Below are 72,089 nucleotides of genomic sequence, written 5' to 3'. Positions count from 1 at the left end.
TGGGGCTAAGTCGACCCGGCCTTCACTTGGTAGCGTGCAGAGACTCCGGGTTGATGAAGGATTGAATCTTCGAAGTTGGTAAAATATATACAAGCAAGTTTAATGGCACTTTGAGAAAACGTATTTACATGATAAAGAAGGGTTATCAACAAAATGGCAAGCGTTAAGAGTTCATAGCGTGAAGCGTCTGGATGAGCCGTTTACCCAGGGCTCAGAGCCTCATTTCGTGCTCTACAACATCCTTAAAACCCCCTATCAGCCCCTCTCTGAAGATGCTGACCAACCAGTTCCAGGGCACGCCCCTCAGATATCGGCATCCAATCGAACACATCACTGCACTGATGGGCTGATGCACTGACTGGTCCGGTATTGTTTCGTTGGTCGTGGTCACTTGTTGGCGGGTAGAGCTTGGGAACGGCGAGGAGGTACATTTCTATTCTTCAGCAAAGATCCGATATGGTGGTTCCGGCAAGTGGATTTCTTTCTCAGAAACCCAAGTGCACGTGCGCGCCACATACTGCTCCCAGCATTGTCCCTTTCCGACAATTGCAAATCTTTCCTGCATTCCCGAGAATTCCTCTAATGGCCGTATTCGTCATGCTCCTTTCTTGTCCTGTATGTCAGCGGACGTGTCACTCTGTCGTCTCCTTTGGACAATAGGCATTCCTCATTTGACCAATAAAGCTTCTTGACGGGATGGTTAAACAGTTGAACAAAGCACTTCCGGCTATTTCCCACAGGGTGACATTTCTATGTACTTTTCTTGAGGTTCCCTTAACAGGGCCAATTTGGCATTTGCAGGGTCTCGACAAAGCAAAGCAGGCTCACACAAAGGGATTCATGGAAACAGGCTCACTTAGAGCCCTTGCACCAACAGCACATATCCACAGCACATATCCATGCCCACAGGCGAACAATAGAGCGCGCAATTGCGGATGCTTGGTCGTAACAGCCTCCTCCCCCGCCAGAAGAGTCTCGGAGGGCAGCAGTCCCAGCTGCTGCATGAAGAGACGACTTAATGGCCTGCACGTGAACGCTTGAAGCTCGCTGTTGCTTGTCGCGTTGTCTTGATTGTTGTAGGCCAAATTGCTCGAGCTGTCTGAAACTCAACCACATGTCGAAGCAAGCACTCGGCTCCCGTCTGAAGAGACCAGGTCAAAAGAAAACTGCCATTGTTGTTCGAGAAAAGCCCACACTCAAGACGTTAGGACCTACGTATTCCTAGAAAACCAAACGTGCTGCTTTACATAGTTACACATATACAAGCGCACGAAAAAAAAAAAAACCTGATTATCAATTTGGATACATGGTGAGGAACATCTCGGACCGCTTAGAAAGAGCGGCTAAGCGCGTCCGCATTCCCATTTAACTTCCCTTTTTTGTATCTTATTTCAAAATTGTACTGTTGTAAAATCAAGCTCCACCTCAGAAGGCGACTGTTCTTCGATGTTGCAGTTTGCAGCCAAGCCAGGGGACAATTCCGTCTCTACGGTGAATTTGGCCCCTCCAAGATAGCACTGCAGTTTTTGAATGGCCCCTACAATGCAAGCGCACTCTTTCTCTGACGCGCAATAAGCCCTCTCTCTAGAACTCAGTTTTCTGCTCAGGTAGAGCACGGGGTGCTCATTACCGTCGTCATCTCTCTGGCAGAGAACAGCTCCTAGCCCTCGATCACTTGCATCACACTGGACCGTGAATTCTCGGTCATAGTCTGGAGCTCGCAATACCGGACGGCTAATCAGCACAGCCTTCAGGTTTACGAAGGAGGCTTCCTTTTGTTCGTCCCAGACTACATTTGTCGGTTCTGTCTTGCGGAGAGCGTCGGTCAGAGGGCTAGCCAAAGCTGAATAGTTAGGAATGTAGTGATTGTAGTATCCCGTCAGCCCCAGGAATGCCCGAATTTCCGTCTTCGTGCTCGGCCGCGGGTAGTCTGCTACCGCAGAAATCTTAATCAAGCTGGGTTACCTGAAACCTTGACCTACATTGTGACCCAAGTAGTCCACGGTCGCCCTTGCCAGGCAACATTTCTCGGCCTTTACGGTTAGCCTAGCTTGACGCAAAAGGCTCAGTACAGCTCTTAGATGTACCATATGGTCCGCCCATGAGTCGGAAGAAACCGCAATGTCATCTAAATAAGGCACCGCGAATGTTTCACACCCCTTTAAGACCCTATCCATGAGTCGGGAAAAACAAAATGGAGCATTTTTGAGCCCGGAACTCATCATTGTTGGCTGGTAGCTGCCCGTCGGAGTGACGAAAGCCGCGTATCTGCTGGCGCGTTCTGTGAGCGGTACTTGCCAGTATCCTCGAGTAAGGTCCAGCGTAGTCACATATGCCGCTCTACTGACCTGTTCTACTCTCTCCTCGAAATTCGGAATAGGATACACTTTATCCCTGGTGAGAGAATTTAGCCTTCGGTAGTCTACCACAGGCCTAGGGTCTTTACCTGGAGCTTCTGCTAAGATCATAGGCGAAGAATAATCGCTTTCCGAGGGTTTTATTACTCCCAATTCCAGCATGCGAGTTACTTCCCTATCCAGAATTTCTCTTTGCTTTGGAGAAAATCGGTAGCACCTTGATCGCACTGGCACGTCTGAAGTCAGCCCAATATCGTGCTCAGTCAAATCAGCCCTGCCTGGCCTGTCCACGAAGCAGGCCTCAAACTCTGTTATTATGTCGCCCAGATCGAACAGCTGGGATTTCTTTAGTTCTCCTCTCTGCTCCGTCTTTTTGAGAAGCCCCTGAGCGTTGCTTTCTTTTCGCTGAGGCAAATCAAGTTGTCCCCCATCTCCTCGGGAAGGTTTAACGTTAGATTTACCACGGCTTCCCTCTGCACATAAGGCTTCATAAGATTGCAATGATAAAGGCGCACTTCTTTACGCCTACCGGGGATTTTCACTGCGTAGTTAGTGTTAGAAAGCTTTGCAACGACTTCAGCAGGTCCTTCCCACTGTACTTCGAGCTTATTCTGTCTTGAACCTCTCAGCAACATCACCTGGTCCCCGATACGAAACGTCCTTTGACGGACTGACTTATCATAGTACACTTTGTAACGAACCTGGGCTGACTTCATGCTGGCCTCAACGAGTTCCTTAGTGTTATGTAAGCGATTCAAGAGGTTCAGAATGAATTCTACTACTGTTGGGTCTTCTCCGCGCCCCTCCCTGGCTTCGCGCACCATTCGCAAAGGTGAGCGCAGTGACCTTCCGTACACCAACTCGGCTGGGCTAAATCCAGTGGATTCGTGCGGCACTGACCGCAAAGCGAAAAGTGCTGCAGGCAGGCAGGTATCCCATTCGCGCTTGTTTTCATAGCACAGTCCCCTCAGGATGCGTTTGAGAACAGAATGCCATCTTTCTACGCTGTTGCTCTGCGGGTGGTGGATCGAGCTGTGCACTACCTTAATGCCGCATCGCTCGAGAAATGAGGTGGTGAGGACACTCGTGAAAACGCTACCCTGATCACTTTGGACCTCGGAAGGGAATCCAACTCGTGCGAACACTGACTGCAGCGAATCCACTACACTCTCGGACGTCACTTTGCGCAGCGGAACAGCTTCTGGAAACTTTGTGGCTGGGCATAACATAGTGAGGATATAACGGTACCCTGACTCTGTCACAGGAAGTGGCCCAACTACATCTATTACTAACCGGTGAAACGGCTCGGTAATGATTGGTACTGACACCATCGGAGCTTTCCACTTATCTTGCGCCTTTCCAACCCGCTGGCACGTGTCGCATGACCGTACAAAATTTTCCGTGTCCTTAAAACATCCAGGCCAATAGTATTCTTGCAACAGCTTCTGCTTTGTTTTCCTTATTCCAAGGTGACATGACCACGAGCTCCCATGGGAAAGTCGCAGTAAGTTTTCGCGGTACTTTTGGGGAACGACTAATTGGTCCCGCTCTACTCCGCGCTTATCCTTGAATAAGCGATACAGCACTCCTTTTCTCATCTAGAAAGAAATATTCTTTGCTGTCTTAGTGGCGCGGTGGCGCTCCCATATCTCCTGCATCTTGGGATCATTGGCTTGCTCCATAGCTAAGTCCTCTCGGGTTCCACTTAGAAGTCTCGTGAGATTACTAGACACTGGCGGCAAGAGGTTACTCTCAAGAACGTCCTCATTCCGCGTCTCATCAAGCTCACTTTCAAGTTGACTTATCTGAGATGCCTCGCTCTCAAAGTTTTCTGACCCGCTATCTTCCGCATCGACCACTGTTTTAACTGCCGTTTCCTCCGCTGTGGATTTTTCTGGAATGAGCAGTGTAGCTAGTTCTCGCGCCTTTGAACGTGTTAATGCTTGCACAACTCTGTCTCCAAAAAGGATGCCCCTCTTTCGCAGTAGCATGTCCGATTTGTTGGAAAACAAATACGGATAGCACTTAGGAAGCTTTCCTGAAACGGCAGCCTCGGTTGTTAAATCGCCGAAAGGGCCCTCGATGACTACGTTCGCGATTGGCCAGCACACACTCTGTTCCTCCACTACTTGGCGGATCCATGCACACTGTCCTGTATAGTCGGAAGGCGACACATACGCCGGATGGACAACATCCATCGTTGCGGCCGAATCGCGCAGTACCTTGCAAGGTTTCCCGTTGACTACTAGGTCATGCAGGTAGGGTTCCAAAAGCTGCATATTTTCATCGCAGTCACTGACATACGAGAAAGCAATCTTTTCTTTCCGGCAGTTGACCGCAATGTGACCCTGCTCATTACACCTAAAGCATGTGAGCGGCTACCTAGCCTCAAGCTTATTCTTTGTGTTCTGCGCGTTGGTCACTTCCCCACTTTTCTCACTGCCGTCCTTTCAAGGGAGTTTGCCTGAAGAAGCCTTCCTTTCTTCGTTTCCAACTCTAGCAAAGTGCCTTTCCTGACGGTCATTCACACTCAACTTGGGATTGCGGGGCCTATCCACTGCTGGGTTGCTGAATTGTCGGCGCGAAGCATACTCCTCAATGATTTCGGCAGCTTCAGTTGCCGACTTAATGTCGCCTCGGTCCTGAAACCAATTTCTTTCTTTTTCTGGGAGGCAGTTATAAAACTGCTCGAAAAGAATTCGCTCGACTACAGCGTCCCTATCACTGTAGGAATCAGTGCTCTTTAGCCACTCGCCCAAATTGACTCTTAAATTGTACAGGAATTCAGGGTGCCTCTCGTCCCTGGACTTAGTAGCGTTCCGAAAACGTTGTCTGAACGCCTTGGCGCTAAACCTATACTTTCTCAGAAGGCAAGCCTTGACCTTCTCGTAGATGTCCGCGTCCTCCTTGCTTAGCCGCGCGAACCTCCGCTGCCTCGCAGGGCAGAACCGTCAATAATCTCTGAGACCAAGTGTCTCGCTGGAAGGACAGTTTTTCGCAGGTTCGCTCAAAGTTAGCCAGATACAGACCGATATCCCCTGATATCACATATGGCTGCATGTACTCTGACATCTTGAAATCTGCCTCCTTGTTGAGAAGAGGTACCGCTAGCTGGGGACAATTGCCCGACCTCTTGCTCAACTCTAGTTCTAATTTCCGGAGCTCAATTTCTTGCTCCAGCCTTTTTGCTTCTCTCTCAATTTCACACCTCTTTTCCTCTTTTTCCCTCTCAAGTTCACGCTCACGCCTCTTTTCCTCTTTTTCCCGCTCTTTCTGCTGACTGAGTTGCTCCTACTTTTTTTGTCCGATGAGGTTCCATGCTTCACTGGGCTCCTTATCATCGGTTCCCAAATCAGTGATTGCCTTTAAAATCAAGGGTTTTCGTGCCAAACCACTTGTATCAATTCCCAATTCCTCACACAATGGCAACAGTTCCGGTTTCTGCAGCTTTTGTAGGTCCATGATCGCTCCGAGTGTCGGCTACTTCCAAAACAACTGTGCAAATTACCAAACCTAAAGGCGTTTCAACACTCTTTACGAGTTCTAAAAGCTAACCCTGTTCTAGAACCTGGTCCACATCAGAAGAAAAGCCAAGCACTCACCCACACATGCGATCGATGTTCCGAGCTGCTCTCTTGTTGGCCGATTGTTGCTCCTGCTTGTTGCTTGAGATGCCACCTCCGATCACCAGATGTTGTGGCTTGTAGCTTCAGATGCCACCTCCGATCACCAGATGTTGTGGCTTGTAGATTCTGATCCACCTCCCATCACCAGATGTTGTGGCTTGTAGATTCAGATCCCACCGCTGGTCACCAGTTGTCGTGACGCTGGGGCTAAGTCGATCCGGCCTTCACTTGGTAGCGTGCAGAGACTCCGGGTTGATGAAGGATTGAATCTTCGAAGTTGGTAAAATATATACAAGCAAGTTTAATGGCACTTTGAGAAAACGTATTTACATGATCAAGAAGGGTATATCAACAAAATGGCAAGCGTTAAGAGTTCATAGCGAGAAGCGTCTGGATGAGCCGTTTACCCAGGGCTCAGAGCCTCATTTCGTGCTCTGCAACGTCTTTAAAACCCCCTATGTCCAGCCCCTCTCTGAAGATGCTGACCAACCAGTTCCAGGGCACGTCCCTCAGATATCGGCATCCAATCGAACACATCACTGCACTGATGGTCTGATGCACTGACTGGTCCGGTATTGTTTCGTTGGGCGTGGTCACTTGTTGGCGGGTAGAGCTTGGGAACGGCGAGGAGGTACATTTCTATTCTTCAGCAAAGATCCGATATGGTGGTTCCGGCAAGTGGGTTTCCTTCTCAGAAACCCAAGTGCACGTGCGCGCCACATACTGCTTCCAGCATTGTCCCTTTCCGACAATTGCAAATCTTTCCTGCATTCCCGGGAATTCCTCTAATGGCCGTATTCGTCACGCTCCTTTCTTGTCCTGTATGTCAGCGGACGTGTCACTCTGTCGTCTCCTTTGGACAATAGGCATTCCTCACTTGACCAATAACGCTTCTCGACGGGAAGGTTAAACAGTTGAACAAAGCACTTGCGGCTATTTCCCACAGGGCGACATTTCTATGTACTTTTCTTGAGGTTCCCTTGACAGGGCCAATTTGGCATTTGCAGGGTCTCGACAAAGCAAAGCAGGCTCACACAAAGGGATTCATGGAAACAGGCTCACTTAGAACCCTTGCACCAGCAGCACATATCCACAGCACATATCCATGCCCACAGGCGAACAATAGAGCGCGCAAGTGCGGACCATGCACGGTCATAACAGCTCTTCGCAGTCCATGAAGGAGTGACGGAACTGCTCACTGATCTAAAGCCCAACTAAGCTTCTGGTCCGGATTTCATTTCTTGTTCTGTTTTAAAGACCTGTGAGGCAAGCGTGCCAGGTTCCTGGTTGTCATATTTATTAAGTCATTGATAACAAGTGAGCTATCCGGCCAAAGTAGTTCCGGTACACAAGGCAGGTCGTCGCTGCCTTGTCTCAAATTATAGACCAATTTCCCTTACCTGTGAGAGTTACAAAGTCTTAGAACGCATCATCTACTGCAACGTAATCCGTCCCTTGCAGGCCAACAATTTATTTATTAATACTCAACATGGATTTAGGGCAGGCTTTTCCTGTGTCACTCAACTCTTGGAATTCTTTGACGACATATTTTCTACATTTGATTCCGGCACGCAAGTCGACTGTGTTTTATCATACTTAAAAAAAAAAGCTTTCGATACCGTACCGCACTCTCTGCTCCTTTTTAAACTTTCCTACCTTGGTCTACCTCCCTCAATTCAAACTGGATCGAACAATATCTATCCGATCGTTCTCTGAAAGTTTTAATCAACGGCTCTGAATCTTACTTATAACCTGTAACGTCTGAGGTACCTCAAGGCTCAGTCATGGAACCACTACTAGTTCTAATATACATAACTAACATAAGTGCTATCGCTGCCTCTCATATCCGATTGTACTCTGACGATTGCGTCATATACAAAAATATATCCACACAGGTCGATGCTGCTAAGCTCCAAACATATATTAATCGTATCACGTTATGGTGTTACAAATGGAACATGAAACTTAATTTTTTAAATTATAATTACATCCGGTTCAGCAGAAAGCGCACAAATGTGGAGGCAATGTATTACTTGGATACAGAAAATTTAATTTTGGTTGATTCCGTTAAATACCTTCGCATCATTTTTTTCCCCCAACCCTCGCATTGAATAAACACGTAGAATATGTAACTTCGAAAGCTGACCTTGCACTTAATTTCATCAAGTACACTTTCAAGGCTGTTCCTCGGGATGTTTTATTATACTAATGTCCGCTTCATCGTGGAGTATGCCGCCGCAGTCTTTGATCCGAATTACATTACGCTTACAAGTAAATATAAGCTGTTCAAAATTTGACCGCACGTTACACGTTTCGTGACGAATTGCGTTATCGCGTTGAAGAAAGCTCTTTTATAGCACCCTCTCGAAATTCGTTGTTCCGTATCTATAGGCTTACACGGTTGAAGCAAATAGCGCGGAGAAAGGTTTCAGTTGACCACGATGTTTATCTAAAACCGCCTATGTTTATCTCGGCTAGAAAAGACCACTGTTGACTATAATTCGTGTAATACCCTGCCGCGCTACTGTGTACCAATCGCCTTTTTTTCCCACGACGATGGAACAGACTATCAGAATGTGTCTTCTCGGCGGCTGACGGCACTTTTCCAGTTTTGCTGGTGCAGCACCTAACCTCAGTGTAAAGATTGTATTCCTGCTTTTCTGCTTTTTAGTATGCTGCTGGCAAGTTGTTTGGGTTGAGTGTTTACAGTCTGTTCCCTCGACTGCTTCACTCATATCTTGACAACCTCCCGTTCTGGCTGATTGCCTCGACTATTTACACATCACATTTGTGTTCCTGCTTTTCTGCTTTTATTCTTTAGCTTAGTATGCTGCTGGCCAGTTGTCGGTGCTGGGTCTGCTTACCTATTTACCTTCGTCTCAGTTTGTTGTTTCACTTCTACGTTGACTTACCGCTCTGTGAAGTTCGGTGAACTCTCGCGCCATTCGGTTTCGCGTTCAGAGCGTAGGAACCGAGGTAGATACATTGAGATGCGCACCTGTCCTTGGTCATGGGGACTCCCAATTTGGTGGAACCGCAGACGCACGATGGAGGCGGGATGGCAGCTATATTGTTGCCGACAGCACTCGCCGCTGCAGAGCGCTCGTTCCCTTCGTGCAGTGTTGAGTGTTGAAAAGCTCCCCCTGTCCTTTCTTCCTATCGCTCCCCTCTCTACTTCCCCTCGCTATCCTCTCCCTATCCCCTTTTCCTTCCCGCCGGCCGCAGCTCAAGTACTTCAGTTTTTTAGATAGCAGTTGCCGCGGCCGGCAATACTCTTTTCCTTCTTTTTGATTATTTTAAAAAATAAATAAATCAACCACTACCACCACCACCAGTGGACGCTTTCTTTTGTATGTATTCTCGTATTGCTACGTGCGCGTGTTTCCCTCTCCGCAAGTGCATACAGCCTTTGTGGGGTAGCAGGTGTGCGGTGGCTGACCGGTGCGCAATGAAGCGCGATAGGTCACTGAGCTGCAGGTGCTCAGGAAAAGGGCGTGGTCAAATTGGAATTTTCACGTAGCGTTTGAGCCCTCACTGACAGCTTTCTGTCTTTTTCTGTTTTTTTTATATATATATAAAGAACTTCAGCTGTTGTTTACGCGGCATACGTTCGTCCCGCATTCACGTGTGCGAAAGGAAAACAAGGGAAAGCAGAGGTTCGGAAAGTGGTGACGTCTGTGCCGTTCGTATGTTTTGTTGGGACCTCTCCTTTCCGAAGTGTTTGTTTAGTTAGTATCCTTTCCCCAGTCTTTGATTGGTGAGAAAAGTTGCCTGATTGCTTATTCGTTGCTGTCCCCACCAAGGGGCGGAGACAGATGGCTTAAAAGTAAGCGCTTTGGGTTAATAAGCCAGGGCTGATTTCATCGGGCCGACCGGTCAGTCATGTAAATAGTTTTCTCCTGCTTGTGTCTTCTTATTTTATTTATGTGTAAATAAATGGTTAATCTTTCTGATCGTTCCATGAAGTAACGTGATTTTTGCGAGTCTGAATCTTCAATTTAACACGAAAATCGATATCATCAAGTGTTTCCTCACCTGGCCATCTGAAGGGGAAACTCAAGTCGCTCTTTTAATGATTTCCCAGATGACTGTGCCTTGTTTTACATGTCACTTTCTGTAATATACCTCCCCTACTGTAATGCCCTCTGGGTGCAATGTAGTTACAGTTTTTGCCAAAGGTGTAGAGCCCAGGGGGTCTGCCTCTGATCCACGTAGTGGCACTGATTTAGCTTTAGTGGAAGTCCTTCCCATAGGAGAGGGTAGGGTAAAAAATATTCTTACCATAAAGAGATTCGCAACAGTGGAATTGCATTACAAGCCGCACGAAGTGGCTCAGAAGCAGACCCCCTGGGCTCTACACTTACAAGAACTGTGCACATGAATAAATGAAATGAAAATGAACACTTATCAGGAATACCCCGTCTGACTGTAACGGCCGCGCGTAATTACCACGCAAGGGTACGAAGGGAGACCCAAACGAGTCGCCAGCGACCCGTTACAGGGAGTCGCTCGCTGACTGATTTCTTGCGACGGGTCAAGTCGCAGAGCTCCTCAGCCAACCCGCGGCGCTTCTGCCTACTTCCTTGGGCGGAGAAATTCAAGAGCGCATGCGCGTGTGTGCACGACTTACTGCGCCCGCAGTTGTTGGGCACACATGTCAAGGATCACTGCGAGAGTGAAGCGTACTAATTCGCGTTTGTACTCGTATTCTTGGTCATGTGCTCGACGCTCGGGTATGAGGCGATTGTGTGATTTGCTATTTCGCGAGACCGCAAACAACGGCGCGCATCACCGCCGCAAATTCCGGCTTCGTCGAACTAGAGCGCTTGTGGCTGTCGAAACAGCCCTAAACATGGCCATAACCATAAGATCTTCCTTGTTGGTAACTGCACATATTCATACCCGAAATGAGTCCTAATTGGTCTACCCCGAGGCCCCGAGCCCGGTAGCAGAGGCCGTAAAGGCGCCAAAGTCGGCTCTTCGTTGAAATCTCGTTCGAAGAGGGGTTGTCGTGAAGCGAGGCGGAGACCGCCGCCGCCTCCTGAGTCGCCCGGTCATACAGCTGAGCTGCCGGCAGTGAGGGCGTAGTCACTGCGAGGACAGAAGAAGATTCCCTCATCTCTCTCCTTCCCTTCCCGTTTTGCACACGCTTGCCCCTTTGCTGTTTTATTTCACCCCGGAACGCGAGCAGGATGTTCGCTCGTTACGGCGGTTGTTTCTCGAGCGTTGTTTTTGCCGTTGTATATTTACTCGGGCAGATACACGAGTATTTTATTTATTTACCAAATACTGCAGGCCCTAACTGGGCCCTAGCAGGAGGGGCAAAAAGAGTACAATGCAATAAAATATGAATTCATCAAAAGTAACATACTAAACACAAGTGACAAGCAAATTACAATAAGACATGTTCAACACTAACAAGAAAATATACACCAATATGAAACACGACTATGGTTAAAACGCCAGCAATTTATCAAGAGATTCAATGGACATTATTACATCAGAAGGCAGCTTGTTCCATTCTTCAACAGTACGAGGAAAAAACGAATAGTTAAATGCATTGATTTTGGCTTGATACAGAGTTACAGATTGTGCATGATGATGTCTTTTTGGACGTGTTGTAAGGGGCGTAAGGTAAGGTTCAGGCTCATAGCAAGTTTGTTGTTTTTTAGCAAAATTAGATACTTTAGTCTCTGGAATTTTCTTCGTATTATGAAACAAACACGAGTACGAAACTCGTGTTTGTCCCCTCTGGCCCGAATCCACCGCAGTGGCGACTTCTCGCGTTGGGTGTTGGGGGTCACAGCTATGACATAGGGCTGGAACGCTGTGGCTTTAAGGAAATTTCCGCGTCTAGCCCCTTTGGAGCGTTAATTATTAAAAGAATAGCCTCCAACCATCCTCCCTAACAGCGTGCGCGTAACATCGCGTGATAATTACGCGCGGCTGTTACAGTGGGGCAGGGGATTCAGGCGTATCCCCACACCCTTTAGATCTACCGCATTAGCAAGACGTTTATGAGGCGTATGGCAGCTGGAAACGGCTGTAGTCCATCCTGGGCAATCAGACTTTAGGTTTGTACTAAGGCTGTCGGTCCAACTCTGTTGTTTGTTTGAAGCCTTCAGGCTCGTGCTGCAGCGACGCTTGTGTCTCTGTCGGCGGTTTGTGTGATGTAACAATAACACATGCCATGGCTGAATTGGAAGCAGCTGCCAGCTTGGACAGCACATTTGAGACTGGAATCCAGCCAACCAGGACCCCAGGAACAACGAGTCCGACACGCTGCTCCCGGGCCATGCAGGCACGTTAAAGCGGGGCTTTCTATACATGTCGCTCATATGCCAGTTCGGGCAGCGTACACCGTACGATATGTTGACCGAGAGAAGGCAGTTCAAATCAAGTCAAACCATGGGAATTCAAGATGAACCACGCAAAACAGGGCTAACCGTACTAACGCACGACATATCGTGATTAGCACTAAGACTGGCCATTTTTTGAGACCGCGGCCACATTGCGTATGCTGTACGTTTTACCATTTGTCTCACATCATTCTGTCCGACTCATACCTCTTGAGATTCCTCGACACAGTTACTCTCAAATTTCTTGGCCCTCCCGAATGGTTCACAATTCACTCCCACAATATTGCTACAACGGGTGTGTACCCCTCCCCCCCCCACCCCCTCTATTTTTTTTTTTTTTTTCATTGCGGTTGAATACCTCTAACGAGCACTGGATATAGCGCCCTTTTCTCTCCTATATAGAGGATCGACGACAGTCCTCTCGTGCGCATGTAGTCTGGCTTTCAGGGCTTAAAGTCAAGCGGGTCTCGGTGGGTCTGAGACCGCCCAGTAATATTTAAGAGTCGTCCGAGTCCCCCGAGCTTGAAAACTTGAAAGTATGAGGACCGTATGAATACAAAGGAGGCAACCATTTTTTGTTCTTGTCAGTGATGTAATCGGAAGATTTCTTCTCTACCGTTTCGACAGTTTTACAGTGAGTATTAATGAGAACCGCTAACACGTTTTCGAAAACCAGGGATGGAGAAAAAAAATCATTTCTCCCCTTTTTATAAAACGATTTGCAAAATAGGCAACCAGCCGTTTTCTCCCTTTCTCCCTTTCCCGCTTTATTTCCCTTTTCACCTGTCTCGAACCATTACAAACCCCCCTCCGATGGAGCTAGACTTTAAGCACTGGTAGCTTTCGAGGTGCTTTTCGACGAACTCCCTCCACCACGCTCAATTTCTTCTCACCTCCTTCTCCAACTTGCTGTAACCACCAGTCTTCAAGGTCTCAATCAGTGACACACCCCTTCAGACCAGCTCAGATGGCCTTTTACTTCGGTCAGAGGCTAGCACCTTTACAATGAAATGTCAGTTATACCATCACATGCCTGGCCAAAGTGGTGCTCTTGTACTCCTAATCAATATTTCTAAAACCTGTCGTATTTGTTTTTCAACAAGACTGGCAGCCCCAGACGTTGCCGCCTTGCATCTGGCTGTCAACGTTCTGGAAGCCTTGAATTCATTCCCCGTGTATCAAGCGATAGCTTATACAGCTCATTCGGTAGAAAAGACGTCGGGGTAATAGTCGGCATCGCGTATCGTAAATAATTGAAGGCTGAGTAAAAAAATCGTATCATTATATTTTTTGCTTCTTGTGATTGATAGCTGATTGATGTGATAGGTGATGACGAGTTAATGAAGTAATTGTATAAAAATTGATGAATCAAATAAATGAAAGAAATTGAAAAAAATGGGTTAAATAGATGTGAATATACTCAGAATGAAATGCCAATGCCTGATCATGCTAACTAAGATTAGAGTGTGTATTCGGTCATTGAAATAATTGAAGTAACTAAAAACACGAAAAATGCGTTCAAAGGTGTCAAATTGATCAGTACGGAAAGCCAATGTTTTGTGATGCTAAGTATCAGTGTATAAATAAAATAAGAAAAACAATACAAACTTAAGAAAGTGAAAAAACAACAACAACAACGTCATGAGTGGGAAATGCTATCCCATCATACTCATAACGGCGGTGTTTACGTGTCCCCTAAATTTTTAAAGTTTTCCTTTGCGAGGTTGCATTACAATTGAGGTGGTTACAAGCTATCGATGCTGTTAGCCTTGCGGGATCTGCTGTCAATCGCTGCACCGCATCAACCCTTAGATATTATTTAAAGCCCGGAATCATAATGCACAGAGGCAATACATAGCAAAAGACAGCTGCTGATAGGACGATTTCGAGTTCAAATCAGTCTCGTAGCAACCTTAGAAGAAAACGAAAAGCCTACAAGACTGGTATTTGCAAACAAAACCCCGGTAAAACTCCTCGTCAGTATGTGCCATGTCATCAGAAGCACACAACGACGACGGCGACTGGTTGTCATTATGTAAAAATAGCTTGAAGGGAACCCCGTGTAGCCCTCCCGTCCTCATCAGGGCTTTATTCGGGCGTTTTATCCACAACGGCTGAAGGTGTTGCCATTTTATGCGGCCTTACGAAAGCAGCCTCCTCTGTTTTCCATGCCGGGTCATCGGCGCCAGTGTGACGATCACGGTGGTCACGATGTAAGAATATTTAGGTGGGGACACATCGAGGCACTGCACGCAAGTTTCCAGATAAAGTACCAGCCACGCTCTTCTGAACCAGGCCGCTGATTGCAGCGTCAGCGCCGATGTAGCGATAGATCTTCGCCGAAAAAAAGAGCGCGTACATCAACGGCTCCGCTGCGATAGCAATTAGCTGATATTCCACTCCGCGTTCCTCCTGCGCGAGCCGTTCGCGTGGCCCGAAAAGCTTCTCCGTCGTCGCCAGAAGCATCAGCGTAGCACTTTACCACTGCTATACTTCCATTCCACTGCCATCGCGTCGCAAGACCGAATTTTGTTTCTAGGTGTTGTTATTGACCCTCACCTAAAATGCCATTATCATATAGCGGAAACTTGCAAGAAAATTTCATTTGGGTTACGCGCACTAATCAAAACCCGATCCTTTTTCCCAATCCACACGTTACTATCACTTTACTACGCTTTCGTCCACAGCCACTTCAACTACGGCATTTCATCCTTGGGTAACGCCTATCATGTTCATATTTGGCCATTAATAAAACTGAAAAAGCAACCCATACGCATCATAACCTCCTCCCCTCGAATGTCACCGTCGCACATTTTGTTCATGAATTTAAATGTTCTACCCCTCTCGGCTCTATATCTTTATAATATCGGCATTCTATTCTTTAAGATTCTTCACCATCAGTTCCCATTTAGTATTTTTTCTCCCGGCATGATCAAAAACAACAGCGTTACACGGTTCGCTCTACGTAATTATTTTCTACTACCTAAGGTCAATACTAACTACGGGTAACAAGGCCTTCAATTTTCGTCCATATCATTTTAGAATTTTTTGAATTTCGACATTAAGCAAATACACTTTCTATGTTCAAGTTGAAATTAAAAATTTTCTTAATTTGTGATTTCTTTGTTTATCTTTTGTTTCGCGGAGTTCATAAGTGTTTTCGTACTTTTTTCTGTATTCTGCTTTTGTATCTAAATATGTCGGCAATGTACTCTTTACTATGTATTTTGTTATTTATTTTCAGTGTTGCTTCATAAAGTTTCTTACATTAATATTATTCTTTATGTTGCCTATCGAAATCTATTATCATGGGAGGTCCCACCTGCGGTTTTGTACCATGGAACCTATCGCTGTATATTCTTGTAAGTTTTCTTTTGATTCAAAAATAAACTTTCAACTTCAACTTTATTCTTAAGCCGTGCACATTGCATCACAGCAGAAGCGAAGCCCAGAATAATTTATTGGCTTGTCAATACTATTGACGTAATTTACATCCTAACAACGAAGCGAAGATGGTTTGGTTTGGTATGTGGGGTTTAACGTCCCAAAGCGACTCAGGCTATGCGAGAGGCCGTACTGGAGGACTCCGGAAATTTCGACCACCTGGGGTTCTTTAACGTGCACTGACTTCGCACAGCACACGGGCGCGTTGTTTTTCGCCTCCATCGAAAAGCGGCCGCCGAGGTCGGGATTCGATCCCGCGTCCTTGGGCACAGTTGTCGAGCGCCGTAACCACTGCGCCACCCCGGCGGGGCCAACGAAGCGAAGAAAAGGTTAAGTTACTCTTTATGCTGAAATATGGTGGAATGAGCTGCACATCATTCAGCCATTAAGTCATGGTTATTCAATGTAATGCGCTGGTTAAGCGCAGTTTTCTCACTTTGCATAGCGTAAATATATGGCAGGGAAAGCGAAACCCGAGTATGATTGGGCGAATGGGAGAAAAATATAAATAAAATTCATGGTATATTCTTAACCTTTTAATGAAGGAAATGCCACAGCGCCCCGTACCGCTTGTATATCGCACAAATCACTAACGTGCAAACGACTGAGTGGACCAATGGGGTAAGCAAGCGAACAAAAGTACGTGAACGAAAACACCTGAACAAATGCTGTCGTGATTTAAGGCATTTTGCCTCACGCAAGCCCAGCAGCCATCAATATTTGCACCTTTGCACGAACCCGGACTACACGAACGACTGCACAATCCCTGAAACGCGTAACCAATTCCGCCCGCCATGCCCCCTTTACACATCTTGTCCGGGTTGTAGACATGCAGGTATCACGAAGGGGTTGGCACGCTGAAAAGTTCGCCGAATGGGCTGCGGCCGCCGGCGCTTCCGTTAACATAAGCTGTTGGCGCACATCATCTTGGCTTACGCCAACGGCGGGAAACTGAGGAACTAGTTAGGTAATGAAAATATTACGTTCTAAAATACGATTCAATGAACTAGGCATGTGCATGGTCCGTACGCGCAAAAACCACCACCCTTCATCTCTTATCGTCGTAACCACGAAAAGTCTCAGTGTGCCATTGTAATACGGTGATATGTGCACAATAATAATTTCTAAGAATCTGTAATTAATGAAATTTCTTGCTCGCATTTTTAACTAGCATCAATCATCCCATCATGTAAAAAAGTTCCTTACAACGCTGAGTAATCTGTTTGCGTTCATCATCAGATTTGTAGGCTGCTTTGGCGCACCACATAAAACTCGTCGATTTCTAATGTAAATTCAAGAAAGTTGTTAACCATAATTTTGTACCTCCGTTGTTTTGTATTGCATAAATTATGCTTGCAGTTCTTTTTCCATTGTTGTCAAATTCTATTCCCTTCTTTACTGTACCCTGTACCCTGAGGATAACAGAAACCAAGAAATGAGAAAAGAAGCAAGGAAAAAAAAAGTAGTATGGTATAGAGGAACTGAGAGGGGGAGGTTGTTCAGTAGAAGCTAGCAGAACCCAATTAGAGGACCTCTAATATAAGGAAGGAATAAAGTAAGGAGAAAACGATGGATCAAACGAGTGCGCGTGGAGAGGGCGAACAGATGAGCGGGCCACTGATGCGCGAACCAAGGAAGCAAAGTCAACGAACCGAAATGTCCGATCGTGAAGCAGGTTCAAATTCAACGTGAAAAATTCGTCGCCTTCTGCGCTTTTATTTAGGCATGCACGATGCCACAGATTCACAAACCTGTGCCTAATACTGGACCTAGACAAAAATAATGTGACAAAAATATTTTCCTCTCAACATCGGCCCTAGTTTACGAGAAAATGGCCCTCAAAAAGCATGTATTCTCCATGAAAAAGCATTGCCTCTCACTACGCCACAGAGTGGCCGATGGAGCTCCAGGCCAGGAGGATAGCCTTCCACCATTTGGAGCGCCTCCACAATGCCCCTGATGGCCGTCCTCTCCTGCATCGCCTCCTGGGTTGCCCTCCCTCCCGCATGGGCCACCTGGCGGGTGAGTTCGAGCAGCTGGTGGGCGGCGTCGACGGGGACCATCCTCTTCCACCACGACCGGACCTAGGCCGGCCGTACTTGGTCCAGCTGTCGCTGCCTGGGGCTGGGACCATGCGGACCATGGCTACTGCGTGCCTTCAGCAGGAGGTCGCCTGCCTCCTGGAAGAGGACCTCGTTGGGGCGGTCCAGGTCTTCACCGACGGCTCGGTCCTCCCTGGGCCCTTTCCGTCGGCTGCGGCTGCCTGTACAGTTCCGGCCCTCGGCATCTCCAGGCAGGCTAGGCTGTCATTCGTGGCCTCCTCCACCACCGCCGATCTGGCTGCCCTCCAACTGGCTGCGGAGATCCGGAAGGCGGTCATCCTCATGGACTCCCGCTCCGCCCTCCAACTCCTGCAGAAGCCAGACGGCGCCCCCCCCCCCCCCCCCCCATGGTGCGCAGTATGGCGGCACTGCTAACCGCCATCGGGCTTGGGGGCACTGCCTTGACCCTCTGCTGGGTTACGGGCCACACTGGAGTGGCTGGCAACGAGACAGCTGACTCTGTGGCCAAAGCTGCCCACAACCCTGCCACCCCCATCAGCGCCGCGGTGGGGCCTCTGGACGTGGCGAGAGACCTCATCTGCCGCCACCTCCTCCTAGACCATGCGGCCTCTAGAGTGGCGGGCGGCCATCGCCCCTGTCCGCTCCCCACCAAGGGTCTTTCCTTCGCCCACCACTCCTTCCTCCTTCGACTCCGAGTCGGCTCCGCTCGGACAGCCTCCATACTTCACCGGTTCAGCCTCACCCCCTCTCCGGCATGTCTGCAGTGCGGACTGCCAGATGAAACGCTGGAGCATCTTCTCTGTGAGTGTCCATCTTTTGCGCTGCAGCGTGCCACCCTCTCCTTGGGCTATCGCTCCCTCTTCCTTCCCTCTTCCACCTCAGAAGAGGTTCTCTTTCCTCGTGGGCCCATCTCGCACAATCCCTTCCAGCTGCTCCTCGGCTTCCTGGCGGCAACCGGCCTCGCCGACCTTCTGTAGACGCGCTGAGGGGCTAGATACCTTGACTGTGGTTGCGTAGCGCAAGCGACCCTTTCTCTCTCCTCATTCATCCCCTCCCCCTTCTCCAACTATCTGCACGTCGGCAGTGGCGGTGCCGCTTCCGTCGGCAGTCAACCGGCCAATGTACTCCCCCTTCAATTTCAAGTCCAGCCACAAAGAAGGAGAAGACGAAGGCTGCTGAGAACTGTCATCTCGTAAGGCTTAGACGAACTAGTGGACTTTATCCACGGCCGAACTCGAGGGAGAGCGCGCTTCTCCTCCCTTGGCACCGGCCGTGCTTTATTTGACACTGGTGCGTCCCGCTGTGTCCCCACCTATATATCTTGCACCATGGTCAAGGTCAGTGGGTGCTGACCGTTGCACGTTTTGTCAAGGCTCCAAGCGGCAGCTCGCGGCGATCGTGCAAAATAGGCGTGCGGCGATGAAGTATGCGCTCGGCTTGAAGTGAACTTGAAGTGCGGGCAGACCATGGAGGAAAGAAAGGCGCAGACCCGCAGCGCGCGCCCACTGGCGCGTAGTAACACCCTCTTCTAACCTCTTTGCACTTCGCCCACAAGGGGCGCTGGTAGCCTTGATTAAATTGGCTTTAACGGCCGTTTCGGAGCTGATGCCAGGCATGGAAGATAGAGGCGCCCTTGTCTGGCACAACCTGCTTTCACATTCTCACGTATTAAAAATCTGCCTTCAAATGCTAGGACGTGGTTTACCCTATGATCGATTGCCTTTTAACTCTTTAAAATCGGCCCATGGTTTGCACCACAAATGTTGTTTTCTTACATTATCAGTGGATATATCCGTGCACATAGGTTGCTTGAGCCGTCTCACCAATGAAGCGCTTTCTGGAATCCTTTTTAAAAAGTTTCCTTACGATATCAAGGTAGTTTAGAAACAAACAGTGCTCATTAACTTCTGTACCATATGGTGTCCACCAAACAAGCTTGTGACAAGGAACTGAGAGGAGGAGCATTGACATCTCAATGTAGCCGTATGGCTGCGCTTGTGTGGATGCCAATGAGTAATTACTCCCTTATTATGAATATATCAATGACTAGCCGGGTGACTGCTCACTGTAGGTCCCCTTTAGGTCCACCAACCAAACGGTCCAATTACGGAGAAGTTTATTCGGGTACCGTTAGATGTTGGGAACGACGGGCAATTGGCAGTGTTTCATGCCGACGTAGAAGGAAGGCCATTTAGAGCAGTAGGGCTCTTCTACAAATCTTTATCGGTAGTGCCTTGATGTGGTTAAGAGTAGATCGAATTGAATTCTAAAACTCGAGCCTCTACAATTAGCGCATTCCCGTGGTCTATTGGTACCCCGGCGAGGTTGCATGACTGGTCTGCCATCGTCTTCGCTGTCCCTTATGAGCTGTGTGCGGAAATTAGAGCACTACCTAATTGCTTCTCAGCTTACAACGCGAAAAGATGTGTCTCATTCACTATCCTTTGCGTTTCTAAGGCTCTCCATATAAGTATCCGGCTGAAAAAAACATGCAACCCCCACTTAGCGGTCGCTTTCTTTCTGCGAGAGATCCTAGGTGGGATTTAATATTCGTTCTTATCCCATTCCGGAATACTAGAACACGAAGTGGTGAACGCCCTCGCAAAAGCTGCTCAAAAGCCCAATTCTACTCTCTTCCAGAGTACTTGCTCCACATGATTACATTTTATAGGCTCCGTATCCTTCTGGTTGTATCCGCTTACCGTGATAACTGTAGGGTCGCGGCAGATTCGCCCTTTATGCGTCTCCCAAACTTCACTAGACCGGAGCGCTCCTTTTTCATTCGCCTAAAAATTAGTTGTTCCAGCGCCAGAACATCGAAATATTATGGCCTATTAATCGCCCAGTCCCAGCAGCCCTTTCAATGGCGACACTAAAATGATCGGTCATGTCATTCAGACTCATGCCAACCTGTTCGGCTCACACCAGCCAACGTGATGTCCGCGTCCCGAACAATCGCACTCATGGTATTGCAGTTATCAAGGGAGTGCGACTTTATTTCTTGAAAAACATCTTGATATCTTTCAACACTTTCTTCATTTCCTCGACGTGACAGATGCAGCTATTGGCGATTTGGTGAGCTGGTGCAGCTCGTACTTAACACTTCACACGTGGCCCTCCAATTCCCCCGAGCGCTGAGTGATATCTAGGCAGGAGAAGCAGAAAACCCTTTTGGGAAACTTAAACTCCGCCTCTAAGGCGATAGCGTTAGTGGCTCCCATCTGCAGCGTCTCCTTGGGGTTCTAGTTAGCGTACGTGCACTTTATTACTCGCTTAATCACTAACCCCCATTAATTGGTGCCTTTATTACCTGATACATGCTCGTTAGCACGCAGTCGTAAGCTACCCAGTTGTGAAAAACCACCCGACATAAAGCCCTGCTTCAACTAACCTCCTATCGAGCATGCCTGTGTGGCCTTAGCAGTAGCGTGCACTGGCTCGGGATCCAGGGGTCTCGGAGGGTTCGATACCTATCTTACCCTCCCACCTCAAAGGAGCTCGGCCATGCATATGATCTCGTGACGTCACACAGCCCGCAGACCGATCTGGGTCCGGTCATGTTTCCTGGCCACTATTACCTACCTGAGGCGTGCCGGTGGCTTTTCAGTCATCCCGCTGACACTGACTCCGACGCCGGACTTCCTTTAGTGAGGTGCCTGTGTAACACTAACGCACTAAAATAGCTCTCGTCATGAATGTCCCATATGCACTTCATAGAAAAAGATGGAATTTTTGTTTTCGCAATCAATATGCGTTTTTTGAGGCGATGCTTTTCGCCCTGCACCGTAATCTAGGCTTTATTGCCCCATTATTTGCTATTTTATCTAATTGCGTGTTTTCTCATAGGCCAGAAGGAATTCCATTTTGTTTACTAGGTATTCAGGTATACTGTTTGTTGCTACGAAGACAGAAATGGGGAAAGGAAAGAAACGGAAAGGAGGTTGGAACTTGGAAAATGTCTTGAACTGATGTTCCATCTGTGGAAGCAGAGAGCCCGCATCACATGTTCTGTGTGAAACTGTAGTTTTAAGCCGTGGTTTTTTAATAAAATGAAATTTATTTGCATTCCGTATACACAACGCATGCATACATATTGTCACGCACTTCCCGCGGTCCTTATTGAAGGAAGATGATTTTACAGGAATACAGGAGGAGGAGGAATACAGGAAATACGGAACGCAACAAATACGCAGCGCTAGGAAGTCAGACCAACTATATTTAATTCATATATTTAGTTTGAGCCCGAGTCGGACTCATTTGCAGACGTTACTAAACTTCATGAACAAATATTTCTTAATACAATCGCCTCTAACCCTTAGACATAAAACATAAATTCACATAGAACAGCCTGTACCGAGGAATAAAAATTAAGCACCAGAAACAGGGTCAAACACTGTGCCCCCAAAAATGTGGTGCGAAAAAAAAAAAGTAGCAAATACAAGAAATGGCACGCCGCTCCAAGTTCGGAGGCGGCCGTCCTAAAAAATATCGGGTTAAACTGCTGTGGCATCTTATTCTCAGCAAGCTGCATCTGCGACACAGCTATGACAGCGTCTGTTGGTCTCTATCCAGCTTCACTGGTGCCTCATTTGCCGGGCCACTGAGCCCCGACGGCGGCGCCATCTGCGGCTGCAGGCCCGCGCCGAACGATGCAGTTTCATTGCTGAGGCGTGGTCCCTTTTCCTGTAGGCAGCGAACGGCAGCCAGCAACACCGGAGGTACCTACATGTCACAAGCTTCTAGTATAGCGGAGACGTACTGGCGTAGACGTAAAACGCTTTACCTGACACCGGATGCGTACGCGTAGCGGACCGGCTCGGATTTACCCATGTTTCTGTGCGTGCACAGGAGGCGTCTAATAAGCTGTTGTGCGTCGGTAATGCTAATACGTCTCCGCTGTGCTAAAGACATTAACAACTCAGGACTGTTACGTGCAGTGCGCGGCTTTAGCGCCAAACGAGCTGCGATTAGGGACAAAGCATGAATACGGGTTACAAACTCGCCATCAACGGACGGGATGACGCGGGAATAGCACACGAATAACATATCGAATGGGGACCAGTATGCGGAACAGATAATGTTTGGAACTAGAATCACACTGAAAGGGCAATCCGCCGGGCTAATTGGCACATGACAAGAATTAACGTCGCAGCAAACTGTCTTTTTCTTCTCTCTTCCGTTAGCTTTGCTTTTATTTTTGTCGGCTGTCACTGTTTTCTAAAAAAATAAAGAATTCGTAGTATGCGAAAGCTGCCTTTTCAGTTTTTTTTTTATTTTCACACAAAGTGGGCACAAAGTGATAACATCTCATCAATGTCATAATCGTCTGAAGTGCTTTCAACTTTCTGATCACTGCTGTCAGTTTGCTTGTTTCTATGCATGGAAGCTTAGTGGCCTCCATTTTGCAAGAAATATCGATTTCGCAAAACGTTTCAAGCGAAAGCTTCACTACGCTAGGTAGAGCAGCGCGTAGCGTGACTGATTATTTGGCCTGCAAGTGACCTTAACAGATATTGCGTCATTACTTTGTTAAAACCAATTTACAAATGAAGCGAAACTTCACTACGCTTAGAGACGGCCTCTTCGTGGCACTAAATTTGGCCTTGAAGTAACCTTGATCTAATAAAGTGTGGGTGTCGACGTTTCCGTTGTGTCCACCCAAAAGTATACCGCACCTTCCTTTTCTCAGATCCTCACATAAGCGGAGAGACAGCCCTGTGTTGGTGCGATGTCAGCGCAGGTTAAAGGTCCTCAGGTGGCCAAAATTACTCTGTAGCCCTCCACTAGGGGACCTCTTTTAACGCTCCCCGCTTTTACTCCTACGTTCCTCCCTTCCCCGAAGTCTGACAGATACTGTGCTTTTCTTTTCTTATAAACGAATTTACAAGAAAAAAATATGAAAACAAGACATTGACCTAGTTACGTGTAGGTAACAACCATACCGTGGCGTCCACCCAGAAGTATAAGGCGCCTTCGTTTCTTTAAAACCTAAGTTAAAGAAAAAAGAAATATGAAAAAATCACGGATTGAAAAAGCGGTGTTACAGAGGCTGTCGCTATGAGTCCATTAAAACTGATTGCTGGGCTCGTTGGTGCATAGTTACATAAAGGAAAGGTTAATAGCGCAAAAAGACACTCACAAATAAGCACACATAGACACACAGCGCCGGTCTTGTGTGTCTATTTGTGCCTATTTGTGAGTGTCTTTTTGCGCTATTAACCTTTCCTTTATGTCGCTATGAGATTCACAGCTTTCGCTTTATCATTCGGTTCAAGCCATGCGTAAAGCACCGCAATGTTTTAGCCCACGCGTATAGCGAGATATTCTCCTCGAAATTTATAACTGAATATATTTGCGTACGCAATGTCGTGACCAGGCTGCGCAAGGCCTTTCCCTGGTATGACGCTGCTGATGCGCGTGTCGTTGCTTCAATGTCGACTGAATAGAGTGACAAGGAAGCAGTTATTATCTTTGCTTCTCCCCACGCTTTGATTGCGTATAATGAAATGCAGGGTGTAGCTTTTTGGTTGTCTTCATTGGTCACACTGCTCTCTTCATGACATTCTTTTTTTTTTTTTTTTTTTTTTTTAGTAGTGTTTCTTTTAAGTAGCGCTTTGAGGTCACCAGGAACCGGGACTCCGTGATTACCATAAGCTATTGTTTTGCGAAATGCATCCGCGCTTGAAGAAGCCAGAGTACCCGGGTCCAAATCGGTCGCTTTTTCAGGGGGGTGAAAGGCGAAATGCATCAGTGTACTCTATGTGGTAAGTGCACGTTTACCCCCCCCCCCCCCCCCCCCTCCCCTATTTCCCATAGTCTGAGACGCTCAGGGAAGTTAAACACCACATACCATAGCCTGGAGGTGATGTCGACCAGTCTGGGACATAATCGTGTTAGGAGCCCTTTTGCATTCTTATGTTAAAATCAGACAGTGTTCTTAAATCGATGACGCCGGAGGACTGTGCAACGCTTCAATTAAGCCCACTCAGCTCCAGTCCGCATTGATATTGCCAGGGAGCGCCACTTCAACGTCTTTCGCTGCGAGCGCTGAGGTAGATGAGCGAGATCGTGAAAAAACGGCCTTTGTCACACCCGACGGACTTTACGAATTTAAAGTTCTACCTTTCGGACTTTGTTCCGCGCCGGCCACATTTCAGCGGATGATGGACACTGTCCTCGCCGGGCTTAAATGGCAGTGTTGCCTAGTCTACCTAGGTGACGTGGTGGTCTTCGCAGAATCGTTTTCACAACATCTTAAACGCCTGCGGTCAGTACTCGAAGCCCTTCGATCCGCTAACTTGACGCTTAAGCCACAGAAATGTCACTTTGGCAACCAAGAGCTTAAATTCCTCGGTCATGTAGTAAGCGCTGCCGGCGTGAAGCCCGACCCTGACAAGCTTACTGCTGTTGCGAAATTTCCGATTCCACGTGACAAGAAAGCTGTTCGCAGATTTCTCGGCTTGTGCAGTTATTACCGCCGTTTTATCGATAACTTCGCTGATCTTGCTGAACCGCCGACTCGGCTCACCCGGGGAGACACCCCTTTTGTTTGGAGTCACGAGCAAGAAGCTGCTTTTACCGAGTTGCGTCTCCGTCTCCAATCGCCGCCTATTCTAGCCCATTTCGATGAGCACGGTGAAACAAATCCACACTGACGCCAGTAACATTGGCCTTGGGGCGGTTCTCGTGCAACGTCAAGAGGGTGTGGAACGAGTCGTCGCCTATGCCAGCCGTGCTTTATACCGCGCCGAGATGAACTACTCAACTACTGAGAAGGAATGCCTCGCCATAATTTGGGCGGCTGCAAAATTTCGCCCCTACCTTTATGGTCGCCCATTTAAAGTGGTCACTGACCACCATTCCTTGTGTTGGCTGGCCAACCTGCGTGACCCATGCGGCCGCCTGGCGCGATGGAGCCTTCGCCTACAGGAGTTTGACCTTACTATAGTCTACAAGTCCGGACATAAACATGAAGATGCTAACGCGCTCTCTCGTGCGCCCGTCGAGCTCGCTTCACCACATACGGGTGACTCAGGCAGTTTTCTCGGAGCTGTTGATGCTTCAGATATGTCTCATCAGCAGCGTGCTGATCCAGAGTTACGAGCCCTGATCAATTATTTAGAAGGTCAGCCAGCCACAATACCTAAGTGCTTTTCTCGGAGCCTCTCAACTTTCTGCCTGAGAAGTGGTGTACTCTATAAGCACAGCTCTAGATCCGATTCGAGAACCTACCTCCTCGTGGTACCAGCAGCTCTGCGAGAGGAAATCCTTTCCGCGTGCCACAATGAACCAACTTCTGGTCACTTGGGCTATACTCGCACACTTGCTAGAATACGAAAAACATTCTACTGGCCTAACCTTGCAACTGTCGTTAAGCGCTATATTAAGAGCTGTCGGCAATGTCAGCGTCGGAAGGTTCCGCAATCAAAGCATGCAGGCCTTCTCGTGCCCATAATACCACCACGCGCACCGTTTGATCAAGTCGGCATGGAACTTCTCGGTCCTTTCCCTCGATCCTCCGGGGGCAACCGCTGGATAATCATCGCCACAGACTACCTGACTCGATATGCCGAGACCAAAGCGTTACCTAGTGGTACAGCATCGGAGGTTGCCCATTTCTTTGTACACCAGATCATGCTGCGGCACGGTGCTCCGACCTGTATTATTACTGACAGAGGGACTGCCTTTACTTCACAAATGATGGCCGAAGTTTTTCATCTCAGCGGTACGGCACATCGAAAAGCTACTGCTTACCATCCGCAGACCAATGGGCTGACTGAAAGGCTTAATAAAACCATTGCGGACATGCTGGCGATGTATGTCGACGCCCAGCACAAGACTTGGGATGCTATCCTACCATATGTGACATTCGCGTACAATACGGCAGTCCAAGAGACGACACGCTTCACGCCGTTTCGCCTAGTTTACGGCAGAGAGGTTCGGACGATGCTGGACGCAATGCTCCCTTGCGAAACAGATACCGAGCTTTCTACTGACGCCGAACACTTTGCCCAACATGCTGAGCAAGCACGCCAACTAGCACGCGTCCACATCGCCCAGCAACAGGACAAGGATTCACGCCGGTACAACCTCCGCCACAAACAAGCTTCCTACAACACCGGGGACCAGGTGTGGGTGTGGACTCCTGTTCGACGCCGTGGCCTATCAGAAAAGCTGATTTGCCGTTACTTCGGACCATATAAAGTCTTGCGGCGCCTCAGCGACGTTAACTATGAGGTCCTCCCAGATGGCCCAGAGCAGAGAGGCCGTCGGCTACCTCGTCCAGAGACAGTTCATGTCCTACGCATGAAGCCGTATTTTACGCGGTAACTGAAAGACGGCATCTGCAAACTTTTTTTTTTCGTTTACTTTTGTCCACCTGTGTGCACGTGTGCCTTGTGCGTCACGCTTAAGGAGGGAGGAATGCCAGGGGGCGCTCGCAGCGAAAGACGTTGAAGTGGCGCTCGGAGAAAAAGGACGAAGTGAATCGGCTCCGGACTAGAAGGACGTACCTAAAGCTTGGACCTTATAATTCCACCTGCACCGGCTCTGGTAACCTAGCCCTAGTCGCCAACATCGTGACAATATGCTGGGTTAAACGTCCCAAAGTAGCACGTGAAATATAGAGGCACCGTAAAGCGGAGCGCTCAGGATTAGTTTCGACCGCTTGGTGCCCTTCAGCGAGTGTTTACATCCCACAGCCTGCAAGCGTTTTAGCTAAACCACTCCATTGAAATGCGACGGCTGGTCGCAACTGGTACTCGTTCCGGCGTCCGTGGGATAACCTGCTTATAACGCTATAATCCAGTCCACAGTCAGCGCACTGAGTAAACAACTGATTCTGGTCCGCCAGCCGAAGCCCAAGCTACAGCGCTTGACAAAGTACAAATGGCAACGCGTTACGCCATTGGCCATATTAGCCCTGCGGCTATGCTATAATTACATACTGTGTTTCCAATCAGACCAACTGTCCTTACCAGTTAAAAAAAAAATTAAAGACGATTTTGCGTGCTTAGGATAAATACGAGTTACGTGCTCTACTGCCGGTTTTCACCTTGGTTTCGGATTACACTCATTAGCATGCAGCCATCGGTTACCACAATCTACAAAAGACCACCCGAGATTGATATAAGGCTCCCCTTTAATCAAACTGCACGAACGCGCCTACGTGGCATAGGAGAAGCGCGTCTTACTCAAGATCCAAGTGCCCCGGTGGGTTCGATTACCATTTAAAGAGTCCTGCCCAAGTTGGCAACCTCTGCCACTGCGGCCATGGCATGCCAGCTGGCGGCCTCACACAAGCTTCCAACGAGTCAGTGCACGGCCTCGTCACCAGAAATTTATCACCTGCCAGATGCATGTTCTTGAGGAGGAGCGGAAAAATACTAGCGAAATAGGGAGGACGGTTTTTGTGCTACCGCCCTTAAAAAGGTAAAGCTTACTCCCATGCTAGGCTTATATTTTCATCGAGCCTACCATCAACGATTTTAAACATATGGCTGCTATTCTGCTATCTGAGCGAACTGAGGCCCGTATTCATGAGGGTTCCCTCTGGAGGCAAAGAATGCCGGCTCTAACTGCATGAAGGACGCAGTCCCATGTCAGCACTACGCCAGCATGTACGTATGTTCAAAGTCAGGTACAGATCAGGAGTATAAAGGCCTTTGCGCAGCTGCATAAGTGCGGATGTGATGACACGTGAGAAGGGGACATTGGCATATCGAAAACTGGGAAGCAGCTAGGACACGGAAATCACGTGCAACCGCGCGTGCTGCATTCAATGCGTTAAATATCCTCCTAACCAGCGCGTTGTCTCAAATGCTTCAAATGTCAGAGCGGCAACTTCTAATCGGAAAATAAAGAACTATGCTTGGTATTAGTGAGGAAGGCGCGCAATTTACCTTGGGGCAGTTAGCCATCCTGTCCGACATTGCGCTGCGAAATGCGCAAGAACAGTGTTCAGCGTGGCACTTGCTTAAGGGGTCCGTCAACACGGCATAATAATAATAATAATAATAATAATAATAATAATAATAATAATAATAATAATAATAATAATAATAATAATAATAATAATAATAATAATAATAATAATAATAATAATAATAATAATAATAATAATAATAATAATTACCTGTTTCTGAACGATTACTGCCGAAACGGCACAGAGGCCGTAGCTTGGGGCCTTCGGTTTGCACGTTTCCTTCACCGAGGTAACCTGGCCAGAGATTTGAGCCTCTCGTTTCTGGTCCAGCTTTTCACCGGCCATGTTCCGCGGTCTGTATTTGTGTACCAGAAAGAGGGAGAGCGAGAAAGAAAGGGAGGGGAGTTAAAACGCGAAACAGATGCGAAAGGTCTATAGTCGATCGAGATTTCAGAGGCGTCGAGGTACCGCTTATCGTCATTCAGACTATAGACGTCACAGGCCATACTCGTCAGCAACGAATGGTGTCAGACAGAGCGAAGGCTACGCAGGTAAGAAGCCATGGAATAATAATAATAATAATAATAATAATAATAATAATAATAATAATAATAATAATAATAATAATAATAATAATAATAATAATAATAATAATAATAATAATAATAATAATAATAATAATAATAATAATAATAATAATAGTGTTCTTAAGTTCCTCTGCGCAGCTGGCCCTCCACATGGCCTATATCATCTCCCTTCTGCTGCAATCCTATTCGGTATACCCTTCCGAAATATCGTTCATCATCTGAATCCCGATACGCATGTGAGCTTTCTCTTCTCCATTTCAGATAGCCGCGAACGGAGCGCAATCTAGTTCCCTTCAGAGAGTGACTGCGTGGGCGCACTCACGGGCTGGTGCATACCTTTCGTTGCAGCTGAACCCCCAGAAGTTGTCCCTGCCATAGCGAGCCGGGGTCTTGAAGAAACGCTTCTGCTTGAGGGTGGTCCGCACTTTTCTCTGCGAAGGTGCACAGTAGTGCACGGTAAAGGGTAACAAGGACATTAAAACAAATGATGGCGGCTGTTTTCTCAAGCGCGAGTTATATAAAGGAATACCAAAGAAGCGCATAATCAATATCTGCATACCCTGTAACTCCCTCCCGTCCTCCTCCGCCAAACGAATTGTAGGGTTCGCGCCTTTGTAATCAACATCCCTTGTATGTGTTCAAATTAGTCGCGCAGTGCATATAATAACGCTTGGTGGCGTAGGAAGAGGGCATCGATTAAGAGGAGGTTAAGGAATCGGTTGAATCAATAAACATCCCGGGTACAATATAGGGACAACTGCTGCAAAGTACATCTTCTGTACTTTTCCCCTTGCCGCGTTTTCTTCCTCCTGAACTATCTCAACCGATGCAGGTTACCAAGTCAGTGGTTTTAGTCAGTAAAGTTCAGTTCAGTTCAGTTCAGTCTTTCAGTCATGTCCCACAGTTCCTGACCCTATGGACCATATCACGCCAAGCTTTCCGGTCTCCCACTGTCTTCCTAATCTTCAGATAGCTTCAACTGCAGCGCCTCGAGAATGCCATCTAACCATCGCGTTCGTTTGCTACCCGTTCTCCTGTGACCCTCAATCTTTCCCAGCATCAAAGTTTTCTCCAGCGAATATCCTCTCCTCTCATCAGATGACCAGAGTAGCTGAGCTGTAACTTTAGAATTTGATCCTCCAATGAGCAGTCAGGGTTTATGGTCGACAATATCGACTGATTTGATCATCTGCGGCAGTCCAAGAAACTCTCAAGAGCACCACAATTCAAAAGCGTCAATTCTTCGGCGGTCAGCCTTCTTCACAGTCCAATTCTTGCATCCATACATCACAACTAGAAAGACCAGAGCACGAGCTATACCGATCGTCGTTGGAAGTATGATGTCTCTGCTCTTTACTAGGCGGTCATGGCTAACCATGACTCTCTTTCCCAGAAGCAGGCGTCTCCCAATTTCATGGCTGCAGTCACCTTCCGTGGTAATCTTGGAGCCCAAGAAGAGAAAATCTGTCACGGCTTCCACTTCTTGTCCCTGTATGTTCCAGGACTTGATAAGGCAAGATGCCATGATCTTAGTCTATTTAATGTTCAGTTTACGCCCAAACCTCTCACTCTCTTCTTTCACGCGCGTCAGAAGTCTCTTAAATTCCACTTTACTTTCTGCCATTAAAGTGGTATCATCCGCATATCTAAGGTGTTTGATCCGTTGCCTAGCAATCTTCACTCTAGCTGAAGACTCATCCAGACCGGCTTTCCTCATGATGCACTCATCATATAGGTAGGCCGACAGTATGCAGCCTTGTCTCACTCCTTTCTCAATCGGGAACAAATCAGTAAGACCATGCTCAGTTCTGACTGTTGGCCTCTTGTCCTTTACACAGGTTCCTTGTGGAGACAGATGAGGTGAATCGGAACTCCCATCTCTTGGAGAGCTTGCCACAATCTGCTGTGATCTACGCAGTCAAATGCTTTCGCATAATCAATAAAGCAGAAGTAAATGGGTTTCTGGAACTCTCTTGCTTTTTTTATGATCCAGCGAAGGTTGGCAATCCGGTCTCTAGTTCCTCTGCCATTGCGAACCCAGATTTCACGCCCGGAAGCTCCGGATCCACATACTGCTGCAGTCTACCTTGGAGGAATTTCAACATCACCTTGCTAGCATGCGAAATAAGCGCGATCGTGCGGTAGTTGGAACAATCTATGGCACTGCCTTTCTTTGGAAGGGGACGTAAACTGACCTCCTCCAATCCTGTGGCCACTGCAGGGTCGTCCAAATTTGCTGACGATGTATACAGAACGTTAACAGCGTCATCGTTAAGGGTTTGAAGCAACTCAGCTGGAATGCCATCCATTCCGCCAGCTTTGTTCTTAGCAAGGCTGACCAAAGCCCCCTCAACTTCACTCTTCAGGATGCCCGGCTCGAGATCAATGATCACAACCTTCACAACCTTCTTATGTTGGGTTTGCACATTCGAGTTCTTCTTGCACAATTCTTGAAGCGAAAAGCTCACTCATCAATGGCCTCCAAACAGCTGTGCCTTTTTCAAGAGCAGATTGTTGTATGAATAATGCTACAGCAGCTTACTGGGCCCAGCCAGACACCCGACACATTTGTCTAGAAGGCTCGATCGAACATTGAAATTTTATGTTCCGCGTGATATTCCGCGTCATCAAGCATGCTTGCTGCATAGACTTCGTTTAAACGTGGCTTTCACGCGCAAGTACTTGCATTTATTTGGACAGGTGGACTCGCCGGAATGTTCAACTTGTGGCATCCCAGATACTGTGGACCATTTATTATTGGCGTGCCCAGCGTATGCGTGCGAAAGAAGTGTGCTATAGCCACTTCCTTGAAGCGTTTGGACAAGGGCCCTTTGTCGGAGGAACTGCTGCTGGGAACTTGGCAGGACAAGGGGAAGAGTGTCCAGGCAGTGCGTGCTCTTTGCCGTTTTTTGTGCGCCAGCGGACTCGATTCGCGCTTGTAAAGCAACCTACGGTGCCTGTATATGTATTTAATATGCCTTCTCCAACATCGTATCCCATCATGATCTTCTTTCTACTCTCCTTCTCCTTCCCCAGTGTAGAGTACCAGGCCAGATTTGAATTACTTCGGCCAACCTCTCTGCCTTTTCCTTTCAGTAAATTTATCTATCTATTCTGTGTATTCTTGCCACCTCTTCTTTATCTCTGAGGTTTCAGTGAGGTCCATGCCTTGTTTGTCCTTTATTACGCCCATCTTAGCGCAGAAACTTCCTTTCATATCTTTGATTGTTTTATACAGATCTCTTGTGTTTCTAAATTGGTTGTTGGTCTCAACTGCTTGGCACTGTATGTTCCGGAAGGCATTCTCATCTCTCCTTGCTATTCTCTGAAAATCAGCATTTAGAACCTTGTATCTTTCTCTTTCACCCATAACTTTTGCCATCCTCCTTACCTCAGCTGATTGCAAAGCCTCTTCAGACAATCAGTTTGCTTCCTTGATGGAAAATAGCGCGAAAAAGCACACGAAGGACGGAAGGAAGACACGGGCAAGCGCTATTTTCATTTTTCGCGCTATTTTCCATCATGAACGTTAACCAACTTGCCCAACTTTCGGCATTGCTTCCTTGCATTTATTTTCCTTTGGAACTACCTTAGTAGCAACTTCTTGTATTACGAACATCAATCCACATCTCTTCTAGATCTAATTCTTGAAATCGATTCCTCATTTCCACGGCATATTCTGATGGAATTTGATAAAGATCATACCTGAATGGCTTTCTAGTTTTCTGCGCTTTCTTCAATCGAAGCCTAAATTTTGCAACAAGAAGCTGATGATCGGTGCCACAATCGGCCCAGGCCTTGTTTTTACTGCTTGGATAGCGCTTCTCCACCTCTGTCGGCAAATAATATAATCAATGTGATTCCTGTACAGACCGTCCGGCGAAGTCCATGTGTACAGGAGATTTTTGTGCTGTTAAAAATGTGTATTCACTATGGTCAGATTATTTTCTTGACAAAACTCTACTAGCCTCTGCACAGCTTCATTTGGGTCACCAAGACCGGACCTCCCTGTAATTCCGGATATTTCTTCACTCCTTACCTTAGCTTTCCAGTCTCCTATGAGAAAAAGGACGTCTGATGATGAAGTGCGGTCTAGAAGGCATTGCAGGTCAGCATAAAAACTTATAACATAAGCTTCTTCAGCAGTAGTGGTTGGTGCATAGACTTGAATAACTGCTATGTTGAAAGGGTGACCTTGGATCCGAAGTGAAATCATTCGGTTGTTTTTCAAGTTGTAACCGAGCACTGCTTTGCCCATTCTTCTGTTTACTATGACAGCGACTCCATTCCTTCTCCTGGATTCGTGTCCACAATAAAAGACATAATTGAGGCCGGAATTACATACTCCAATTCCGGTTCCCTTGAGCTCGCTGATACCCAAGATATAAATGTTCAACCTGTCCATTTCTGAGTGGTTTTAGACGTGCTGTCAAACATTCGTTTTGTTCAATCAGGTCCCTTGCGATTATTCGTCCTGATTCTCTTGATCTGAATTACACTTACCTTCCACTTGGACTTAGCTTCTTTGCCCATGTGTCGATAGTATCCATATTTGTTCCTGAGCATTGCAGGGTCATGGAAGAGAGAGAGAAGAAACTCATTGTCATCAAATAAGGAGCAGGAATTCGAAGGAGCTTCAGTGACGGACTTTAGTGATTCGATGCTCTTGACAATCTTGACAAATGCATATTGTTTATAGGATGTGTTCAATTATTCGCGTCGACGTTCGCAGCGTGGTCAGAGCCTAAAAAAAAAAATAATAGTCAGGGACACCTAGGCTCCTGCTTTAAGGCTATTTAAAGCTCACATCGGCGGCTTCACTTGCGGATTCTCTTTCGCATTCATGCACCTTGCTACACGCTTAACTTCACTAATCCCTTAATTCGTGCTTTCATTATCCCACACATATTCATCATCCTGCATTCATACGCTACCAAAATCCATCGGCCAATCAGTGGTCGTCCCTGTCATTTGCATACCAACTATAGCATGTGCCAGAGACACACTCGTGTTTTTGGTCGACAGCAATTGGCGAAATCGGCGATTGCGGTTCTAAATGCTAGCGGACTAAAAAAAAATGCAATTAGGCCTGACATGCGCAAGTCCCTTCAAAGTGTCCAGAGGTCGCAATTCTAATTATTTTCCTTTTCTAATCCTCAAACTAAAGTCGATGCCGAAGGAACACGGGGTACGAATTGAAGGCTACCGCACCGCAGATTACCACGGTGCAATGAAAAATAGGTTCAGTTCGGTTCAATCGTTCAGTCGTGTCCGACTCTTCCTGACCCTATGGACCATATCACGCCACGCTTTCCGGTCTCTCACTATCTTCCTAACATCACATAACTTCATCTACATTAACTGAAAAGGTATTACAATCCAGGAAAGACTGATCAACTTGTGCAATGGTTGTATCATGCTGCATGAACCGCTAAAGTAAGCGAAAGCTCACGAGAAGCGCTCTCTGGTATACCTAACAATTGTGTCTTAATGTCACTACTGCGCCATCCTTTCACCTCTCCTCATTAGCAGGTGGCATAGGAGCAGCCTTAACATCCAGAAGCGACAAAGTTTGAAGAAGGCCGTTGTGGAAGGCTTGAGATTAGTTTAGACTAAAGAGGGTTCCTTAGGGCGCTATGACATCCACAAAGGTGTACAATCACTCCGCCTCCCCACCGAAATGCGGCGTGGATTCGATCCCGCGACCTAAGGGAAAAGGGGGGGGGGGGGAGTCAGCATTGTTACTGAGCAACCGCAGCGCATATCCTACTGGCTCGCGTAGCGTGCGCGATCTGGTTCAAGAAGCCTTTTCGGACATTTGACGTCAGGGTTACGTAGGAACCCGTGCGTGTTCTTTGGATCACAACGCCGGCTGCGGGTAGCGGCTCGGTCGCGGAACGCCTCGTGCAGTGGATAGCTCGCGCTCTGTGTACAAATACAGGCATGGTCGCTCTCAAATGCTTTCGCATTGAAATGTCAATGCTGTAAAGACAGGTTTTGAAAGCGGATCCCTGAGACCGAAACACAATACCTGAGGCTGGACCCTGGATGCCTGACGCCAAGAGGGAATAAAGTTATGAATTTTTAGATTATATTTACGTAGCAATAACTTATCCCTGTGTGGCTGAACAACCGTCATCGCAACTTCAAATAATCGAGAAGTAAATTTCTTTTAAAAATTTTGGCTGGTCCTTGGGAGCAAACGAAAATTTACCATTATCTTTCAAATGCGGTAACGATTGCACTCGCGCGGCGGAAGACACTTTGGTAATCGAGTATCGGTGGCAATACAGGATCTTCGCGATCACAGGCGCGACAGCTCCGCAACCCCGCGTGCTAAGAAAGAGAAAGGTCAGAGACTCACTGCAGGGCCTCACAGATGTGCACCAGGCGAAGCATCTTTTGAGGGCTCTCGCGAATAGCATCCGCGACTTGGTCTGCCAGCTTGTCCAGCGGTTTCCATAAAATCAAGCCCGGAGGAAGAAATGCGGTGCGCGTGTCGCCAGGGCTGTTCACCTGCCGTCGGACAAAGGCGTTGGGTCGCGACCCGGATCCTGCAGGGGTGATCCAGCCCCACAGCGAGTCGTAATAGTAAGATCAGTCATTGACGCTTTGTAATTAATGCGCCCGAACGACAGCAATTACATGCCAGCGCTTGCTAACATCTTGAACATCAAGGCTGTGCGCCCTTAATAGCATAGCGTTTTCTGAAGGGCTCCTATGAACGTGCATGCACAAACCTGCCGCTGACCCACCAATATGTCCAGTGGCTGCCCGCCCCTCATGTACAACCCATACCTATAGGACCGTTTGAAAAATAAATAAATAAATTCAAGTGACAAAAATGACGCAGTGGCAGCTCTGTTAAATAAGTTAAATTGGTTCACAGGAAGGGAAAGGCGCAGTAACTGTCACACTTGCTCTGTGGACACCCGAACCGCGCCGTAAGGGAAGGGAGGAAGGTGGGAATGAAAGTGGAAAGAGAGAAAGAGGAGCCGTAGTGGAGGGCTACGGAGTAATTTCGACCACCTGGGGATCTTTAACATGCGCTGACATCGCACAGCACACGGACGCCACTTCGTTTCGCCTCCATCGAAACGCAGCCGCCGAGGTCGGGTTCGAACCCGGGAACTCCGGCACAGTAGTCGCAGCTGTGTAAGACTAATGAAAAACGATGAGGCAGAAACCGAGAGTGTGTGTGTTGGTTTGGACACCGTGCGCTTTGAGCTCGGACCATCAGTCTTTGTAAATAAACCCTGTCTTACAATTGAAGGCGGTTGCGGGGTACCTGAACCCAGCCAGACTCTGCAAAGTACACCGCAACCGTCCCCGAGAACTTCTCACCTGGAAGTTACCAGTGCCAGTGACCTCTGCTGTGATCTCGCACGACCAACTGTCAGTGTCTCCGGTGCTTTCCATCATCTCTACTGGGCCCATACACCAACGTGATCCCCCCCCCCCCCCCTCTACAGCGGCACCGATGATCAATATGTCGAAGACTGGATTGCATCCTACGAGCGCGTGAGTACTCATAACAAATAGAACGACGTGCTTAAAGTGACCAACGTTATTTTCTAACTGGACCGTCTTCAAGACACGCTTTACGGACGGGCTCGGTCGCCAAGGGGAACGGAAGCTTCGAGCCGAGCGCCGCTTGCGTGAGCATGCGCAGCACCATGGAGAGACATTTACAAGTTATGCCGAGGACATATGTGACCTTTGTCACTGTGTCAAAGCATCGATGCCTGATACCGATAAAATTAGGCATATATCCTCAAAGAAATCGATGAGTGCGCATTTCAAATGCTTTTGCCTGAAGATGCCCGAACTGTCACCGATATAATCGCTCTGTGCGATTACACCAGCTACGACGACAACGCATCGTTGCTAGACGACCAGATGAGCCCCTGTCAAGTTTATCTACTCGCATTGATTCCACTCTACTTCATCACATTGAAGAATTTGTGCGTGAGGACGTTTAACGACAACTTCATTGGTTCCCTAATCCCAGGAGTCGTCATCAACGCAGTACGCCATGTCATCCGGGATCAAGTTGCCGAAGCTGTTCGCCGCGTTTACAAGCCAAGCCAAAGCACAGTGACTGCGCCACTCACGTATGTAGCAGTTTTCCCTTCTGCTCACTAGCCTACCGGACATCTGCGTGCCACCTGTCGGGCCATTGTCCCCAGCCGTCAGCTAATGGCGTACTGGAGACAACCGCCGTGCCTGAAGTACGCCATTTCCACCGCTAGGACTTCCAATCTCGGCACAACACCGTTTCCGACTGCGCAGAGGTGGAATTTTCTGCTTTGCCTAACATGCACGTGGACGCTGTGGCGCGTGTATAAGGAAAACTATGCGTCATCAAAGACACTGACGTGCCCCAACACTTGCGTCGTTGTCACACTGTCCTACAACTCTGTACCCGATTCTGCCTTGCTCACTACACCCGACGTTTTTTAATTCCCAGTTTCCTTAACCTGCCATTTGCTGTTCTCATTGTGGACCAATCATTAACCAAAATGACTCTTTATAACCCGTTTTCCTCTCTTTGAACCATGCTTGCTCGTACCTGCCTTAGACACGCCGACCCAGCCGACTTACCTCTTACAATCGCATTTCCTCTACGTCCGGTGATCTGACCCTGAAACTGAATGTCCTCAGCCCGCCTTCCTATGCTTCAGGTTCTGTCACTTCATCCGTATTTGCACAACTATATGAAGACAGCCTGAAGCCTACTCAAGAGACCCCGCTTCTTACACTGCTGAACCATTTTCGTCCCTGCGACGTTCAGCATGCTTCTTGGGCGGCAATGTGGCTGTCACTCATGCCGCACTGCGGCAGCACCCTTATTATGTTTCCTCCTTCGAGCGTCGTGTAAGGAGCAGGTCTACAATATGCCATGTCATTTGGTAGAATACTACACCCTGGGCTTCACCCGTTGTCTTGGTCAAAAAGGACGGCTAGCGTAATTTATTTGTCGTTTACCGTAAACTAACCACGATAGTCATAAATGCGTTTACCCGCTTCCTAGCATTGACAATGCCCTTGACTGCTTTTACGGCGCGGAATTCTTTTCATCGTTGGACTTGCGCTCCCGTTACTGGCAGTTTTCAATGGCCGACTCTGACCACTCGAAAACAGCCTTTGTGACTGCAGGAGGCTGACTTGAATTCAACGTCATGCCATTCGGATTGTACAACGCCCGGTGACTTTGAGCGCATGATGGAGACGGTAATGTGTGACTTGACATCGAAGACGACTTTGCTGCCTTGATGATATTTTCGTCTTGTCCTCCGACTTCGCGACGCATCTGACTTGACTCGAGACCGTTTTGAAATGCCTCTTCGATGCTGGCCTGCAGTTTAATTGTTGTCGCTTCGCCGCACACCAGTTGACTATTTTGTGTCATGTGATATCCAAAGATGGCGTGCTTCCTGACCCAGCCAAATTACGTGATGTCGCTCACTTCTCTAAGCCGACAACTATGAATGAACTTCGCAGATCTGTTGGCCTCTGTCCTTATCGTCCGGAATTTCGCGTCTATCGTTGCGCCCGTGACCCGAGTCTCAACAATGACTCAGCTCTTTCTGGGTGGTCTTTGAATTGCGACAACGCCTTCACCACCATTCGAGCTCTTCTGCCCTCTCAGAATATGCCATTATGACCGCAACTCTACCACTGTGGTGCACACAGATGCCAGTAGTGTGAGACTCGGCGCACGGCTCGCTCAACGTAAGGCAGGGGTGATAAATACGTCGTCGCGTCCGGTAGCCAACTCTCACTAAATTGGACGCCCACTACACTGTCAGTGAAAAAAAAAAAGTGGCCATCGTTTGGGCACTTCATAAAGTTCGTTTTTATACAGCCGACCATTCGCCGTTGTCACGGACCATCACGCGTTGTGCTTGGTATCAATGAAGGATCCCTCTGGCAACCTTTCTAGCAGGTCATTGCGCCTCCAAGGATTTGACATCCGCGTTGTCTACCGGTCTGGCAGTCAACATGCAGATGCAGATGTTCTATCCCGTTCTCCTATATCCATGATCACTTCAACCCCTCCGTCCTCGGAAGCCATCTTGTCTTCTCTTCCTCTACACCTCATGATATCCCAGATGCGCAAAATGATAACAAGCACAACGCGTGATGGGCGCCGTGTCCCTGTATGGCGACGAGAACTTTTTGCGGCCTGCTGTGCTAAAATGCAAAGCTGTTTTGAATGTTTCGAAACACGCGTGCCCTGAACCACTTTATTGGGGCTCAGGGCACTCGTTGGGGACTGTCCTGTTTACTATTCTACCTCAGTCTCCCTTTTTTTTTATGCTTTGGGTTTTGTACATCTGCCTCTCTCTTCGTATGTTATTTGTCATTTTATATGACTCTTGTTTTGCTGCTGTTCCCTTCTTTTCTAGTTCTGGTTCCTGTTTTGTTTAATTTGCAGGTCTGGATGGTACCTTCCGGGTTTTTCCTTTTATTCTTCTCAAGCCAGCGTGGGCCACCTTGCGACATGGACCTCGTTTCTTTGTGTTTTTTTTTAATACCTTCTTTCGCTTTTTAAAAAAGTTTTTTCTTTTTATCTCAAGCATCTGCTCTCTTTTAATTATATTTAATTCGTTTGAAGCCTGGCAAAGCTTTTGCTGGTCCGGGCTCCCTCTCCGTTTTTTTTTGTTTTTTTTTTATCAATTCGAGAGGACGAATAAAATGGTAAAATGGACAGCTGGCACCACTTTACGCATAGCAAAAGATCTGCCTGAAAAGCGTGACAAACATGGATACGGCAACATTATACGTAGCTAACCGTAATTGCTTCTTGTTTTTGTGATTTTGGACTGTTAAGGATCTACGCTGACAAAAATATTAACATTTATTTATCGGTTGAAGGGCCCTTAACTGTGAAATAATGACCATCATCTTTGTTACGACCGTGTTCAGCCTTGTATATACTTCCGAATTTTAGCGTCCCTGTTCGGGGACAGGGCGCCTAGAAGCCGCTTTTGCCGCCACATTCCTTTTCTGAGTATTCGAGGATCCAGTGGCTGATAACAGCAACCAAGCTAGGCTAGTGAGCAGCAGCACCGAAGGCACCATGTCGGTGGCAACATCGCCACCACTTGCTGCGGTCACATCGCCAACACCTTCTGCAGCGGCCAATCACCTTGTCGGGTCGCCAAACATTCCGGGAAGTCACCCGTTCATGTGTAATTACCCGCCTGGCGTTCGCCCGTGTGACCACAAAGAAATTTTCCCTATTGTTGGCGTACAATAAAGCTTGCAGCTTTTCGCCGAATGGGGGTGTTCGTGACGTTTCAAGAATTAAGACTGGAAGTAACCTTTACCAGGGACGGAAGTCTCGGAATCCTGGACGGCGTTTGTCAGCTCAAGATCGCCATCGCTACCAAGGAAGTTCACCCTTGCCACATGAAGCTATGCGAGGAGGCTCAAGTACCTTCGTCCATCGTCGGCAGTGAGCAGCACCTGGAATGCTCGCAAGTGTCTCCCTGATTGGACCGCCCGAAATGAACTCTATTTCCCTAGCTCCCTAGGTGGGGAAAAGAAACCGTATTTAAGCAGTGGAGTTGTATACACGATGAATAAGCTGAATGAGCTGAGTGAGCTCTCAACTCTCTTCTTGATCTCTACATACTTCACTATGTAAAAAGCGTACATAAACGTCTTTGCTTCGCCTATTCTCCCTGCCGCTCCCCGTCCGATGTCTCGCCCTCCTGGTCACGCTGCAAAGAAGTCTTGGCTCCCAACACCGATCACATCAGTGTTACTTTCTTTCTTTGTGTGCCCTGCTGTGCAGAAAGGCAATAAAAGACGCCGTTTTGAATGTTTCATATAATGTTTTGAATGTTTATATATCTATATATATATATATATATATTTATATATATATATACACATATACACACACACACATATATATATATATATATATATATATATATATATATATATATATATATATATATATATATATATATATATATATGTGTGTGTGTGTGTGTGTGTGTGTGTGTGTGTGTGTGTGTGTGTGTGTGTGTGTGTGTGTGTGTGTGTGTGTGTGTGTGTGTGTGTGTGTGTGTGTGTGTGTGTGTGTGTGTGCCAACTGGGGTGCTGTCCTTCCCTTCGTTATTTTCGCTTAGCATACCGCCACGACGACCACTACAAGGTTTTCGCCATTCCGAATGTACTGCGCCGTTTCTCAGTCCGCGAAGCATGCTCCAGAGTAAAGATTACCGCCGCTTGGGCGATCACTCAGGACGGAGAACCAAATTCGTCAACAAGCTCGCGTTCACACTTTCGACCCGGTCAGCCCGTTTCAACCCGGCTGGCTTGATTGGTTGTGTGTTCCTGCAGCATGCCCGCACTTTTCCCACAAACTGTTGGCCAAGTACCAATGCCCGTGCCGAGTTATTGAGCAGAAGTCGACAGCAAACTACGTCGTCGAGCCTGACACATCTTCTCCGATCTGTACCTCCACCGGAGTGAGATTGTTCACGTTCAACGCCTGAAGTCCTTTTACGACTCGGCCGTATTGGCTACCCCTAGAGTCTCCAGGATGGCTCCCTCTTCTCCCGGGGGTGATTGCAGTGACGAAAATGATGCACTGGCAGTTCTGTGGGGCTAGTGAAGAACGAGGAGGCAGAAGCCGATGGTGTCTGTTGGGTTGGTCACATCGCACTGAGCGCTCGGACCATAAGACCCTGTAATTAACCCCACCCCCTTCTTATAATATAAATATGATAGCACTTTCTTTTGTGGTGCTCCGAGGGCTCTAAACCATGCTTAGAACCACCTTTTTTTTTTCTAGCCCGCAAGAAAGTCGAGGTCACCGCGTCTATAGCACATGAAATATCGACAACTTCACCCAGCTCTTACAACCGAACTCTATGTTATGTCTGTGGGAAAAGAGAGAAAAACCACAATGACCCAGGTGGTGCTCACTAACAGCAACTGCTCGTAGATAGATAAAATAAGCAGAACTCACCGCTGAGCGTTCCCGCAGTCCCAGTCTGGGGTGCAGCGCTGACGTACTCGGTTCCTGTAGACAGTTGAGAAGTGTTCACATCGAACTGGATCCTGGACACGTAGGCTTTGGCGCTCGCCTCCAACTTTTCGACGTCCTGCAATGCGAACTGCTTGATTTCCAATGAGCTCTGCTGAAGCTCTGGCGTAGAACGCTTGACGGAAATAGCCCAAGCAGCCGGTCAGCAGTATCGCTCAATATCACTTGGAACTATCGAGCGAAGTCTGCAATTGATCTTCCTCTACAAATGGGAATAGATAGCTCGGGGGAAGTTTTCCGCCCTAACCACCCGGAAAGGAATGACCGGGTCACATTTGGAGTGCTTTACAGTGCACACATTTTGCATAAAGCGGGAGGACGGGTATTAGTCGGAACGTTGCAATTCAGGCTGGGCTCTACTGTACGATAGGAACGTTTCACTGATCCCTGATGCTGGTTACCTACAGTCGGCCCCCTCCTGAACTGTACGGTAGGCAACCGGGAATTGCCGGGTTAACCCCTTTGCCGTTCCTTTCTTTACTATTTATCTCTCTTGACATAATGAATAAACAGCGCTACAGACTAGGACGATGATCAAGAAGCAAACAGGATGGGCGCTGTCACCTTATTTGCTTCTTGATCTTCGCCCTAGTCTGTAGCGCTGTTTATTCATTATGTCCCCATACCAACTCGCCCAGATGTCTCTTCTATTACCGTAAATCTCTCCTAAGTTGGGCACTGCAATGCGATTGGGAAATTTGAGTTATAAAACTGCGGTATACGCAGCTTAAGGCCGACGTTAGAACTTTCCTTATGGGTTAAGACCTAGAGAGAGGGATGGAAGGAGAGGAGAGAAAGAGCTTACAGGTAGCATCTGCTAAGAGAGAACACAGGATGTGAAGGGAACGTGGAAAGATGGAGAGTGTAGGGACGGCATGTCGCGAAGTCACTATCTGTCGCGCGAGTATGACGCCGTCAGGAACAACGCAGTGTCCGGCACTGGCACATCTGGGGCGCTTCAAGGAAATGCCAGAGATGCAGCCGATAAGTTTAACTGGAGTTCTTGCGTGGAATGCGTACACTCTCTCGAAGTGAATGATACGTTTGCAGGACTCTGCTATTGCTTTCACATGCCATGCCGCTCGGCTATAAAGTTATTGTTCTGTAATCTATTCTAAGTCTACCCCCCTCCCCACCTTGTGATGGTTCAGTGGTTGGGGCGCTCCACTCAGTTTCCTTCATAATGCTTTTGTGATATCTGTGTTCCTTCTAAGTATCAAGAAGCGGCTGTCTGCGATATATGCTGGAGGTCATTTAGAACGTATATCCCGCCCAACATGGGTTCTTATTTGTACGACTACTTTTGTGGAGAAAAAAAAAATACTTGGGAGGAACGCGGTTGCATTAATGAACCTTGTCGCCTTTCCCGCTTAATTGTCATTTGCTACAACCCGCATATCATGCCACTGACTCAGACAGCGACTAGCTTGGCCTGTGCAGTCCTTATTTTTCTCTTTTTATTCGCAACGCCATTTGCTTTCGAGTGTAACGCTGCCTTGTACGCAATGCAAAATTGTTACCTAGCATGCTCGCATACTCATAGTTTGCAGTTAGCATCACTATATCTCTTTAAGGCACGCCACTCAAAGGCCACAGCTCATTTACTATCTATCCCTTTCTAACATACATGAACCAACGAAACTTCGTGGCTTACGAGAGGTCACGAAAAGACGTCGGGCCGTTTCCTAGGCCAGGATGGTACAATGGCTCAGGCATGTTAAAACCCTTTTCATCAGTTATGTAAATATAGCATAGTAAGGCTCATGGAATGAAATCCTGTACGAGAGATCTGTGCCAAAGATCTGTCATCTGCGCTCCAGATTCCGCGAGATGTGTTCTCCTTGTCTAGCAATCCTGTCATCTGCAATCCCACACTTGAACGCGCGCCAAGGAATGCCATGCTACAGGAGCGATGGTGTACCGTCCAAACACACTTTCTGGAGAAAGTGTGACAGATATTGTGCCTTTTTTTCCCTGCAAACCAATTAAAATTATATGTAGGTCTGCAACGAACGCCGATAACAGGAAAACGATGAGAAACAAATGATAGGAGAGGAAGGGTAGGCTTTCGCCATTCTCCTCTTGGGAGACATTTAAGAGACCCTTTATTTATTTTTTTTTAGTGTAATGAACATCGTGTTTCTTGGTAAATTTTTTTTTTGAAAGAAAGAATAGTGGTGGCCGATGTGTATGCACACACACACACTCACGCACACACACACACACACACACACACACACACACACACACACACGCACACACACACACACACACACACGCACACACGCACACACACACGCACACGCACACGCACACACACACACACACACACACACACACACACACACACACACACACACACACACACACACACACACACACACACACACACACACACACACACACACACACACACACACACACACACACACACACACACACACACACACACACACACACACACACACACACACACACACACACACACACACACACACACACACACACACACACACACACACACACACACACACACACACACACACACACACATACATATATATATATATATATATATATATATATATATATATATATTTATTGTCACGTCTCGACAGAACGCCAAGGAGGGTCGAAATATAAGACGGTTTGATTAGTGGCCTAGAACGAGTCTTGCGATCAAGCTTCATCCTTCTTCTTTCAGCTCGCGCTTGTGTTCCCATAGTCGTCATCTTTTGCGTCGTCTTCTATGCGGCATTTGTCCCCCTCCTTAGGAAGCATCGTCCCGATGAGAACAAAAGGAAGTAGGAGGTTAAGGTCAGACTAAGTGGTATGGCTTCATACGCACGACGTGGACGACGTCAGCTTGGTGCTGGCGTCGCTTTGATGTCGACACCCCGTCTGGCATCACCTCATAAGTGACGTCGGTTAAACGTCGCTGAACAACATAGGGTCGAAAGTATCGCCGCAATAGTTTTTCGGAGAGTCCACGCTGGCGAATAGGCGTCCAGACCCACACTTTGTCGCCAGGTTCGTACATTTCATGTCGGTGTCTCTGATTGTAGCGTCGTGCATCATGCTCCTGCTGATTTTTGATCCGCACACGCGCTATTTGGCGAGCTTCCTCTGCACGCTGAGCGAATTCCTCGGCGTCCTGATCGAGATCATCGGTGTCGGCATTCGGGAGCAACATTGCATCCAGCATAGTTGTTACTGGTCGCCCGTGAAGGAGGCTGAATGCTGTCATGCGAGTGGTGTCTTGGCGGGCCGTATTGTAGGCGAACGTGACGTAGGGAAGTATTTCGTCCCAATTCTTGTGGTTCACGTCGACGTACATGCAAAGCATGCCTGCGAGGGTCTTATTGAGGTGTTCCGTCAACCCATTGGTTTGAGGGTGATAGGCAGTAGTTTTACGGTGACTGGTACCACTGAGGCGAAGAACGATTTCCAAAAGTTCGGCCGTAAATGTAGTTCCTGGGTCAGTTATAATAAGTGGGAGCGCCATGCCTCAGGACAATGTTCTCAACGAAGAACCTAGCTGCTTCGGCGGCGGTACCCTTTGGCAGAGCCTTGGTCTCCGCGTAGCGGGTCAGATAATCAGTGGCCACGATTATCCATTTATTCCCGGCTGTAGACGTCGGAAATGGTGGAGGTCCATGCCAATTTGCTTAAAAGGTGTCGCTGGCACTTGAAGAGGGTGGAGTAGGCCAGCTGGTTTTACAGGGGGTGATTTATGGCGCTGGCAGTCGATGCACGTACGTACATAGCGTTTCACTGTCGCCGGCAGTTTTGGCCAGTAGTATCCGTGCTGTACTCTAGCCAACGTGCGGGTGTAGCCTAGGTGACCAGCGGTTGGCTCGTCGTGGCACGCTTGCAAAACTTCAGTGCGGAGAACCGATGGGACGACGAGCAGATGACTGTTTCCCCCAGGACGGAAGTTCTTCTTGTAAAGTACGTTGTTGCGAATAAAGAATGAAGGGATTACTCGGGCGAAAATCTTCGGAACAGCCGCAGTTCGCTTCTCCAAGAAATCAATAAGAGGGAGCAATCCCTGATCCTCTCGCTGCTGTTGGGAAAGCGTTGCGTCATCTATGACACCTAAAAACGCAGTGTCTTCATCGGTCATAGTGGAAGGTTCGACCGGCGCTCGCGAAAGGCAATCTGCATCTGTGTGCTTCTTTTCAGATTTGTAAATAACAGCCATGTCAAATTCTTGTAATCGAAGGCTCCAACGCGCGAGTCTCCCTGAAGGGTCCTTTAAGTTCGTCAGCCAACAGAGAGAGTGACGGTCGCTGACGACTTGAAAGGGGCGAGCGTACAAATAAGGGCGGAATTTCATAATGGAAAAATACAGCGGAGAGAAGGACGAGGACAAAATGAAGACACATAGGACACACGAGCGCTGTGTCTTCATTTTGTCCTCGTCCTTCTCTGCGCTGTATTTTTCCATTATGAATAACCAACATGCCCAGACTGCTACGGAATTTCATAACCGCCCATACGACTGCAAGGCATTCTTTTTCGGTTGCCGAGTAGTTCGCTTCTGCTTTAGATAGGGTCCTGCTGGCGTAAGCAATTACCTTTTCCACACCATCCTGGCGCTGCACCAACACAGCACCTAAGCCCACGTTGCTGGCATCCGTATGAAGCAGGGTAGGGGCGTCGTCATCAAAGTGCGCCAAGACAGGTGGTGTCTGTAGACGCCTCCTCAGCTCATTGAAAGCTTGTTGCTGTTCTTCACCCCAGCGAAAGACAGCGTTGTCACGCGTCAGTGAAGTTAATGGCCAGGCTATTCGTGAGAAGCCAGCAATTAAGCGACCGTAATAGGCGCAAAGGCCCAAGAAGCGCCGCAATGTCTTTTTGTCCGTAGGTGTTGGGAACTTGGCGACTGCGGAGAGCTTTTCAGGATCCGGCCGAACACCTTCTTGGCTGACGACGTGGCCTAAGAACTGCAGCTCCTCGTAACCGAAGTGGCACTTCTCGGGTTTTAGTGCGAGGCCCGCAGATCGTATGGCCTGAAACACAGCTAGCAAACGGAGTAGATGCTCTTCAAATGTAGCCGAAAACACGATCACGTCGTCAAGATACACCAAGCATGTTTGCCACTTAAGTCCCGAAAGCACAGTGTCCATCAGTCTCTGAAATGTTGCTGGCGCCGAGCATAAACCGAACGGAAGGACTTTAAACTCATACAATCCGTTGGGAGTGATGAATGCTGTCTTCTCCCAATCCCTCTCATCCACTTCGATTTGCCAATATCCACTTTTCAAGTCCATCGACGAGAAGTAACGTGCATTTCGTAGGCGATCCAAGGAGTCGTCGATGCGAGGGAGAGGGTACACGTCTTTTTTGGTCACTTGGTTGAGCTTGCGATAGTCTATGCAAAATCGTAAGCTGCCGTCTTTCTTTTTAACAAGTACCACGGGGGAAGCCCAGGGACTCTGTGACGGCTGGATAACGTCGTCTCTAAGCATTTCGGCCACCTGGCGCTGAATGGCTTCACGTTCGTTCGGAGCCACACGGTAAGGATTTTGTCGAATCGGACGAATCGAGTCATCCGTGATAATCCGATGTTTTGTCAAAGGCGTTTGGCCGATCCGCGATTCTGAAGCAAAACAGTCTCGAAATTGATCTATGAGATCTAAAAGGCGGTCCCGCTCTGAAGAAGACAAATTTGGGCTCACATCAACGATGATTACGGGTGTCTTGCACACTGATCCCCTCTGTTGCAGTAAGCAGCAGTGCTGCGCATTTGGGAGGGTGTCGAAAAAGGCCACAGTTGTGCCTTTCGGAATTTGCTGACGCTCGTCGCTGAAGTTTGTCAGCAGCAGTTCGGTATGCCCATTGGTCAAGTTGACCAGCCCTCGAGCTATAGAAACACCTCGGCTGAGTACCAGGGTAACCGCCCGTTCGGCGACGCCATCGCCTGTATGCGCCACGTCGCATTTCACTTCAAGAGAGCATGATCGCGGAGGTAATGTCACCGTCTCATTGGCGACGCGTAAGGGCAATAGTGGTACTTGCGCATAACCAAGGTCTTCATGGTTACTGGTGAAGGCAACGATGCTGTCACGGATGCTGATTACAGCCCCATGAAGACGCGGAAACTCCATGCCCAAGATAAGGTCTTTGCAGCAGTCAGGGATAATAACGAAGCAGCCAACAAACACCGCGTTTCCTATTCCTATCCGGGCAGTGCATTTCCCTGTCGGTGCCAGTAGCTGACCCCCAGCACTTCTTATTACTGGCCCAGTCCATTCAGTTTTTACTTTGCGCAGCGTGTCGGTCAGTTTCTGGCTAATAATTGAAAAATCTGCCCCGGTATCCACCAGAGCATGTACCGCCAGCCCATCAATGAAAACGGCGAGGTCAGCGCTAACAAAATTATCTGGGTTGATCGTCCCTTTGGAATTTGCGGCGGAAGCGCGGCAAGGTCGGCGCTGTAAGCTTCGTCGTCATGGCTGATCATCTGGTACGGCATTTTCGGCGGTAGTGCGGAAATGTCAATGTTAGCGGCGGCGTCAGAAGCACGGGTTGTCGGCAATTGCGACGGTGGTGAAGGTTTCGACACTTTTAGCCTGGTTGCAACCTCCCCTCGCGAGGTTGCAGCTCTTAGTTTCCCCGGTGAGGGCTAGGGGACCGCCGTCCGCTAACGTCAGTAGTGTTGAGACGCGTCGGCGAATAACGCTGTGGCGATGGGGAGGAGCGGCGGCGGAAGCCCGGGGATTCGGTTTCCCTGCTGACCGGAGGGTCGTCATCGATTTGGGCAGAATCAGTGCCGAAGCGGCGGCGAGCAGAAGCAAGCGGAAAGGACTGCCCCTCTTCGCGGTGGCGGCAGTACCGATACACATGGCCAGGTTGTTCGCAGTAGAAACAAAGTGGTCGGCTGTCATAACTGCGCCACCTGTCAGTTCGGCGCAGTTGAGAGCGCCTGGGAGGAGCCCACTGAGGTCCCTGGAAGAACCGAATCTCCTGACGGTTCGGTGAGCTCGGTGGGGCGTGGTCTGGAGGTGGGCGACGAAGGACCGCAGCATAGCTCTCGGGCTGCGGCTCGAGGTAAGGTGCAGGAATGTTGGCCGTGCAGCTGATCGGTTTTGGAGCGTGGTATGGTTCGGAAAGGGGTGCCGCGTTGTCGACTGGATGAGACTCGTTGCATGGTGTAGACGGTGATAGGGCGTACCGAATTTCATTCCTCACTGTTTCCATGAGGGCCCCTGACGACTGAGCCTTCGTAGTCGTAATTTGCTGCAGCTCCTCAAGGACAATGCCTGTAATGATGTCTCGAAGAGTGGTTGTATATGTTTCAGTCAGCGCCGCTGCAGTCGTCGGGGCACAGGTGACCGGTCGGTTGTACTGGCGGCCGGTCTTGGAGGGCTCGTTCGATAGCCGTAGCGTCCTTAACGAACTCACTCACGGTTTTAGGGGGGTTGCGTACCAAGCCGGCAAACACCTGTTCTTTGACGCCATGCATGAGATGCCGTAGCTTCTTTGGTTCACTCATATCAGGGTCGGCACGGCGAAAAAGGCGAGCCATGTCTTCCGCAAACATAGCCACGCTCTCATTCGGCTTCTGGATGCGCACTTCAAGCAGGCGCAGCGCATTGTCTCGTCGATCCGTTCTCGCAAAAGTATCTACCAGCTGGCGGCGGAAGTCATTCCATGTGGATAAGCTGGTCTCGTGGTTTTCAAACCACGTTCTAGCATTATCCTGAAGGGCAAAATAAACATTGGACAGCTTCTGGTCTGCGCTCCATTGGTTGATTTTGGCCACTCGCTCAAACTGGTCAAGCCAGTCCTCGACATCTTCAAACGCGTCCCCGCGAAAGCACTCTAGTACCTTGGTGTTCTGAAGAGTCACCGGCGTAAGGTTGGTATGTGCCATGGCTTGGGGGACCTGACGAATTTGGGCGTTTGAAGAGTCGTTCGGCAGATGGCTGTACTCCGGGGCTAGGCCTAGAAGACGGCGGCTAGTGCGATGGACAGGAGTGTCGATGTCTGGGATCCGCTGTGGACTGCCGGAAGGAGTCTTATGAATACCCATCACCTCCACCAGTGTCACGTCTCGACAGAACGCCAAGGAGGGTCGAAATATAAGACGGTTTGATTAGTGGCCTAGAACGAGTCTTGCGATCAAGCTTCCTCCTTCTTCTTTCAGCTCGCGCTTGTGTTCCCATAGTCGTCATCTTTTGCGTCGTCTTCTATGCGGCAATATATATATATATATATATATATATATATATATATATATATATATATATATATATATATATATATATATATATATATATACATACACCATAGCGTGTTCGTCCCGTAGCTAGAGGGTATCGGGACGCCCCCCCCCCCTCCCCCCTTCAATACTCGCTATAATAGGCTTCAATTTATTTTTTCTATTCTTGAATGTCTATGTTACATGAGCCTTGTCACCAATTTTGTATTCATTATGACTTTCTTTATAGTGTTCCGACTATTTTCCAGGGTTCTTCGGGTTATTCGTGAGCGAACAAAGCATTCGCTGCGATGACGATAATGCCGTGATTTCCGTGACACAAGGCCTTCAAAGCTATCGCGTAAAACGCATATTTTCAAGCGACCACTAGGTTTAGCATCGACGACCGTCAAGGCGTCCAGTATTCTTGGCAATGTTAGGGTTGCAGCATTGGAATATGTGGGCGTTTGTAATCAGCGAGTGATTACTCACTGGCATCCACCTAAGCGCAGCCATACGGCTACTGAGGATGCTTTCTTAGAGCCGTGCTTTAGTAGTTGGTGCCTCCGCGTTAAGCAGTACGGGGAAGATTTCTTTTTGAATGTTTACAAGCTTCTGTTTTAAAAACTGATACGAGAGTTGAGTCTTTGCACTCTATGCAGGTGGATATTAAAGTAGGATGGAGGTCATGTACGTAACAGTGCTTGATTTGATTAATTAAATAATATTACGTAAACGTTTTCATTTATGATTTTAAGGGCGAATATTGCGAGATATAAGACCGTCAACATCAAAGATGCGCCCGTTTTGAAATTTCAGACAATGTGGCCCTAATTATTGAACATCAACAAGACACTTTTGAAAGCTCGGTGAGTTGGCTTTCACGCACCGAAGATTCATACAATGCAGTCTATTTCACTTTTTACTCAACACATACAGACTCCGTTTGTGTATCTCATGCAATGTTGACGAAGTTAACTTGATTTTAGCGGCGTTGTAATAGGAATAAAAATGTCAGTATAAAAGTATAAAGAGCTGTGTAGCCAATTTAACGAGCTTTCAAATGCGCATTTTGAAGTACGATATATTAAGAAATTTAAGCACTGGTCTCACCTTTGATGTTGACACTCTTTAATTTTAAAATTTAACATTGCACCCTAAAATATAAGTAAGGAAGTTGATAGGTGGCTCCAGTTAATGATTTAACAATCAAGCCCAATCCCGTACATGTAGTACATGGTGTCTGCCTAGCTGAAAACCCACCTACACAGACCGCGCTGATGCACCTTTCGTAATGCAGCTCTGTAAACGATTAAAAAAAAATTACTAGCCAGTGGCGGAAGCTCCTCGCGGAGCCACTTCGGCCGACTTCAAATTGTGTTCTGTGGCGACTATTCCAGCGTTGCAGCCGCTCACCTCTTCCACAGTGTCCTCGCACACTCTAGCCTGGGGGCGTCCTCGTCTGGAGTATCTTTTCTTGCGGTCTTTTCGTTTCGGTCCTGCCCTAGAGCCTGCGAGGGTGCCATGTTTCCTTGTGAAAAACTTCTTACTACAGACGATCACGAGTTCGTTTAGGCGACCAGTGAATTACCTTGCATGCACACCCAAGTCAGAGGGGGTGAAGGGGAAAGGGAGTGGTATGCACTCTTTTTATTTCCTTGAAGGCACCTCTGTATAAAAATTGTAAAGAAGCTTTTTTTTTTTTTTGGCATTCATGACTGCCCTTTTCTAACCTTAACACACCCTTCCCCCCCCCCCCCCCCCCCCGCCTCTTAATTTCAATTATCAGGGGAGAGCCTGGTGCATTCCTCGCTACACAAGCTCAGCCCTGTGCGGTCGCCTATTCTCAACCTTCAGGGACATTCGTGGTCAACCTCTCTGCTTTCGGATATTTTTCACTATGGCACAGGCATGGACGGCGTCGATGCTTGCCCCATTGCAATCTGATACGCGGAGCTTTCTAGACATGGTCCGCGCACCACCAAGGAAGATTACTAGAGCCAGCGCCGCTGCCAACTGCCGCCGAACCCGCACTAAGCTCAGCGATGCCACGTGACCAACGCTCCTTCCAACTGTCAACTACAGCTTGCTATCGGCCAGCGCATCTGACATCTCGGTCATATGATGTGATTTAATGAGGACACAGCCCTCTAATTCAACGAATATTACGCAATAGAGACGGAGGCTGTTTCGCACCGATGAGGCTTCTAACGATTTCGCAGTTAAATCGCTAGCTTCAGAAGCAAAGCAATGAGACGCCACATGTGAGACGACGTACGCGACACGCCGTCCGCCCACTAGGGAGGCAGTTCTTGCTTGCGTATAACTCCCGGGAACCAGCGCGGCCGCAGTTTTCCGCGGTGAACGCGGCCACGTTACAGGAATTACTTTCAATGCTGCCTTCAGTGCCCATTTCACAGCTTTCGCCCCGTCACATCCACTTGCTGCCACTTATGCGCCTCGGGGCATTTTTAGTCTTTAGCTAGCGTTAGTTGCGACGCCTGGTAAGCAATGTGTATAGAATTTTCTGAAAGAACAGTGGCTATGTACGCGACATTCCACACCAGACCATTTCTTTACGCAGTCTATAGAATGTGACTGATATGTTCGAAAGGAACTTAGCCCACCAATTGAATAAATATAGGCCGACGCCTGAGGAACTGGGCCTTAGCGACAAGCCTATGAAAACACTATGCGAACAAAGAGTACCAGATGGCCGATCCCAGATAAAATGCCTGGCACTGTTCGGTTAAGGTGCAAAGCCCCGTGAACTTCTTGGCCCAGAGAGGACAACCTATATAAGATAGCAAAATATCATTGGGCGCCACTTACCGTATTCTGGGTTCACATTTCTGGGCATCTCGTTCAGACAGGTCGGCCCGCTCGGCGAAGCTGCAAAATTGAGCATTAATATCCCAATCGCAAGTGGGGGCGCAAACAGGAAACGAACCTGGGACGGGCCAATGAGTTCCAACTCCAGATGCGATGTAATGATAAAATGGAAATACACGAAGCAGTGAGTACAGTCTTGGATGTGACCACAAAAGGATTAATAAGCTTGCAGATGGTAAACGTTGTCTGAGAAAACCGAGACGCATAGAGAGCAAACGGAAATTTAACCGTTCATAAACTATCATTAATTAATAGCAGTAGGGACTGAGGAGACGATAGAGGAACACTTACAGACAAGGAGTAAGGCCGACAACCGGCGCGCTACCTGCATCCGTGCTGCAGTCTGCTGCGGTGAGTCTCCGCTCCTTTTTAAGAATTGTCAGCGTGTCCAGCTGCTGTCCTGGAACGCACGTCTACTGCGGTGGAACTCGCGTCTCAAGACTTCTTATATCGGCTGCGGGTTCAGCGGTACTAAGGCAGTGTGTGCGTCTTCTACCTCTCTCTCTTGCCCGCGGTCGTTTTAAATTGTTTGCTTCGCGTGCCTTTGAACACGACGCCCAGCTTTCCTTTGCTCGGCGAAGAGAAATGGAACGAGGTTGTCGTCTGCAAAACTAAACTTTGCTTGGTTTTGCAGATGCGGGCAAGAGAAACATGCATTGTGACAATTACCGTCTCTCCTCACTGTGCAGCTCCATCTCTGTGGTTCAGAGATTAGGACGGTCGCTTCTGTGCCGGCGGACTCCGGCTCAAACGCGACCGCAGCTGCCGCATTTCGACGGAGGTGGAACTCAAGGCGCCCGTGTACTGCGCGATGTGAGTGCATGTTAAAGAACCACAGATGGCCGACTTTTTTCGAACCCACTACTACTGCGTCCCTTACAGATAGTTGCTTAACGTTAGCGCCGTAAGCTATAAACCATATTCGCTATGAGGCAGCTTGCATGCTTTAAACGAACGCCTCCTAAACATAAGGCCTGCGCCTCATGTGTTATGACGTCAGCCACGTCATCACTGGCCGGCCAAGGCCGCCGCGCTGCTTCGAACGCTTCTACTGAGCAAGTCTTCTGCATGCTGTGTCGAAAGCTTGCCAGTCTCTGGATGAAATCTTCCAAGGAATAATTATTAAGGCGAAAGCCTTTAATGGCTCATGCTGTCGTGGACAAAATGTGTCCCACTTTTGCGGCGGCTCTGATTGGCCGAGACGAGATGACGTCATAGAGGTCTCGACAATCGCAGAGCACCACCACAGTATGCGCGCATGCGTGCTTTATATGGCGAAATGCCAATCAATGGTCAATTACTAATTGATTACTAATTAAAATCAGTACTGTTAAGCAATTCGTTGTTAACTAAGGAATTATTATTTATTATTTGCCTGCTAAAGAACTAATAAATTATTAATTACTAATTAGTGCCAGTTGCGTAGCAGAATGCGGCACTCAGGCTTTCACCTTTCACTACTTCAGTCGCTAAAGTCCCTCGTAATTTTTAGTTTTAGGCTGCTGCTTGTTGTAAGCGCTGTTTGTGAGGAAACACGCTTTGATTCTGCTAATGCGCTGCCCCATACATTTTGTGACATGAAATAATTCACATTAAGACAAGCGGTGCGCAATTGGACACTACATAAATAACAGTGACGGTGATAAATAACTTTATTTTGAAGTCAATGTCTTCAATATGCGCTCTTTTTGTGTCGATATTTGCAACATCAGTCGTGTTGTTGCGTTCCCTCTTGTTCGCTCAAAAACTTAATAGCGTCCTTTCTGTTTTCGCAGACAGTTTGCTCGGTCTTTCAGAGATTTACTATCAGGTCACTAAAGCCATCAGGTGGACCTTTGTCATCTCAAATTTGCCGCAACCTATTTAATATCTCAAGAAGGACATTGATAGCACTGACCTCGACTGGCACAACTGAATCCCCTAAACGTTTCACTGAGTTGCCGTGAAACACGCAGTGACACGAAGGTCTGAGAAAACAATCAGAGGGCTGTAAAACCGGCACGATTTAATTTACAATTTTCAAGGACACGGTACAGTCTGGGTAAATAATAACAGTGCATTGAACTGAAACACATTTCAATTTTAGATGCTCTATCATTTCATCATCCATCATTCCATGATTTCATGCAGTTTATGAAAATTTACTCTGCATTTGTTCATCTTGATAGCTGACTGCAGAAGCTTATATAGGTATATAGCACGAGCAAGACGTGCCTCCCGACGCATTTTTTTTTTTCTCATCTGGGGAGTCCGCCGCTGGCAGGACAAATTATTTCGAGAGACCCGAGGTGCAGCCATGAAATTGGGATGATACTGATTTGAGACATGGACACGGCGCTTTTAGTGGGACTTTGGGCACCTTTCGGTCCGAGGATTGGTGTACGATGAAGTATACTCGAGACAGGATACACTGAAGTGTTAAGCGCGCTCCTGCATTACAATAGCAAAAGTGCGACGCACACACTATATATATTGGAGATGACAAGGTCGATGACACAAATGAAGAGTCTGTGTGTGTACTGAAGAAACAGTTTATTTGACTGACTTGCGCCCACAAAAGAGCTAAGCGATTCGGCGGCGGCGATGGCAACAATCGGGCTCGGTGGTCGTCGAACAAAGAATGCCCGTTACACTTTTCAGCACTGAATTTAAAGGCGGCGAGGAAAGATCTAGATAAAGCCGCATACGGTGCTAGCATGACCCGGAACATTGTAGAAAACACACGTGAGCGGCTGGAATCTTCGAGATTCGTCCCGACGCATCATACGCGACAAAGAAAAGGATAAAGCTTCGTCTCGCGACAACGAGCATGAACAATACGGAATACAGAATCGATAAGCGCGCTAGAATCACAACGATAAGGCCGCATGCCAGCGGCTGTCGAATAAGAACAAATAAAGATTTAAATAGTTCGCGGCAATATTATCAACGCACTACTAAGTAATATCGTAGGAGAGATAATTTTTTTTTTGTTATGTCTTCTTTACACACAGTGCATTTGTGGCAACAGTAGAGAAAATTGATTCGTTCCTTGTTGTTGGCAATGTGCACTAAATCTTTTCGAGGAATCACACAAAGCCACTTATTGTAGAGCTTCTCATCCTTTGAGAATGAAAACACTTTAACCGTGTTCCCCGTCTTGTAGTTCCTGGACACAGAGGCACATAACACTTGTTACGCATGCCGAAGCCTGCATGCTGAGCGCGCGCGAGAAAAACAGCACGTGAAGAACCGACTGGCTCGACGAACTTGCAGCGTGCAGAAAGAGGAAAAATTAGGGGGACGCTGGAGCTCTGCCGCTGAGACGCCGCTTCTTGAATTTTGATGCGTCCCAGTGCACGTTCGGCGTATCGCGACCGGTACGCAGGCGGATGGTGACGTCATCAGACAGGGCGCAGGCCTTAAGTAGTATTGGAGGCGTTGGCTAAACTTTCGCGCTGTAGTGTTATGCACGAATATGCTCCATTTAAAAACAAATTTGCAGTCTTTTTTTTTTTCTTTCTTTCTTTTTTTTTTTTTTTTTTTTTAAGAGCCGCGTCGTGAGTGAAGTGATGCATATAGGGCTGAAAGGAAAAGCTAAAAGGATTCAACGTTCCTGAGTCAAATGTCGAGCGATATCTCTTTTGATATAACATAGAATGTAGTTTTCGATATTTATTTTACTGAGTCATTTCACGCTTGTGAAAGTAGTGAACTAACGTGCTTTCTATGTTTATTATCAGATTGACAACACACGTGCGTCCGTGTGCGCAGTTAGTATACTGCCGTCATGTGCCGTTCCCATCGCAGTAGTAAAACCGGAAATTGGTCTAGAGGAAAGGAGAGCGCAGTACCTCTCAAACTTCTGGGTGGACATCTGAACCGCGTAGTAAGGGAAGCGAGGGAAGTAGGGAGTGAAAAAAAGAAAAGAGGAAGTGGAGCCGTAGTGGAGGACTCCGGGACAATTTCGACTAACTGAGGATCTTTAACCTGCACTGACATCACATCCTCTACAGCTGCGTTCGAACCAGACGGAGGCGTCCGCGTTTAGATGAAGAAACTGAAAGGCGCCCGTATGCTGTGCGATGTCAGTGAACGTTGAAGATGCTCCGATGTCAGAGAACGTTAAAGATTCAGCAACCCTTCACTACGGCACCTATTTCTCTATTTTCTTAGACTCCCGCCTTAATGCTTTCCCTTACAGCGTGGTTCAGTGTGCACTCAGAAGTGCGACAGGTGCTGAGCCTTTACTATCTTATAAATCATATTCCATTTTGTGAGACAATGTGGCTGCGATCGCTCCACTCCTATTTGAGTGGGCACCAACCACCCTATGAGAAGGGCGTTCGAATGCAGGCTTCCTTGACTATACCGTCTCCACTCCTCCTCTCCACAGCAGCTGGCGCGCGCGCACGTACATGACTAGTAACACCCGTAACTCTTTAGAGGGCAAGTTGCGAAGGGTCATGATGGGAGAGAGCAATTAATTTTTGTATTTAGTTCTGGCGTTCCTTCAGCGCGTTGCACAATTACCGGTGCGCTGCAGAATGCTCCTCCCAGCTGAACCTCTGAATCCTCGCAGCTCAAATTTCGCACAGAAATGGCATTTTGCCCTTGGTATTTTTTAATACCAAATTTGTTGGTAGTACCTGCCCGATTCGATAAGAAGAAGTCGGATTGGATGTTAATGCGGCGGCTGCGATGCCGGTGCAATCGCAGCGGCTCGTCTTGCATCGCCGCCTCCGCATACGAAGGTAACATTTGACTTCTTCTGATCGAATCAGGCAAAATTAAGTACGCCCAACAAATTTGGTATTAAAAATACTAACGGCAAAATGCCGTTTCCGTGCGAAATTTGAGCTGCGAGGATTCAGAGGTTTAGCTGAGAGAAGCCTTCTACAGCACGCCGGTAATTGTGCAACACGTTGTATGAACGAGATTATGAGCTTGCTAATAATGCGTTGCGTTATATTTCTTACAATAGGCTCCGTGCACGGGAACGCATCCCATAGGAATGCATGTACCCAGAAAGCTTGAACCCTTTTTTTATGATTGTGCACTGCAATTACAATGACGGCCCTTTGTGAAAAAAAATCCCACTACACCCTAAAACGTACTGCACAATTATGAAACCCCATTTCGAAGGTGATGCAGTTTTAAAACATCCAGATACGTGCGCGTGGGGATCGCCGCTGGCCACCGGCGCCGCCCGAAAGCGTACCTCACAGAGACAGGACATTCAGTTTTTCTCCTAATTCACCGCATAGGCAGCCAATCGGTCACCGTTCCGTGTATATTTTGAAGAACACGGTGGCAAAATATGCACCGACATTTAGAAGGTGCATTTTTAGAACGCACGATAAGTGTGTGCTGTGAGCCAGACTTACCCTTGACAAGAGCTCTGTGAGCTGGTGTTTCTCCGAATCGCAGGAGCTTCTCCAGGAGTCCAATACGCTGCTACTTGCGCTCCACTGGTTAATGGTACGGTCGTTGAAATTGGGCAGCCTAGATGCTCTGCGCAAAAGGCAGATCGCAAAGGGCTTGACAGACGAACGAGAACAAATTGCGCACCGTTGGAGGCGACGACGCAGACAATACACCCTGTCGCTGAGGCTGCTCGCGCACAGTGGGCGGAAGCGGCCGGCCGCTGAGGTTCGCGCGCAGTCGGCGGAAGTGGTCGGGGTGTCGTCTACGCCGTCGTCTGCACGGTGAGAGCCGCCGCATCGGCCAGCTATCGTATGCGCCATCCTCCGCAAAAATGCGCCGTGTTTCTTCGCCTTTCACGCCGTTTGAGAGCTGCTTTTCGCTTTGAGAATCTAGGCACCAGTGGAGCGCCACATACACTTTTCGTGGGGTTTTAAAAATATAGATTCTAAATGCCATTGCATACCTTCAAAGCACATGCTAACTGTGAACGAACGGCTGCCTACATGAGTCCACGATGAACCGACAGAACAGTTCGAAAAATTTTCTTTGAACATCTCTGTGCATTGCGATCCTACCCGGTGCCAGTTGGGCGACTCCTATTCGCATGCATCGCAGTGTTTTAAGAAAACGACGCCTTCGAAATGAGGCTTCATAAGTTTTCAATATATTTAGGGTATACTGGGCTTTTCTTCATGCAGGCCGATATCGTATTTGCGGTGTGAAATAAGAAAAATGCTTTTAAGGCTTTTATACGCATGTAATCCCATGGGACACTATCCCACTCTGGACGCAGAAGTGGCCACCAGTGTCGCTAAACGCGGCGCCCACCGTTGCGCGCCTGGCGGTGTGCACGGAGTCAATCGGTTATAGTGTCTATAGCCTGTCGGCAGCTCACGACTCATTTTCTATCCTCCTTTTTTTATGTCATGGCACTGTTCGTTGCAAATAGGTAGTTGTGTTCTTTGTTTACCTTTGTATTTTTATGTTATTGTATGTTTATACTTTTTTTTTACGTCACTGCTTTTTTTTCTCGAAATAGATTTTTTTTTGTTTTAGCATCTAGCTCCTTTTCTTTTATCTTCAATTAGCTTAAGCCCAGCAAAGCTTTGCTAGACCGCGCTCCCTCTCTCGTTAGTTAACATTTTCTTTTGTCATCTTCTCAGAGGATCAATAAAAGGTAAAAAAAAAAGAGAAAGGTTACCACGCTCAGAACGACGGAAGAGCGCAACTGTTTTTTCCTTTACGGTCGGCCATAATATTGATGCCGTCGTTTCGTTTGGGTAGTTGGGAGATTAGGAGATCCATGGGGCTGTGAATCCTGTAATATGCTGCATTAAATATTAATTGCGCTATCCACGTCTCCTGTCTAAGACTTAAACAAAGAAAGCTTTCAGCTGAGCGGAAGAGATGAGACGCGCGGAGTGATGCATCACCGCAGGCATATCGCAGAATGCCTACTAACATACAAAACTAGCCACCGTCAAAGGATCGAAATGGCATACTACTCTAGGTAATTTCATCGCGGAAGCAGAGATTGCGCACTAAGGTTGCTAAAGAGCCACAGTGCGAATTACACTCACTTGCTACGCGTATTGGGAAAGCAGAAGCTTCACTGCCGTTTTATCATTTCACTCATCCGCAGGCTCAGATAGAGCGTATTTCCGCTTTTGCATACCTGGGTCCGAAATACGCTCCAATAACATCACAAAAGCTGTCTCAAATATGTCACAAACCGATCGGCTAGCCGCGCTTCTATTGGCAGATTCTGACAGGAGGATAGCTGGAAGCTGGGCTAGTTATTTCTTGTTCGGCATGAGTGAAATTCGCGCACAGAATAGGACACAACGTGAGCCCTCACGTTGTGTCCTGTTCTGTTCTCCTGTACAGCGCGCGAATTTCACTTATGCGTTGAAGCAGTGGTAGCGGCACTGAGTCAACGCTCGAGCTCATCCATTCGGGCATTGCACTTAATCCTTTTAAGTGCGAACGCAAAACCTTACGAGGTATCAGCGGCTCACCATTCGATCCCTGCGTCGTCGACTTCCCTGAGACCAGTTCATGGCTGAAGTGGCAGGCGCTGCCAACTGGGGCTTCCAGGGCCCTTTGATCCAGAATTAGACACGCTGTCCCTATAGGCCACGCAATCACATTCGTACAGCGTGGTTACAAGAGGGGCTTTTTATCTATGTCGATAGCTCACGGCAACTTCGGCAACATATATCACTCTCCTCCTCACTATCTTCTCTCCGGCAGGGATGAGGGGAAGTTATCGGTAACATAATTTTAGAGCGCCGCTCTTTGGCGCTCGTTCGTGCGTTTCTCGGCGTCGCCGTTGTCCCTCGTAACTGGCTTCGCAGCCGAGGTGGACTTCGCATGGACATGACTTGGTCGGCGCTGCAAAAGAGGAACTATTTGGTCTATCGGAAAAACAATAGTATACGATCGGGATAGAGCGTCAAGGAAAGGTGTGCAAGTGACAAAATGGTTGATATGGTTTAATTAGGTAATTATATAGAGCAATTGGTTCACCGAAAAGGAAAGGCGCAATGTCTGTCACACCGGTTCTGTGGACACCTTAACCACGATGTAAAGGAAGGGAGGAAGATGGGAGTGAAAGCGGAAAGAGTGAAAAGGGTGTCGTAGTCGAGGGCTTCGTAATAATTTCGGCCAGCTGGGGATCTTTAACGTGCACTGACACCGCACAGCACACTGACGCTTCTCGCTTCGTCTCCATCGAAACTGAATTAGAGCCAGTTAAGTGTTCACAGAAAAGGAAAGGCCCAGTATCAGCCACTCGCGGAAGAGGAACTAGTTGGTATGGAATATGTGTGAAAAATAAAAAGTTGTCTGTAATTGTACCTACACGTGTTGCTTGAATTCTATGCCTCAATTTATCGAGAAGCTGAAACAGCTGATGAGCTGTTCTGAGATTTCGCATTAAGAAGTAACGTAATCGTCGACAATTTTCGTCTTGCACTTACCTAGATAAACTGCGCCAATCTCGTGCTTTCCTAAGTTTTACTAGGTTTACGCAGGTTAATCTCTGCAATTCTTTTCCTGTACCAGTATGATGCTTTTTAAAACTCCATGCTCATATTAAGTTGTGTTTATCTATAATTTTGTTTATTCCTTTGATATTTCCTGCGCCTCTCTCCTATAATTCTTCTATCGGAATCCTTTCCATAGGGAGAGTATGGCTAATGTGGTACTCAAAGAAGAAGTGCCCCTACCCTTGTGTGCAGTCCCCGTGGTGGTCTCTCATACCTTTAGAAACTATTAACGTTTATGATTCGTCCCGCAGCATCACGGGCGATGAAAGAAAAGCATGGATCATAGAAACACGGTATAGAGGAAGCCGCAAGTCAGCATATATAAACGTGGGCTAAATTTTTCTATTTTTTTTCAATGAAGATCTCTCTCTCTCTCTCCCTCAGTGCGAAGCGTGCTGCTGTCTGGCTCAGCTACAACGCTCCCATCGGCTCACGCTCGCAGATGATTTATAGCGATGCTCCGAAGAGTGACAAAGTGCCAGACACGTTTTGTGTATTCTGGAACGGAACAGTATATGTAAATTCACTAATTTCGATAGATCAATGATCAAAACCATTCTGGATGGTTTTCCCGCGGAGTAGTGTGCGTCACTATAATGCGTTCTTGTCATTATGAAATGCTTTGTGGTAGGCTTCTTCTACAATGATCTGCAGGTCATCTGTAGGTAGAGCGTTTGAGATAACACCACTGCCGATACGTGTGCCGATATATTATTTTCTTTTGGTGTTTGAACCAGTCGTACTTACGACCGTGGGTCAAGCAACGAACTTAAGCTGAAATTTAGCTCTCGTCCTTGTTTTGTCCTTTCTTCCCGGTCTATGCAGTTGCATCGCCAACTTGCCCAAACTTCTGTAGAGCGTCCTTCTTATTCAATGCTTGCACTGCCAAGGAGAAAAAGTGACGTTGATGACGTTCATTACTTTGAGTCGTTGATTAGGCATTGCCTTTTGAGACACTACCTTTTGAAGCTCCTTTAAACCTTAGGCAATGCTGTTCACAGCACGAAAATATACTGTAGCTTTGCATCGCGACTCAATCGAATGGTTTTGCTTCCAACAGGTAGAAAATGCAGCGCTTTCTCCAAGATATAACCATGCTGCAGGCTCCATATTTTGCATCTCGCTAGAATTATGGAGGCACTATAGCTTCGCGGAAATGCTCCCTTGAACCTTAGAGATTTATAGCGTCAATGATGACATGAATGCTCCAATACTATTCAGAAACCAACCTTACAACCTGGTTTTGGGGGCTGGACCAATTCTATCTCGGAACTACAAGTGACATTGTGGCCATGTATACGATGCCTGGCATTTTACATACATCATTTTTACAGTCATCGTAGAAGTTCACGAATAGGTCGCTAACACACGCATAAGGAGACGAGCCCAGTGTTGGTAGTCTGGGACACTAGCGTTTAAGCTGCATGATAGCGGCAAACCTGTTTGCGTTTGTTCAGGATTCGCCATGAGAAAAGAATGAAGAAACATTCCTCATCAACCAATATGTATTTATTTCCTTGCTCACCGTATGTGTTGAGGTGGAAGTGATTACTTTTGATAGTGTGCTCCTGAGGGAACAGTCCATTCCTTGCAATCAGATGAGCACTCATGCCGCAACCTGTAGCAGGCGCCCTTTGAAACCACAGCGCATCTGTCCATCGGACGACACACAGCAGTTCTGACAATGACAATCAAGGAAAATGAGGAAAACTGAGGGAAGACGCTCAGCTGATTATATAACTTCCTGAATGGTAATACTTATAATACTTATACTCCTTCACTATACGTATATAGTGAAGGAACCCTGCAGCCGCCTTACTTCGACCCCAACGTCGTGTTAGAAGGCGACTGCAGTGGCCGGTACGCACTGACGCAGATTGTAGTGGCGCACGTGCTCGTCTTCATTGCCACCGCGGAAATCCTGCAGCCGCCTTACTTCGACCCCAACGTAGTGGTGGCAGGCGACTTCGAGGGTCGGTACGCACTCACGCCGATTGTAGTGGCGCGCGTGTTCGTCATCTTCATGGCCACAGCGGGAACCCTGCAGCCGCCTTACTTCGACCCCGATGTCGTGGTGGCAGGTCAATCTGGCGGCCGAGACGCACCCATGACAGATGGAATCGTACACAAGTTCCTCCTCGTATATAGTGAAGGAACCCTGCAGCCGCCTTACTTCGACCCCAACGTCGTGGTGACAGGCGACTTCGAGGGTCGGTACGCACTCACGCCGATTGTAGTGGCGCGCGTGTTTGTCTTCATGGCCACCGCGGAAATCCTGCAGCCGCCTTACTTCGACTCCAACGTCGTGGTGGCAGGCGACTTCGAGGGTCGGTACGCACTCACGCCGATTGTAGTGGCGCGCGTGTTCGTCGTCTTCATGGCCAAAGCGGGAACCCTGCAGCCGCCTTACTTCGACCCCGATGTCGTGGTGGCAGGTCAATCTGGCGGCCGACACGCACCCATGCCAGATGGAATCGAACACAAGTTCCTCCACGTATATAGTGAAGGAACCCTGCAGCCGCCTTACTTCGACCCCAACGTCGTGTTGGAAGGCGACAGCAGTGGCCGGTACGCACTGACGCCGATTGTAGTGGCGCACGTCTTCATCGTCTTCATAGCCACCGCGGGAATCCTGCAGCCGCCTTACATCGACCTCAACGTCATGGTGGAAGGCAACTTCGGGAGTCGGTACGCACTCACGCCGATTGTAGTGGCGCGCGTGTTCGTCGTCTTCATGGCTACCGCGGGAATCCTGCAGCGGCCTTACTTCGACCCCGACGTTGTGGTGGCAGGCGAATCTGGCGGCCTTTACGCACTCATGCCAGATGGAATTGAACACAAGTTCCTCCTCATATTTAGCGAGGGAGTTCCGCAGCCGCATTACTTCGACCCCAACGTCGTGGTGGAAGGCAACTTCGGGGGTCGGTACGCACTCACGCCGATTGTAGTGGCGCACTTGTTCGTCGTCTTCATGGCCACAGCGGGAATCCTGCAGCCGACTTACTTCGACCCCAATGTTATGGTGGTAGGCGACTTCGGGGGTCGGTACGCACTCACGCCAGATGGAGTAGCGTAGGTGTCCTTCGTCTTTAAGTCCATCGAGGGAGTCGTGCAACCGCCTTGCTTCGACCCCAACGTCCTTGTGGCAGGCCACTTTGGTGGCCGGGACGCACTCATGGCAGATGGAGTGGCGAGCACGTTCTTCCACGTCTTTAGTGAGAGAATCCTGCAGCTGCCCCTTGGCTGGTACGAGTCGAGCAGCAGACAGGACGAGGCCGAGTAGGAGGTCCGTAGGCTGATCCTCGTGTCTTCCGATGCTACAGAAGCCTGATGACGAAAGCTCTCTCGTTGCGCTGAAGATATGCTCTGTTGCTGGTAAAAGGCGATCTACCGAATGGACGATGCCCAGCAGCATATCCGCAGGTTCTCCCTCCTGCAGTTTGAACTTAAGCATAATGAGCACATCAACGATAAGCTCCATGGCTTGGAAGAAGAATACGGCGCGCTCTTGGGTGAGTTCACGAGGCAGCTGAGCGGGTTCTTCGCAGGCGGCAATACTTGCTAGCTTCAAAGTACCTTGAAGGTCAAGGCGATTATTTATTTTAGGAAGGGAAGAATACGCGGCAACGTGGTCGTCGAAAAGGAGGAGGGAAAGGTCGTAAAATGCACTCCGAGTATTCTGGGCTTGTGCAGCAGCTACTTTGAAGCGTTCGGTGTTGGAGGTGATGTTGGGACCGGTGTTTGCTTCGCTTTCTACCACTCGTTGTTGCCAGCCAATGTACTGCTTAACATCAGGTCTAGGTGTCTCGAGCTGTACAATCCTGGCAAGAAGGTGATTCTGGGCAAAATCGAGACGGCGTTGCAGTGCTTGGATGTAGTGGATAACGTTATGCATCGTACAGGAGGTAGGAGGGGTGCCTGCTTTCCTGGTACACCAAGGACTCATCCTGAGCAGGGCTGGTGACATGTTCTTCAGTACCGCCTCAAAGAACGCGAATAAGCTCCTCCACGATGATGGCGCTCGTTCCCGGTCATACCTGTACGAGATAGGGCGCTCCATGGAGACGGTAGGCAGAAATGCAGTTCGCAGTAGACGGAAGATGCTTCTCCTGGTGCTGCTACCCGAGAGCTCACGCACCGCGGTGGTGGTGTCCAACGGGAAGGGCTGCGCAGTTGTGCCTTACGTTCACGTTTCCTCTCCTCAGCAGGGGGTACGTCGCAGCTGTCTGCGGTCTCGGTCCAGCAGTGCGCTCCTTCTGTGGTTGCTGCACTGTGAAGAAGCTAAGCCTGAAGCCTTGCCGGTCTGTTGCGATTCCCAGAGACTGCTCAGCGTAAGCAAAATATTCGCTGCTGTGACTAGCTCCAGCGGCAGTTCGACAACACGAGCGCCGCGTGATGCGCGAGAATGAGGCGCAATTCATTCATTCCTTTTTTTCATCGGGCTGCAAGTGCAGCGGGTCAGTTTCTTTTTTCTATAATTTAAGTAATAAAACTTTTTCAATATAACTGTTTGGCATTTTGTATGTTCTAATAAGAATCCGACGACCTCTGGTCATCCGAGAGCATTGAAGTGTGCAATACGCGCTTTCAAAACGGCTGATATGGTGATGATGTAGATTGCCATTAGGATGATGCTTTTGACGACGACTATGTCGCGGCTGCGGCCTTTCATCGACGTAGCGTTGCGATGTAGACTAAAAAACTCTCACAAAGTCGTGAAAGTCTACAAAAATAAATTACTTTTAGATGAGAAACAGAGCTCTTTATACGGCAAACTGCTGAAAAAATGCTGCTATACGCCGCGCCGTGTCGCAGTCAACTTCTGATAAAGCCCTTCATCTCTAGCCTCCTCTCGTCTCCTCTGATTCCACGCTAGCTTTTATTTGTCATATACTGCTGCGAAATCTCCTCTCTCTTTCTGTCCTCTGTGATCAATGCCTCGGTTGCTGGATCTTGCTCTTGCATGTTTTCTACTATTTTAGTTTTTTTCCCCCAAGAAGTCGGCACATCCACGTAGGTCGTAAATTCTTGTTGTTGCGCGGACTTCATTTTTTTTCCCGAATCCACGATGGCGGCAGGATCTTGTTTCACCTTCTTTCGAAGGCTTTTGTAGCCGTTATCTGGCACCGCTTGATTTCCGCGCGGTACTTTCCTAACCCCCCCCCCCCCCCCCCCCCGTTTTTTTTTTCTTGTCGAACGCAAGTGACATGCACAAAAATCATAGTGCGCATTGGTCACCAAAAGAGGCTACACGACGAGCATTACGAAACGCGCTTTGCTCGTGTTTTGTCGCTGTGGAGAGTTTCATTCAAATTTCGCCCTCACAAACCGACTTCTCAAAGTTGTGACCTCACTAAACCTCATTGCAAAAACCAGTGCCACTGGGTGCCAGCGCCCCAGCGCCATACCTGATTATGGTCCCAGTATGTCGCTGGAAACTGGGCGCACTGGGACGCGGCATACTGGGACGCTCCAGACTGGCGGCGCTGTTCGCCCGGAGAAAAAAAGGCGTGAGATAAAAATTAAAAAGTAACGAAACAAGTTAGGTACATAAAAAAAAAACCTAAAACAGGTAAAAAAAAAAAATGAGCGCACCAAGCGCGCTTCGAACTCCGTCCCTAGGCACATATCAATTACTAGCTCAAAGCTGAGCATTTCGGCAGATTTGCCTGTCTGGTTGGGTTGATAACTAAATAAAATTTGAAATTTCTCCAACCAACACTTTTATTTTATAAAACCCGACGTTTCGGAGCCGGCTCGGCTCCTTCTTCAGGGGTGCATGACGCAGGGCTGCGTGCAGCTATAAGTAAATGAATGGTCGAGGGGGAGAAGAAGGTGGGGGGGGGGGGGGGAATGGGGAGGGGGTGAGATGTGTGTGAAAGAAATGAGAAGGAAGGAGGGGGGTTTAGACGAGTGAGGGTGCCGCAGGTGCAGGAGTGCTCGCTGGCGACTTTTTTCTTTTCTTCTGTGAAGTGGCCAGGAGAGAGCGAAGACCTTGCAAGTATACAGCAGGGAGGTTGCCTATTATCCGGTTGATGTTATTTGCGGTCGACTGTATGTGCCATGACTCGAGGAGGCGTCTTTTTTACGGTAATTGGTCTCGGTCTCCAGGATGAATGTTTCTTCGAAATTTATTCTGTGGTCGGAATCTTCTGAATGTTCAGCTACGGGGTTGCGTTCTCTTGAAAAATTTCGTACATCGTTCTTGTGTTGTTGAATTCTTTCTTTTAGGTATTTTGTTTCGCCAATGTAGCTAGCATCACAGTCAGCGCAGGGAATTTTGTAGACAATGCCTTGGGCTCTTTCTCTTGGTGGTCGATCTTTGGGGAAGGGTAGCAGGCTCCCCAAAGAGTTTGAAGGCTTGTGCGCCACTCGAATTCCCTCTTTTCTTAGAATGCGGGCGATGGTTTCGCTGGCGCCTCGGACATAGGGGACAGTGACGTACTTTGAGATGTAGTTGTTTGCTGCTGGTTATTTTCTTCCCGGGGGCTGTCGTTGCGTTTTTGGCGGCGAATGATTTTCCGGATAAATTTTTTTGGGTAGCCGTTCATGGTTAGTTCCTTGAATATTAAGCGTTTTTCGTTTGCTTTGTCGGGCTCTATGGTGCAATGTGTTTCCACTCTTTGTAATAAGGTCTTCACAACTGACGCTTTATGGCTTGTCGGGTGGTTCGAAGTGAAATGCAGATATCGCCCTGTGTGGGTGGGTTTTCGGCTCACCACGCTAACCACTCAGCCACGACGAGAACTGGAATTATTTGAAACATTTTTGCATTTTATGTCATGACCTGCATTTATAAGGTTTGGACTTCATGTTTCGCAGTCTACAGGCCATTGCTACCGCTCTAACAATTACATCTTCTTGATCATTGGAGCTTGCTGTCTGCTCTCACGACTTGCAACGAATGTTCTGGGTGCCTATGCACGCTATTTTGTGCACTGGAATCATTTTAACATGTGGAGTTTGACATCGCTGGCAAATTTACCAACGCCGGCTCTTCGGTGGTGCTCTGCTACCGTGGGCGTAATTTTCGCTAAACACGGAGCTTTAGTACAAACCTTCAAGGAAAAAAGTGCGACCAAGCTTCAATACCCGCAAGCGCAGAACCGATGACCCTATATTGCGTGTAACTAAACCTTATTTGTATGTAAACATTTCGGGAAGCGTTGCGATGGCCGAGGGCTCGGCTGCTTCATACGCTGAGAAAGAAGGAGCTCAAAAGCTTGAGAAACACGCCAAATATTATGCATTACAAGCGCTGTATGTTGTTGTTTTTTCTCTCATGGGCCCATCGCTCGGTAAACTACTCTCTTCCTCGATTTATTTTTTCTTTGTGCTGTTTATACTGGGCCGTGGTGTAGGCTACGCTCGCCTGCGATTGAGCCCGCATTGAACATTTTGGCAGTAATCATTGTGTTAGAGTGCCCTTAAGATCAGGTCTGAAGTTGGTTATGCATGGTAGCCCACATTATTTTATTCTAGCTTTAGTTGTGCGTTAATCGTCAGTGTGTCATGAGATAGAGGCGCAGCGGTCATGGTCTTTCTTGAAACGCTCGAAAGGACCTATCGAAACATGAAAACTCTAGAAAAAAGATACTGCCTTTGTTTTCTTACAAATGCGCAACGACCTTGCAGCAAAAAGCGCTTGCTTGAACCATATTTTTCATATGCGCCCCGATGGTCGATTGCGAGTACGCTGTTGCCCTGTTGGCCCCTGAGGGATGCTACTCTGGATGACGCCGCAGGCCGCACCGGCTATACTGGGGCACTGGGACCAGTGCGGCCCCAGCGCACATACAGCGCTTCTCCTAGTGCATCGCGGATGCCAGCGACACACCCAGCGTCAAAAGGCTAATCCCAGCGTTTTTCTCCGATTGCACCAGTGCAGCCAGTGTCTTCCCGTTACTGCTCCAGTGAATATCGCAGACCTCCAGCGTGCCCAGCAGATCCAGTGCAAAACCAGCGCGAAAATCTTTTTGCAATAGGGATATACTCACGTCTGATGATAAAGTCTAAGTCGTTACTGAAATCATATTTACATACAGGAACAGAAAATTTATAGGGTTGGTCCGCTAGGAACCTTTAAACCCAGATAGGAAAAAAAAAACAACAACAGGCAACCTTTAATGCCTTAAAGCAAGAACATTTTAATAACAAATTTTCGCAATGCGTAGAAAGCTTAGTATTCTCATATCAACGTGTAAGCAACAGTACCTTACATTGCTACATTGCTTAGAAATAACGCGAAACTAGACTGGGATGAAATGAGAACACAAGGACGAGGGATGACTGTCAGCTCAAGTTTATCGCTCGAACCACGGCAATACATTACTCTGGTTCAAAGAATATAAAATAACTAAAATACACACGCGTGGGAGATATTGCAAATAACTTTTGATTGCGACTACAACGACGTCATTTCGCAGCCGCCAGAAACCTTGATTCTCTTTCCGTTATTTCTATCGAGGGACGTCTCCAGCTTGGAACCTTTATCCTTGCGACATCAGTGGTTTTAAGAAATACACGGGTGCGCTGATTCTTTTACTTGTTTAAACCTTTAGTCTCCTCAAAATATGGCTTGCCTCGAGAAACGATTGAAGTGGTGGAAATCTCAAGGGCAAATGATGCATGCGTCGGGAGTCCCTCGGTACCAATAACTGGGATAGAATTAAGCTTTCTAGCCAATGTAAAATTATGCCGCTGTTATCGTCATGAACAGCTGTGAGCAGTATGTTACATGTGTCAATAGTTATGTTTATTTTGTTGCTAAAACCAGCCGTATTTACTGCCGTGGGTCAAGTAACGAAATTCAGCGGAAATTCAGCGCTCATCCTTGATTTCAGCTTTAGTTCAAGTCTAGTTTCTGGTCGTTTCAACGCTGTTCCATCGGCAATTCGCTCGAGTTAGCTTGAGCGTCCTTCTTATCCAATACTGTCAAGGAGAGAGAGTCACTCTGATTACGTCGCTAACACAGACGAGACAAAAGACATGAGCCACAAACGTTTTCTCTTTTGTGGCTCATGTCAACGTCGTGGTGTCAGGCGACTTCGGGGGTCGGTACGCACTCACGCCGATTGTAGTGGCTCGCGTGTTCGTCGTCTTCATGACCACAGCGGGAATCCTACAGCCGCCATACTTCAACCCCTACGTTGTGGTGGTAGGCGACTTCGGCTGCCGGGACACACTCATGGCAGATGGAGCGCACACAAGTCCTTCCTCATCTTCAGCGAGGCAGTCCTGTTGCCGCTCTCTTGCTCGTAAGAGTCGAGCTGCAGATTGGGCGAGGCTGAGCAGCAGGTCCGCTAGCTCACTGTCGTGCCTTTCGATGCTACAGAAACCTGATGACGAAAGCTCCCTCGTTGCACTAAGAATATGCTCTGTTCCTGGTAAGAGGCGTTGAGCTACCGAATGGACGATACCCTGCAGCACAGGTTTTTGTTCCTGTTATTTAAACTTGAGCTCGATGGTCGCATCAATGGTAAGTTCCTTGGCTTCGATTATAGCACACTCTTGGGCTAGCTCACGAGGTAGCTAAGTGAGTTCTTCACCGATGGCAACACTTGCTGGCTCCAATGCACCTGGTGCGGCAAGGTGATTATTACTCTTAGGTGGGAAACAAGCGGTAACATGGTCGTCGAGAACCGGGAACGAAAAGTCGTAACATCACTCAGACGATTCTGGGCTTCTGCAGCAAATACCGCGTTTGATTTCGGTGGCGATGTTACGACCACTGTTTGCTCAGGTTTCTACCAATTGTTTCTGCCAACCAACCGGCTTCTCCTAAACAGTAGGACTAGGTGTGTCACCCTTTTTAAAAAGAAAGCGTTTCTGTGCAAAAATGAGACGGCGTTCCAGTGATTGGACGTTGTGAGTAACATTAAGCATTGCACAGGAGATTGGAGGGGGCCTGGTTTCCTGGCATGTCAAGGACTCATCCTGAACAGGGCTAGTAACGTCTTCAGCATCCCCTCAAAGAGCGTAAGTAAACACCTCCACGATGATGGCGCCAGATACTGTTCATTCCTGGACGAGATAAGCTGCTTCATGTAGACAGTAGACAAAATCGCACTTTCCAGTAGTCCGGAGATGCTTCGCCTGGT

General features: G+C 47.9%; 1 protein-coding gene across 1 annotated transcript; it reads right to left on the bottom strand.

The window, feature by feature from the left end:
- Positions 1–21,920: 21,920 nt before the first annotated feature.
- LOC146206272 (uncharacterized) lies at positions 21,921–59,126 on the bottom strand. Its single transcript, XM_084587005.1, has 9 exons — positions 58,900–59,126; positions 53,474–53,533; positions 52,058–52,152; positions 42,355–42,490; positions 35,725–35,914; positions 33,864–33,918; positions 29,697–29,791; positions 28,984–29,128; positions 21,921–22,571 (listed from the first exon to the last, which is right to left on the bottom strand). The coding sequence occupies exons 2-9, from the start codon at positions 53,499–53,501 to the stop codon at positions 22,392–22,394; spliced, it is 924 nt and encodes a 307-aa protein (XP_084443131.1). The 5' UTR covers positions 53,502–53,533; positions 58,900–59,126; the 3' UTR covers positions 21,921–22,391.
- Positions 59,127–72,089: the final 12,963 nt, after the last annotated feature.

This window comes from Amblyomma maculatum, chromosome 1 (genome assembly GCF_055883805.1).
Source record: "Amblyomma maculatum isolate TAMU_Amacu chromosome 1, ASM5588380v1, whole genome shotgun sequence".
Taxonomy (NCBI): Eukaryota; Metazoa; Arthropoda; class Arachnida; order Ixodida; family Ixodidae; genus Amblyomma; species Amblyomma maculatum.
The sequence above is the reverse complement of the archived record's forward strand: the minus strand, read 5'-3'. Positions and strand labels throughout refer to the sequence as shown.

Excerpts from the sequence above, each read along its gene's own strand:
- LOC146206272 (XM_084587005.1), bottom strand. The coding sequence starts at position 53,501 with ATGCCCAGAAATGTGAACCCAGAATACG. Across the intron at positions 42,491-52,057 it reads GCGAGGACACTGTGGAAGAG|GACGTCGAAAAGTTGGAGGC; the intron begins GTGAGCGGCTGC and ends TTCGCATTGCAG. Across the intron at positions 29,129-29,696 it reads GGGTTCAGCTGCAACGAAAG|ACCGCGGAACATGGCCGGTG; the intron begins GTATGCACCAGC and ends ACACAAATACAG.